Source organism: Diuraphis noxia, unplaced genomic scaffold (assembly GCF_037042655.1).
Source record: "Diuraphis noxia isolate RWA-SAM2 unplaced genomic scaffold, SU_Dnox_SAM2 contig0005, whole genome shotgun sequence".
Lineage (NCBI taxonomy): Eukaryota > Metazoa > Arthropoda > Insecta > Hemiptera > Aphididae > Diuraphis > Diuraphis noxia.
The window spans coordinates 34,077,657-34,149,745 of NW_028301715.1; the positions used below are offsets into that span (position 1 = coordinate 34,077,657).

Consider the following 72,089-nt stretch of genomic DNA (forward strand, 5'->3'; position numbering starts at 1 on the left):
CGTTGTATACATTAGCAAACCCTATCCATTCTTCTATTATCCATGACTATTCAATATTAAACAATTTCAAGCATTATTTGTACAATTTTCTATCGAGATTGCCTAGAGGAAGAGCGGAGAACTTTTTTTGTGTATAGGGTCAAATATTTTCAATCAAAGGTTTAACAATTTTCCACGTGCTCAATGTTTGTAGATACCTATATACATTAAATAGAACAAAATAAATATTGTAACATAATCAATTTTACATAGGAATATTATAATTTTTTTAATTTACCTTTATAATTTGTTTCTTTCAATTTTTTTACAAACAACATTATAAGAATATCATAATTTTTCACAATTTCGATTTTTCGCGTGCTATTGAAATTTGACAAACGTGCTTCTTTTAGCACGCTGCACGCGTACCGTGGATTCGTCACCCCTTGCTTAGAGGTTAAAATGAAGAGTATTCTCTAACAAAATGTATTAAATAATAAATATTTTTTTGGCGGTTAATCTTCAACAACAAAGGTTATTATTTATAATCATATATATTATAATAACATATACATTAAACATTTATTTTGGTTCTTAACACGATCCTTTTACTTGTAATAGATCTCCAATACAAATATTGTTATAATTTTTAATTATTTTAAAAACTAACTTTTTTATATAAAAACATTTAATCATTATAATTCTATTTTTAATATTTTCAAATCAATCAACTCTTAAATATAACGTGCATTCGAAATAATAAATTTAATGTTAATTGTACCTATAGTTTTATAAAAATAGGTGAAACAATAGTTTAAAAATACTGTAGGTCTATTTTCGTCAATTTCGACATACTATATTTAGTTAATTTCATCAATTAGTTTAAAAATTTTATACAATTGTCCTGAATATCTAGATGTTTAGAAAAAAAAAATGTAACAATAATAGGAAATAAAAATATATTCAGTAAAAGTATAAAATGGAAACTGATGGTGACTATAGACACAACATAAATTCGAAATTCTTTAAATGTTATAAAATAACTGTACTGAACCTGCTTACAACCTGAATACCTATCTAAAAGAAATTTAAAGATAAATCTGGAATATTTCAATATTATATTATATTATTCTCGGCTCATCTGGATAATGTTCATGAATCTTACAATATGTCAATAACGGTTTAACTTTTATTATTTTTATTTAAAATTCCGTTGACGTACAAAATTGATTGTAAAGTTTAAATATTCTGCAGTCGGATAAGCTTAAGCTGTTATGTTATACCATTTTTGATATGTAAAATCTTTATTTTAAATGACAAATACATAGGTGTCAGATATTTTTCGTACATCTACTATAGAAAAACAATAAAGTGAACAAAAAACCTTTTAAATGTGCGCAAGCTAATATTACGAAATATATAAATTTTTTTTTTTATTACTTTAAAGCCTTAATAACTAAGGTTTTAGCTTACATATTTAAATATTACTTCTACAATTTACAATACATTTTACAATATTACAATATAATTTTTTTTGATATGTGCAATGTAGAAAAGGAAAAAATATCAAAGAAAAAATATAAAATTATATAAAGTTATACAGTTTGGTTATTTTTAGAAAGGTTAAAATATTGTTAGAATTTTCATAATCTGGTCCAAGTGCTTCATAAAGGTGTTCTAGAATGTTTAAGGAGGTTCTGGTATCAGCAAAATTGCGGAAGTGTAGAAGGACGGAAATATATAATTATATTATTGTGATGATACCTAGTAAATACATAGGCAGCTCTAAATATAATATAATATAATATTATTTTATATTATATTATACAACGTTTTTTCACATGTTCTGATTGTTCAGTTTTATTGTCTAATCATTATTTTCATTTTTATTTTTGAACGATTTTAATTTCGTTTTATTTGATAATAGATACAGTCAAACTCAGTTAACTCAAACATTTTGAACTTGAAATCATCGAGACGTTGCCTCAACTTGTTCGTGTTTAAATAATAAAGTACTAAATATAATTGAGTATAATACTACTCTCAGGGTGTGAGAAATTGTTTGTTTATTAAATTACAGACAATCAAAATATATTCGTTGTCCAAAATATTAAGATGTTCTAAAATGTACCTTCGACGTTAAGGTTTAATAAATATTTTAAAAATATCGTAAATAACAACGCTATCTAGCAGAATAGTAGGTATAAACACAGAATAATATATTCAAATCAACTAACTTGGTAAATTTCAAATAGACAAATGTCAAATAGATGACTATAATTACAAATACAATAGTACAACATAAGAAGACTTACTTACTAACTAACTGTTTAAAAAGTCTTATAAAAGCATTAGGTAATATCATTGAGTTGAATATCTATACTCAATGGTAATATTGTGGTCCACGATTCAATTGGTTTAACTTAGACATGTTAAAATCAATAAAGGAATTAAAAACTAAATTTAAATATTACTTTTTGTCTTAGTTATGTAACAGTGAAACATGCAGTTCAGGTATTTATTCGGCACAACTCAAGATTCTTCTCTCTTTTCTATTTCCAATGATACATCGATAATGTAATATTTAAATGATAAGATTTTTTTCGTTATTGATAAAGCTACCCTAGTCCTTGGTATAATTATAGATATATATCTACAACCATGTTCTGTGGCCACACGAGGATCGTGTACAAAATATTTTATATTTATTATTTTTAACCCACAAATAATTTTAAAGAAAAAGAATAAAAATCGTTAGCATTATAAGTGTTGTAATCTATAATTTTTTTCATTAGTTTCTACCACCGTCAGCAATTTGTATGGCCCTTGAAAATTTTCAGATTCTAAATGTGATTTTTGGTGTCGAGATTTACTAAATGAATACATTAAAATTATATACAATAAAAATAAAATAAAAATTATTAATAAACAAATAGGTAGTGCTTTCACTGGATGGCTTCTCCCCTCACGTTTTCATGTAAAAAAAAAATATATATTATATCACATATTCTTATTGTGCACAAGGGTACAGATTGTATATTTCTTGTTAAAATTTAAAGAAAAAAATGTGATTCTAAATTTTTACTACATAAATGTGGTCGTTCAAAAATATGATTAACCCCCCCCCCCCTATGCGATTATATGCCATACACAATGTAGATAATGATGCACAGATATAATATGATAATGTGGTGTCTTATTAAAATTGATCTTAAAGTTAGACACTAGAGTGGGCTGCACTGATCACTTTTATGAATAAAATAATAATTTTAATAATTTTTCTACCATTATTTAATCATACATATATTATGATATATACATCATACATCATCTAGTTGTCTATATAGATAGGTAAGTAGCTGAACCTTTAGCATCGCGCCACTCATATTGCAAATGAATGAAGCAAATGAATTTGTTTAATTCGTGAAAATGTATCAAATAATTTGGAACAATATTCTGAGTATTCAACATGATTACATAAAACACATTTCACTTATCAGTTATCAAAGTATTTTAAGATTATATTCTATACGTATATAATAGCATATGCATATACTTTTATATTATAAAAATATAGCATTTGAGTTGCCCTAAATCAAAATCTTACATTTCATTTAAATCATTAAACTATTGAAAATAGTGAAATTGGATATGCACTCGATTTCTGAAGGAATGGTTTTCTTATTTTTTTTGCAATTCAAAAACGAATAACTGTGGGTACTGAAAGTAAAAATTTTATGCAAATATTAACCGCTCGGATGAGACATCATATTCTCCAAACATTTTACATTTTTACGTACAATTCATATTAAAAATACTGATTCACAAAAATCTTATCAAAACAAATTAAACTTATCAATGGACATAAAATCAATAGATCATCTATAAAATACAGATAAATACTTGATAATAAATGTACCTACTAATTTATTTAATTTGTTCAGATTAGTTTTTGGTGTAATAACCATTCGTTGTAAACCAGCATAACGTTGATTTTTCAATATTTATCTAACATATGTTTAATTTACTGCATAACAGATACCTAACTACAACAGTTATAATACCTATATGTATAAAAGATAGATGAATACCTAGGTATCTACTATGCCATCACGTTCCTGATTGATCAGAAATGATCTACACTAATTAGCCTATTATATAATAGGCTAAACGAACACACTTTTTTAATCTAAACTGATATAATTTATTGAGAATTATCTATTGAGTTAAATATATGCATTTATCTTTAGTAGAATATTGTTGTGTTTCAGGGTTACGTAATATTATATAAGTAATCTTCTATAAATTTTAACTACCCTATGCAATTAAAATTTAAAAAGTATTACAAAAGCTATGTGAGTATACTTAAAGAATATTTGAGAAATAAATTAACTATTTTGATATAAAGTGTGTGTGTGTATCTTTCTTTTTTTGAATTGGTCTTCGTTTATCTTATGTGTATACTATACATATTTATACTGAATAACTAAAAAATAACCCTTGCTCTTAACTCATACTTTTCACTCCTGTAACTTTTATTTTAAAATTCAAATATGTATCTACTTATTCTATATATTAATTGCATAGTTATTACCCAATATTATAAAGGCTAACTTCTCCTCCTCATTACCAATGACTGTACACGATTCGCCACCAAGATTTGTATCATAATTTAAATTATGGTTAAAAATTATTACTTATTATATTATATTTTGAATCTTCGTATTTTATATGATGATCTAGCCCTAATCAGTAATAATATGTCGGTTCAAAATATTTGGTATCGAATTAATGATCATATTGATTAATATTATAATAGGTACTAAAGATAATGTTTTAATAATATTATATAACATCCATATTCGATACCATACCTACTAGGTATAAACATGTTATTTAGTATAGTTTTTATTATGATAATCAAAAATATTCATATAATGCATCTATGATATACTTTTTTTAAGGTATAAATATATTGACTATTATTTGATATAGATAAAAAAAAACCCTGATTAGTGCATAATGAAAAATATTCTGTATTCTTTTTATTTCTCACATTTATAGTTATAGTCATCATCTGCGATAAGGTGTTACGATGTAAAATTATAATTTTTAGTTGAGTTCACTTGAAATTCTTTTAATTCACACCACTTTGTTCTCTGTTTAGAGTATTTAATATACACTGTGTTTACGATATGAGGTAGTAGGTACCACTTAATATTTCCTCTGGATGACCTTGGATTAAAATGTGATTTTTGGGAGGTAATAGGGAGTACCTAAATACACATTTATATAACATTATACACTACATACTTTATACACTACATAAATATTAAATTTGACCATTCTGTAACTTTGCCAATTTTATAATTAGAAAAAAACTTTTTATACAAAAATTGTTTGAAAATAAATACTCTACCTGAATCCGTATAAAAAAATTGGTGTTGCTATAAAAAAAAGTAAGTTGTATTGCGCATGCGCGTTCCGAGAGAATTACAAATTTGAATTTTGCCTGACAATGTGTATTTAGGTACACCCTATTACCTTCCAAAAATCCCATTTCAATCCAAAGTCATCCAGAGGAAATATTAAGTGGTACCTCATATCGTGAACACACTGTATATATAACGACACACAAGAACATCATACCATAATATAATAAATTTAATAGAAGCTGAAATAATTGATAAACCAGAGTTATAATCTATTATAAATGTTCAAAAACTATCTACAATTTCAATGCAATTATCGTATGTAGCCTGATATTATATGCCCAAAATTAAATATATGATAATTAATAATCAATAAAGAACCCAGGGCAATGTAGTGAAGTATGAAGTATATTATAGTTTATTCTATAATTTTTTATACCATTTCATTACTATTTTAGTATTTTGAGTTAAAGTTTTTAATTTTTCTTTTTTTTTTTGTGATTATCTGTTAAAGTTGCACGCCTATCAAACACAAAAATGTTGACCACTACAAAATTACAACAACTTAGACAACCTCTCATAAATCATTGTTGCAAATTTTGGTTATGAAATTGAATAATTACATAATTTATATATTTACTTATTATTACAAATTATAAACATTATTGTGTAAAACAATGACATACAATATATTTTCCAAAATCAAAACAATATTTCATAATTACATATTATATGTATTAATGTATTATAATATATGAAATACGTTCACATATTATACAAAAATAAGATAAAACAAAACAAGAGTACAAAGAATTCTAAAAATCATATGCTTATAATATAAAATAAATATAAATGCCAAAAAGATACAGTATTCGATGTATGAATATTTAAATAAAACTTGGGATTAAGGTTTTCCATTAGTCGTTGCATTGGCAGCTGGAGTTGCAGCCGGTGCGCTATTCACCTTATTGGCCTTTGGAGGTTTGGTGGTAGCAACCGTAACACTGTTTTTATTATCTTTTTCGGTTTCTTTCTTTTTGGATTCATTTATTTTCGAAGACACTGACGATAAATACTCCTGAAATTTTTTAAAATTACTTTAGTAGGTTAGGTTAGGTTTAAATTCTACTGAGCAGTTTACACTACTAATATATAATATTTACTATACTAGTTATACTACCCAGAAAGTATTTTCTCTTACCAATATTAATTTCCTTAGATCTTCGATGACTTTCTTGTATTTGGCCAATTGCATGTTGGTAAATTGCACAACTGTGCCTTTCGCATTTTCCAAATGAGCGTACTAAAAACGTTAAAACATTATTTATTTGTTATTATACAACGCATTAAATTTAGCACGCTCATTTATAATCGACTAAGCTACAATATAATAAATCATAGATATGTCTTTGGGAGTGAGAAAAAACACTATTGCGATAGCGTCATTATTCTTTTCGTAATATTAAAAATATATCCAAATGTAATTATTTATCTTTAAAAATAAACTAAGTTTTATCGAACATCAATATAATAATAGAGTGTAATTCTTTAATTTTCGGCTTGAAAAATTAAACCACCATTGCAGTGGATGTCTTTTAAAAAATTCTATACTAATTAAATATCGAAAAACCCAAATATTTTTGACTATGGCGTATCATCATAATCATTATCATCATAAAAATAATTCAAATTTCCCACCGTATTTTTTAAATTTATTTGTCTTGATCATAAATCGGCAGCAAAGGCCATTAGTTAGCCTCTGTAATTTAATACCGTGTGCTCATTTATGCCTACAAAAAATAATGTGTAGGTACCCTAATAGTATCGGTTTTAACTATACTGTTTTTAACCGCACCTTTATGATTTGGTCCGCCAAGATGGCAGCCTCCTGGGAAGCATAGGTGAATGCGTGTCCCAAGTATGTAGGTCCCATACTGATGTTTTTGGCCACGAAGTTAGTCACGTGCACGAAACGCCTAGCTCCTTCCCTCGACAACATTTCGATGAGCTGTTCGATGTTCTCTGGTGGCTTTTGATTTTCTGGTTCGTCCTCACTCAAGTGTTTCCAGATCGCCTTCATTTTTTCCGAAAATGCTTTAGGGTCTTTGGCCAACTGAAACATTTTCACGATTTATAAGGTTAATGTGTTTTCTTATAGGTATGTTTAGTAGATAATTTACTGACATAAACCATGTATTGCTTTATCGATTTACCAAACAATTAATCATTAAAACTAAAGTTTATAGCAGCCTCTTTCATATTTAGGGGGTTCATTTTTAATGCATTAAAATATTGTGGAATACAAATTTAAATAGGTACCCACGGATATTATGTAATCACATATTTTATATTATCGCGATAATAATATTTTTTTCTAATTAGTTTTGTAATTTATTAAATGTGTGCGCACGTTTACGAAATATGTATAATTATAAATTGTTTACATTCAAAACCAACTAATCAACAATTTTTAAACAGATATTTTAGTTTCGTAACAATACCTCATTAAAATAATGTGTCGAAATATTCAATAACATTTAATATTTTTCTTTTAGTATTAGTCACTAACAAGATTTATTTTGTATCGATATTTGAAAACAGTTCGTCTTTAAAAAATTAAAGACAATAAGTATATTATAAGGATACTACTTAGTTACATGCAACATGTATGTACAGAATTAGTGAGTAATTTTCTAAGCATTATCACCCACACTTTTATTCACTAATAACTATTAAGTACTTTTGACAAAAATAGGTTTAACGGCAATCGAAACGTTTAAACTAAATGTACGAAACGAATAATAGGCACATGCGTGTATACACATTCCACAATATAAATAATATAAAAAGAATAAATAAAAAATAAATTTTTGAAAATTGTATTATCACTGAACTCTTTATGGCTATGTGACTTACACATTCATTTGAGCTATGGAACTTATGTTCATAAATAAAAACTAAAAACTATACATGGCATGGCGCCGTTCGAATCGATCATTGAAATCGATTGTCATACGATTTCATTTTAACTTTTAACATACTCAAACGCGTTCGACTCCAGCTGTTAAGTATTAGTTCTTAGAGTTGTGTGTAAAACAGATAGATACTCACTAGATCTGCGAAATACACGAAGCACTGAACGGTATCGTATCCCTGTTTTTTGAGCAGCTTGGCCTCGGCAATCGTCCTGCGGGTCAGGCGTCTTTGCAATTTCCTGGAAAAGTGGTTGACGTGTCGGATAGTCTTCACCGCCTGACTAGACGGTTCTGTACCTGCAGTAGGCAACAACAATTCAATATATTGCCGACATTTGGTATAGATCGGGACTATAATATATGATATTATGATAAATTAGTAAATGCACATATTGGTCATTACAGGCAATATTATAGATATTAAATGATCTCTGCACCTGTCGAAAACAATAGCCCCAAGGCTCTTTTTTTTATTACGTCTTTTTTCAATAAAAAATCCTTACTCGGTTTATCGGCAACGTCTTCGCCTGGATCCTTATCTGGCAAGTATTTGTCCACGTATTTATCGGCCACGCTCAAAGCGTCGTCCAACATAGTGAGCTGCTTCACGGAGTCTGCGCGTTTTAACACCGGCTCAACTTTTGCCTTGACGAAGGTTTTGGTCGTGAAATAAATCTATAGGACGGAAATTTATTAGGTGCAATCAAAATCTGAATTTAATCAGATAAATTAACTTTGTTGCGATTAATGTCTTAAGTACAAACATATTTGCACACCAATCTAAAACTTATAAATTATGATCTGCATAAGTACACAAATATAATTCACATGTACATGTAAGGTTTAACACTATATTATGTACTATTATTGTGTTGTTGCTATTTACTAATTACTTTTTATTATTAGTCTTAGTAGAAGGTATTAATTAAATGCAAATTTCTAATTATAAATGGGTGATTCCCGTGTCTCTATATTATATTATATTATACGGGTTTCTTTAACGCTTATCGTTAATCAGACATAGGTCAAAATTAGCCTCGGACGACCAACATACAAGCTCGTTGTAGAAAATAAACAGAATAACAATAAAACAGAGCAAAGGTATATCACCTCGTGCATACCTAATTAATCATTGGCCAATGTGTCTGGGAGAGTCAAAACGATATTGGTGCCTACTATTTTTTTTATATATATTATAACTTGCTATGGTGTTATTATCATACTGACTAATGAGTGTAGTCTAAATAATAATAATTAATTATACCATTATCATCGAGTATATTATAATGTTATATGTGATGGATTTTTCAAAAAGACCACTCTCCCCCATTAATTAAATTGACTAAATGCAGGTATGTTTCTTGTGTTATACTCTAATAGTTGAATTTCCTCGAAAGTTAAGTAATGGTTTTTAATAGAAATTATTGTGGTTTTTTCGATTTTTTATTAATTCTGAACCTTAGTTAACAAATCAGTAATTTTTAAATATTCACATAATATGATATTTACGATAAATTTATATTAAATTCAAATAATTAATATTCTATTATCATTTAGATATAATATCAACTATAAAATAAAAAACAATATAATATAAAAATTGTATATCATAAATTACTCTCTTAATTGATAATATATTAACATTATTGTTATATAAATAACAAATATTGTAAATAAGGTCATAATGAACCATATTATTATAACTATTATTATTCACTGAATTATAAGATAAAATTATAATATCTATTAATATAATATTAGTTATTATTTCAACTTATTTTCCTTTAACATTTTGGATTATTAAATAATTAAATAATATCTATATTTGAATTTTATAGTTGTATCGATAGGAGCACATTATAAAACATCCATATTCCTAATTAATACTCTTATATTTTATATTTTATATTATTACAGACTAAGATTTAACAACAATATCAAATTATTAAATTAGGTAAGATACCCACTCTAACCAAGTATGATAAAACCGTATCCGTGTAATGTATTTTAATATAAAATAATTTGATATAAATCATGATTATTATATATGCAGTTAATAATTCAAGGGTGGCTGTATTAAATAATATATATAATTTTTAAATCCACAACCCACTCGTAATTAGTATTCATGATAGCTATAGCCTTATTATTAATACCTAGGTAATTAAGGTATGACTACATTGGTACATTTATACCTCAAAGCTCATAAAAATATTAAAATTGTCAACGTCTAATGCCACTATGATATTAAATAAAAATATTGTAATGTATAGCAATATACATAGTTGGTATAAGTAGGGAAAACGCACTTGATACTTGGTAGGTGTGTAACCATTTATTTTATTAATTACGTATATATACGTTATCAAAATAATTAAATATAAGCTTATAATATTTTATTTCACTATAATATTATAAAATCAACGATATAATGATGTATATAATATTATAATTCAAAAATCACTGATCACTGATCACTGATATATGTATATAGTATATATATAATTTGACCATGTTCCTCAAAAGCCATCTAATTATATGATATATAGTTATTCTCATCTAACATTAGTACAATAATTATAGGTACACATTATTAATTTATAATGATATACATTTTTAGCACAATACATAAAATCATTATCTTTGTACATAATTAGCCTCTTGTAATCTTGAAAGGGTCGGAAAACACGCCAGTAGTCCACACGTTAAGTTCACAATCAAATCAAATTCCATTACAGAAATAATAAAATTGATTTGGTTTTTAAATATTTCTCCGATATTTAATCCAGGATAATCGAATTGCACTTTTTACTTAAATTAAATGGAAATCAAAAATGTATTGTGGTAAGAAAATGTTAATGGTCGAACTGCACTTGGTTTCAAAAAAGAACGTTAAACAAAAATGTTTAAAAAATAAGATTAATTTAAATATTAAATTTGGAAAACACTAATCTCCAATGAAATGATTACAAATGCAATTATTAGCATAGGTACTTATTATTATTTTTATACATTTTAATTTTTCATATATTACTAATATAACTTAATATTTAATGAGATTTTTTTCCAAAAATATTACAAATTGTTCACATTTATTAAACAGGATATGTATATATTATATTAAAATAATTAAATACATAGAAAAACTAATTTCTTTTCACACTTATCATTAAATGCATTGTTAGTCCTAATCCAGTAAATGGGAAGACAAATAAGTTGAAGCTGTTTGAACTTGAGTATAGTTCGACCATTACCTTTTTTTAACCCAAGTTCAATTCGATTAAAATAAGTATAATTAAACCTTACCCACTTACATCAGTTACATCTAATACATTTTTCGGCTTAAATAGGAAAATATATATAGATCCTACCAAAATTGTATTGTTATTATAACTGCCTAAAACAGATCAAGTGCATAAAAATGTCATATAGTTTACGAACCGGATGTTTATCAAAGAGTATTAATATACAGTTATTAAAGATAAACCTAAGTAATTTAAATGCTTTTATATGCTATATTTATAACTATTGAAATGTATTTTTTTAAATTCCTCGTTTTATAAATTATCGAAAATAACTGTTTATATAAAGTATAATATTAAATATTATTGTAATACAATATTGTAAAAGCACTCACCTCTTCTGGAGTATAAGTGATCATCGGTATGTTTTGTTCGACGATGTCCAACGACTTACACATAATATCGTCAATTCTGTTGATCGGATCTTCAAGTTTGATGACCAACGGGACAGATAAGTCCACGACGCTTAATGCGGTCTTTTCTGCGCTTTCCAGACTATATCCAATCACTCTGTTTGACATCTATAACAATTGTATGTACGCTTAGTCAGAAGTTTTACAAATCGTTAAAAATGGTACACCAAAAAATTTCAAAACGTTCAATATTATATCCTGCAATGTTAGAATTGAGGTAATAACGTTGGAGGGACGGAGCCCTCTTCATATTAAATATATTCATTACGAGTACCCATTTCAATTACATCCTGATCAGTAAATATTCAGGTACCCTTTCATTTTTATTTTTATTCTTATTTTTTCATTTTCTTTCTAAATTAGTAATTTTTTCCTAATCCTCAGCACTATAAATAAGCAATAATTGCTATTATAGCAATAGTTATTATTAAATCAGTAAGTATCTACCTACCTTAACTTTTACGTAGATGTACGTCGCTTTATTGACGCCCGACGATACCACCGGTAATTTCATGATCCTGTTGATGGCCACAAAGTGAGGCAAATCATGTTTCCTCGAAGCTGTCATTGTAGTCTGTGGTTTTGCCATGCAAATCTATATTCGTTTTATAAAAAAAAAATTAATGGTATATGCACGCCACTATAACTTTAAATAATTGTATAGGGAAAAAACTATAGGTACCTATAATGATACGTGTTTCTCGCTCGACACCGCAAAGTTGAATGAATCGAAAATCTTTAGCAATCGGAAATATAAACGTACCTGCGTTAACATAATATGTACTAAGTAGTATATGAGAGATAATCTAAATATATATATATATATATATATATATGTGTGTGTGTGTGTGTTTATAGATAGGTACGTGCGTGAGTAATGATGACTAAACTATGACCTTTCCGAGGTTATCTGTTCACTCGAACACATGTAGGGTGTAGGTAAATATAGCTATTATATTATACTGTACATTTTCATAACGTTTCGTTAAAATCGATCAAAGAAAGTTTGATACATTGGACTCGTGTCCTAATGTATAAGCCATTATTGTGTGTATATATTTATAATATATGTTATAAAATATAATAAATTAATCACACCGTGTTGTAGTAAAAGAATGAAAAAAGTGTATGGAAGTCAAACCAAAAGTACAGTGTATGAACAATATAACCTTGTTAGATATAGGAATCATAAATGTATCTACTCCACGTGCCTATAATATAATTATAGTACTATTACTAATAAGAACAACATTTTAAATAAGACTTTGGTCGGATGAAAAATAAAAAATACTACGTTCGAGAGTTTGTGTCACTATATTTAACAAAATATTATAATTATTCCATTTATACAACGGTTATGAGAACGATGTAAAATTAAAATATTTTACAAACGCGGCGTAATTGATTACCTATATATTATTATAGTATATAGCCATTTGGATCCGGTGGCAGACGGCCATAATTATTCAAGTTGATGACTTGACATAATAATATACATGATAAAATTATTAACGCATTTTGTTATTGTCACAGTAGTGAATCCTATAGTTTCCTAAAAAAAAATAACAACATTGGAAATAATCGTTTTATCGCTTATATAGCTAAATATTTGGTTTTAAGTAATATCAATGTAGACATAATATAATATCACATTGTATGGTCTTACATCAATGGTCATAGTATACATTTTTAGTAATATTTTGAAACATCGATTTGAAATAATTATCGATATTCTTTATTCATTATGAAAGCTGCAAAATCTTAAATACAAATTAGTTACTCGATCATAAATAAAATGGATAAGAATAATACGTATAATGTTATTAACAATAAGTGATAATATTATAATATTATAATATAATTTTCATTCTGAGAAGTGAAGGCGTACTACATAATATTAAATATTATGTATGTAGGAACCTTAAATTATACCACCTACATAAGTCTCAGACCGTGGGGGGGGGCAAGGGTCGATGATCCCCCCCCCCCCAGTAGAATCTGGCAAATTTTTGAATATCTGTTTTCGGTGGACTGATAAAATAGATTGTCTTGCGATTGCAAAATTTTATCCAAGATGCTCCCATCTAAATCTATTCTGGATCTGCGCCTTATAAGTCTGTACTTTGAGTGATATAATAATAAATTTGGTATAATTTAATGATAAGAAACTTTTAACATCAATCAATGTTTTTTGGGACTAAATATGCTTGTTTATTGCCTTTATGAATTTTATGTACTCGTTATTATCTGTTGAATACGGTTCAAAAACAAACGAATGGGCATTTCAGACGTGATTTCTGTAATATATACTATAATCGAACATAATTATTTGTGATTAATTAAATTATTACTTAGGTAGTAGATACAATATAGGTACAAGATGGTTCGTAAAAATATTTTTAACATGAATATCGGTTGAAATATATTATTTATATAATCAGAACAAAGTGATAGGAATGTAAAATATATTGGCTTAAGAATAATATGTTGCTTGTTTTTTTATAACTTTTTGTTTATTTAAATATGTGACCTCATACCTAGATAATAAGAGTTGGTACCTACCATAACCATAAGATTTATGTATCACAATAAACGCAGTCAATCCATTAAAAATTTAACACAGACATTGCAAACAATGCAAAACTAACGAATCTTTCAAGTTTTCCAATCACTTATCAAAATATTGTGACAATAACCATGAAACAATTATATTATGTCATATTGTTTAAGTAACAAAGATATTTAATTTAACTAACTTTTTTTTTTTTTAGCTATTTATTTAAGAATCTCAAAAGCTATTGGTCAAACATTTTATTAAAATCGATTGATAGTCAAGCTGTCAAGCTGAGTGATCATTTAATGGTTAACAATTTTATTATTTTTATGAATGATAAGTATTTTAAGATCTAAATAAATAATTGTTGAAATTATTTAAAATATCATAAAAGTTACATCATTTAATGTTAATAATTTCATTATTTCAATATGATATTTTTGATTACTCATAAAAATCTTACACAGTAATTTGTAATATGATTTTCAATTTTATGGTTTATAAAATTGGTTATACCTATGAAGAAGTCAGAGGAAATGATAGTAGTGATAATGAGTTAATATATCATTATTTTTACTCAGGTAAATGTTTTTATTTTAAAATCATTATAATAATATATTACAGAATATTTTACAGGAAAAAAAAATATTTTAATCAGTTTTCTTTTATAATATTCAACTATATAAATAAGTTATCGATAACAACTAATTATTCATCCAAAACAATTCAAAAATGTTTGCTATAGTTATATTTATTGTTTATACTTTTTGTTTATTTAATTATTTAGTATTATTAATTATAAAGTTGTCGGCAATCTTATAAAATGGAATAATACACAAGTAACGGTTGATATTTAATGAGTTCTAATAAATGTAAACATACATTTTCTAGTTGTTTAATAATAAGCCTAACTCTTCTCAAAATGGTTTCCCAAAAACAATGATTTAATATTTCTCTCAAATTTTGATACACCGGCCTCAGTATAGTGTAAATACTGCACGTATCTCACATTATCAACAAGTTTTAATTTTAAGTCTTACAACACTTAATATATATTTTTGTTATTGTACTGTAACAGACATTTCAAAATCCATCTATTTTGTGCATATTTGTTAGCGTTCATTAGTAACAATAAATTATAGATAATGTTTAAATACTCGTATTCCTAGCCATTAATTATAATAAATTATAAACCTCCATATATTTATCAATATGTTGTACCTTATTTTAAAACTTTAATTGTAGGTTTTCCTATCATCTAAACTTTTTTTTATTCTATAACAGGTATACACCTATCTATTCTACAACATAGTATATTTTATTCGAAACATATTAATTTAAAAAAAAAATAATTAACAAAATAAGTTACAAATAATATTTAACACATAAAATAAAGGTACATAAGTATTATTGCGTACATGAATAATAGTAAAGGTATACAATATGAATCTCGATATACAATACACATTTATAATAATAATAATCATAATAACAATAACAACAATACAACAACAACAATACAACAACAACAATATTGATCCATTAAGTAATACCAAGTAATACCCTTATAATACCACCAGTGTATATAATAAGTATAATATTTTGACTCGTGAATAGATATAATATATATTATATGTTAGTTTTATACCACCTTGAATGTAAAATATTGTAAGTTGCATATAGGTACCTGCCTACGTCGTGTTTAATCGAAGCCCAGTTCTGCGTCGACCATCGCTTCCTCCGAAGACTTAATAACCATATATCTTGGTAGCCAAGTTCTTAATGTGGGATCATAAACTGGCAATGTTTCCTCACTGTACGCTCCCTCAGGCCCAAACGGATCTACGTCGGGCAAATCGTGTCTCGATACTTGTTTACTACTCGGATCGTCTGCATAGTCATCCTCCTCTACACTTTGCGCCTCTGACTGATCATCGTCTTCGGTGGACTCTGCGAGTTCTTCGGTCACCGGCTTCCTGTGAAGTCTGTAATTTCTGTTCTTATACTGCGGCCGAATGTACGAGTACTGTGCGGTAGGCTCATAACTGGAACCAAACAGCGGAGCATAGACATGTGCCAATGATGACGAAGCTGGCTGCTGTTGCTTAAAATTATCATTAGATTTGTCTGCATCTGAATTAGATTTTACCAATTCTGGGCTGGAGTTGAATTTTTTTGTTTCGTGATAGGACTGTTTCCTATCTTTCGGAGAGCTATCTGTAATATACATGCATTCCTCCGTCTCCGAACCCGTATCATCCTTACATTTGTAACACGTCATCTTATCTTTAAGTGATTTCTTGCAGTTTGACCGATCTTTGTTTCGAAAATCACCCAACATCTTGTTCACTGGGCTTTCTTCATCTGAATTGAAATCAATTGATAAATCTTTATCACCAAGCAACAAAGATTTGGTTTTCTTAAAACCAATTTGTCCGTTGTCCAAAAATCCAAAGTCTCCATCTTTAGACGAAAACTTTGTGGCTATTTTACTCTTCCGGTTTGAGCCAAGCTCAGGAAACAGTTTTTTAAAGTAATCATCATATGTTCGATCACTGTCTAATTGTCTTTTGTACCTAGGTTTACCGTACACATTGCGTGTAGAATACTCATAAGCGTTCTTTTTGGGGTCATCTTCATATTCGCATTGTTCAAACTGTCTATTTGTCAAATTGTCTTGGCACACGTTACAAACGTTGCCTTCCTTCATTACTTTACGACAAGTAGAAGATTTCATCGGCAATGGTGGCAACCTATATTCTTCACTTTCGTTTTCAGCCGTTTCATAATTCTCTGGATCCTCACTATCGTAATCGGCTACAGCATCTGCATTTTGAACATACTCTGGATCTTCTTCAGATTCTTGAGCATTGACATTGTCATATTCATAATCCTCTACTTCTTCACCACTTTCGGGTTGCTTTCGTTTTCTGTCATACACAACTTTGCGTTTAAATCTATTTGTTTTAAATTTATTCAATTTTTCTGGTTCTTTAAAATATTCATCAGATATAGGGTCTGACGTATATGAACATTTTTCATATGAACCACCTGAAGCTAAGTCTTTACATACCATACATGACATTTTTCTTCCTATAATGTCATGATCTTCAATATCGTTTGGTGTCATTGATTTTTTAATTTTCTGGCACACTTGACGCTTTTTAGTAGGAAATCGTCTTGATTGTAAAGGCCTAGGTTCGTCAGCATCTTCTGTGTCTTCGTCAAGAATAGTTGCTGGTTTATTATTGCGTATATTATTATATGATAATCGCCCTTTTTCTCCATTTAATTTTAAAGGTCTTCTACTCTTTCTGCGAGACTTTAATGGTTGTACATCATCATCATCATCGTCGCCGAATACCCTTAAAGGTGGTTTACTTTCAACTAATCTTTGTGTATATGGATTTTCAGTAAATCGCTGTGGCTGCTTTTTTTTGTACATCGATCGTTGCTTATATGGTTTCTGGTAACTATTAGAAGTCACTGGTACTCGATTCGTGCCATATCCCGCAACTTTTTTCGCTGGAGGCCTTTTCCTAAACTGGTTCACTGATCCTTGTATTTTATTATGAATAGGTTTCCAGCCATTATGAGGTTCAAAGTTATCGAAATCTTGCTCAAACGATAGGTGTTCTCTAAATCGTCCATCATTACCATCTTCGAGACCACCATTCCCACCTCCACCATTTCCTCCACCACCACCTCCGCCATTTCCACCACCACCTCCTCCACTACCACTACCACCACCACCACCACCACCGCCACCACCACCCCCTCCACCCCCTCCACCATTATCGCCACCACCTCCACCACCCCCACTCCCACCACCACCATCACCTCCATCGTCACCACCATCATCGCCATCTCCTCCATCACCTCCATCATCTTGATGTTCTGGTATACTGAATGGATAATCTGTATAACGCGTAGAAGGAGCTGAGATATAATTTGAAGGTCTTAATGGTTCATAGTTAAGTACAAATTTAGGTTTTACAGGTCGTTGTTGAGGCAAATGGAACTTGTCATAAGCGGTCTGATCGAAATTAAAATCTAAACCAGACATCTGTTCATCAACATCTTCGTGTAACTGAGAAAAATCGGTATTCGATTTTCTTCTTTGATCTGGAGATAAAAACGATTTGAAATGTCCATTTTCAGCAACTTTTGAATCGATAGATGAACGAATGTTTTCGAATATCTTTTCTAGTTTATAGTTGGCATCCGGTTTTGACGATTTAACAGGTACAATAGTGTTCAATGTCAAAAAAAATCCTATGGTAGCCGCTTGAATCACCTATGGAAAAAAAAATTTAATTAAGAATGATTCTTCGAATAATAGGAACCAACAATATATAATACATAATCTTATAACTAACCACTGTTTACATTTATTGTTTAATTTTATGCCATTATTCGGTATTAAATCGACCATTAAACCATTAAAAGAGGTCAATGAATTACACGCTTCATCAGTTCTATCGTAATAATATACAAGATTTTTTTTATAATTGTGTAACGTGCATAATACGTCTACGTGTAAATATATTAAATCCGCTTACTAAAACAATCATTCAACGGAAAAAAAATATTACATATGGTTTTTAAAATTTCGATAAATGATTGTTTAATAGGTGGATTTATGTGATTAAACCATAATATAAAATATTAGGTACACATATTTTTCAACCATTCGTTGAAAAATCTACTCAAAGATTATTCACAAATATCTAGAGGCTGTAAATTAATATATAATATTATGCTCGTATGCAAAATAAAACAACATCTTCGTAAAACAACTAAGTACATGCATCATTATGTTATGTAAAATACGTATAAAATATTTTTATGCCGTGGCGCCTGTACCTATATATGATGATTATTGATTATACATATGTCAAACGGACTGAAAACACTTCAGAGCTATTGCAGGATGTCTGCCATTATCTACAATGTATCCCTAATTCCTACTATCCTATACAGCTATATAGTCGTTCGTAATGGTAATAATATATAGGTACATATTATGTAACTGGTATACGATTTACAACGTAGTAAGACGTTTCAAAATCTAAAATAAACCGTACGATACCAAACATTATAATAATTAGTAATAATAATTTAAAAAACTCGGAAGGCCAGCAATACCGTCAGGCTTTTAAAAATAACAATTAATGATTTAATTTAGGGGTAGCAGGATATCTTTTTGATGTCGAGAGCCAAAAAATAAACATACATTTTCACAGGTCCCAGTTTGAATACATCTCATTTTATTTGAAAAAAAAAATGAATATACGTACTACGTAATCGAATCAAATTTAGTTCACCTATTTAAGTTCATAATTGTTAGGTAAGCATTAATAACTATGCAGGTATCTAGTATCAACAAACAAACAACCTTTTAGTCCGTTGTTTCCAGTCCATACTATCTTAGTTCGTGGATTTTATGCTCTACATAATGTCTATGATTATGCCAACAATTATAAACTGTATTCGTGAGCCACATAAAACTACTATGCGGGTTGAAGGTTTCCGACCCCTAATTTAAGTCAACATATACAATATTACCTGACATGTGATGTGTACGGCGATCATGGCGTTTAAGCCTTTAAGGCACGCTCAGCTCGGCAGTGATCTGGATGGACATGCAGTCAAGTGCGCGCACACGTCGTCCGCAAGAATCGCATTAACACCTATCGCGGCGAGCCGTCGGCGTTTGGGTGTTTATGCGAATCACGCAGTGGCGCCTCCCACTCAGAGCGCGTTTCGTGGGTTATTCGTTCGCTGTTTCGTATCCAACAGACCACGTCCAATCGGTATACCGTGAAAATCATACCGTTCGTTTTTATTGCCAGATGAATAAATTTTAAATGACATTAACAAGGAGAACGTAATAATAATGAGAAAAAAATAAACAAAACAAACAATCTAGCTATATAGGTAGCCGGTAGGCACCAAATATCGATGCAATGCAAAAATGCATTCGGCTACAGTTTAGTTGCATGATCGAGAATTTTCTCAAAGGAAGTGTTTTAGCTACCTATATAGTATATATATATATATATAGTGAACGTGTGACGTATTATCATAAGACACTGAAGTAGTCTTGATTATAGGTCAGGTTTAGCTGTCCAAGAATAATTACTATAATAGTATTGGTTTTATAATAATGGCATAACATACAACTTTTTACTTTTTCTATTTAATCATAAGACACCGAAAATAAATTTATTTTTTCTTATTTATTTTACTATCCATTATTGAATTTATTAATAAAATGTATAAAATATAACCTAATCATATACCTAGCACAAATGTACTTGATCGATTTTGAAAAATGCATGACAGAAGAATACTTTATGGTTTTAACTTTAGACACAAGTCCATTTTTATTTAAATACAAATGATTAAGTAAAAGTTATAAAAAAAAAAAAAGTTGTTTGATATAATAATCTTAAAATTCTAAAATGTGTAAGCTAATTTTGAACATTTTTGAGTTGCAATATTTTAGATATTCAAAAACTCATCACTTACTTAAAAATCAAAAAATCGAATACACCGAAATGCAAACACAGATTATGTCATTACCCTAAAATATTAACTTTGATGAAGAGTAAATTTAATGTAAAATTTTAACTAACAACACAAACTTGCAGGAACAGTGCATCACTGAACACAAATTTGCTATGATTTAGGTAAGGACCTACGTTTATAAGACATAGACAAGACATATTGGTAAAACATCACAATATCTAATATTCTAAAAATTCCTTATGAACTTTGGCAAGTAGCTGATCTGTTTCAATAGAAATTTCAACATTTAATTAAGTAGGTATAGGTACCTACTATAAAATAATTATTAAAATGTTCAATGATGTCCAAATGATATTCTTTTCTTATATATTGTTGATAATTCATTTCAACAGTGTTATTGAAAATTCAATGGTTTTTGCATATCAGAATAATATTAAATAGATCCTAAAAGTTATAAAATTATGTTTAAATGAATACTGTGGATACAATGGTCAATGAGCGTCAGCCCACCTTCGTTTGCCGTCGTCCACCTCATGGTCCAACAATAACAGGTACAATATAAGCGCTATGATATTACATTTAAATTTGATGTTTTCAATCATACTACTTTGTCCACTCATAACTTATAAATATATTTGCAAAATCATTTATTTCAATTCACTAGGTATTGTTAATTAGTTTTCTTTTTTAAATTGAAACCTATATGATTATAATAGATTGAAAATATCATACAATTATTAACATTCATACAATATATTCGAAAATTTAAATTAAAAATCATATTAAATTTATTGATACAGAAAAACGTAAATAATTTTAGATAATTTTAAAATAATTATACATTACATATATATTACTTACCTACATATATATTATATATTTACGGACAATAATAATGTTATAAAAATGTATATTTCAATTTAGTCCATCAATCATCATATAACTATAGTCTATGACATATAATATGTATTATGCTATTATGTATATATTTTAAATTTTATAATGTATAAACCAGTGAGATCACATTGCTGTGTATAGAGTATATGTCGGATGTACATTTTGAGTAGGTATGAACTAACACTTACTGTTATATGGACGTGTTAAAATTCAATTAGAACAACAATAATGAGTGGAGATTTTCTGTCAGCCTATTTTAATTCTAATAATATTTATTCGAATATGAGTAACTTTATATATTACTATGGTTTATAGCCAATTTCAGTAATTTATTTTTCTACTATCAATACGGTACGTTACTACGTTAATTTTACGAAAATAAATCGCATATTTATTAACTAGTTTAAGTTTGTTAAAATACCATCGTATCTACATATAGGTAATATGCCGTTGAGAACGTGGTGTGAATATATTTATGGTATAAATAGGCAAAAGCTATTCAAATTAATTTAAATATTTTTTAAATTTCATTGTGTTTAGTAAAGTAAATTATAATACATACAATGGTTAACATTTTTAAGGCCGATTCCTACTATGTCCGGTTAAGTGCCCGTTAACTTTAACCGGACATTGTAAGAACGGCCCTAAATTAAAAACTAATATTTTTTTTTTTTTTTTTACAACAAAATAATTAAAATTGTTATTTTTGTTTAAATATCCCATTTCGTAAAACTTCGAACTTGAAATGTGTATTTAAAAATATACATAACACACACATTTATCGATGTGAAATCATTACATTTACCGCTTCGTTCAGAATCTGAAAAACAACATTAAAATCGAATGTACGATAAAATGCGGAAGTATTTTTAACAACGATTGTAAAAGCAAATACTACATAATAATGATGAAATTTACAAAGATCTTGATAATTCCGAGAAACACCGATCCGTAATTGAAATAAAAAATAGTCTATGAGTCATAGAAATAGAATAACGTTGTGCCTACATAACGTATTACAAGTAATAGGTAATAGGTGATTGTATACACGCCATACTATCATGCTAAATGCATAAGTAATAATCGTATACAGGGCATTCTATTATGTTAAACCAATGACTACTAATAATCTATTTATGTATACCCAAATACCTTGCTTTTATAAAAAATAATTATAAGAATATTAATTTGATTATTTGATAATAATAATCACCAAATGGTGAGCACAGAAACATGTGTATATGATGATTTACAAAATGGTTTATCTATATTTCGGATAAACATGATATAAATTATCAATAAAATATAATTAACTGTTTTTAGTTTTACATTATTTCAATATAGTTTTACTGTAATTGTTAATATTTTTATATAACCTATTTGGTTTTGTTTCATTTTTTTTGAGCAAAGCGAGGAATGTATTGATTTTACCATCACGTGTGTTTTTTTTGTGTCTGTCATCACGTTTTAGGGCAGTAAAAGTGCTTCGATATTCGATCAGAAAGTGAATCTAGTTCTTTGGGGCGTCAAAAGAAAAAAATCTCAATATTTTTCTAAATAATCGGGATAAACAAACTAATAATTAAGGGAAAAACGGGAATTTTTTACGCACAATCAGTTTTCGACAAATTCGATTTTATTTGTTGTTGTAACTTTAAAACAAATGACCATAGATACATGACATTTTAACAGAATGTTTATACAAGTATATTTTATCCACCGTGCAATTTTCAAAAATATTCGGCTTACGTTGAACTATTTATAGGTATATGTAATTTTCGATGATAATTAGTTTTTTTTAAATTAATATCGATAAAAACGTATTTGTCGGGTTGAATAGCTTGAACGTATAATACAAGGTTCCAAACATATTTTTACAATAGCAGTTGAAAAATAAATACATAGTCACATTTTTTTTCTACAAGCATTCAAAGTTTGCATTTTAACAACATATGTAAAAATCACGAAAAATCGTAAATTATTTTAAACTAGAAATTCATAAAAAATGTTCTTTTTAAATCTAAGATTTGATCATTTTTAATAATCTATAATATATATCCTAGACAGATAAACCGCCATCGCTCATAATCGTTTTTCGTATATTATACAATGATATAATATCATTGAATTCAAATTTAATTCCATCCATTACAGTAACCCACTTGTAACCTACTGTAAGCAGAGCGATATCCACGACTTACACGCTTTAAAAAAAAAAATACTTTATTAATTTTTTTAAAGAAAATATCAAAAACACACTCATAAAATATTGCATAATTTCAATCAATAAAATGTTTAATAAAAAAAAAAACCATAGCACGCTCTTATCGACATTTTTCCTCTACAAGGAAAATGTACGAATTATCATAAATATATTTTTGTTAATAAGTAACCATGAAAACGAAAACTTTACGAAAAATCGGTCAGGAACAAAAAATCTAGTATCCCGTTCAAAAACATATTCATGTTGAATTAACCTATATTGGCAATTGGCATATTTTAATAATATTATCCCGTGGCCTTAAATAATGATATATAGGTTTAAATACCTACACTTTTCAGAGTTCCTTCAGAGATTAATCAACAAAATAACAAGAATTATTGTTACATTACCCTACCTCGGGTATCAGACGTGTTACAATATTTTCAATATAATATTATAATTATTACCCATTTAACAACAATATTACGCATCCAGATTTCAATCGCGTCTAGTCGCGCGAGGAGATTTTAACGTACCTACCTAATTTATTTTTGTTCTCGGCGTCAGAATTTACATACAACTGTATCTTTTCATCTAGCAAAGTTGAAAACGTTTCTTTGGACACTAATTTATAATATTATATATACTAATTTAAAATATTACTATATGTAAGCGTTTTCATGCGCTTTCCATTTGTTGAATTTGCAAAGTCATAAGCTGCATTACAGAAGATACACTTTCAATATAGGTAGTATATCGTATGCAGTACACGATTATAGATTAATAATTAATATACGATTTAAATTCAATAATTCGGCCGCACTTGTGAATTGTGATGCAAAAAATTATAATGTATAGATATATAACCTAGAGACTAACCTATATAGTTAGTTTCACATACTATGGTCGCGTAAGGACAATATACTAATAATAAAGTATAGTAAATGATTTATTATTTTTAAATACGCGTAAATACGAGGGCATTTCATATTATTGTCCGAGATAATAAAATAGGTTTTTTTTTCTCTTACCCACCGAGAAGAGGGTGTTGAAATATTGTGACGCTTTCGTATACATAACATAATATACCTAATATAGGTACGCCCACGAGTGCAGAAGGCGCTACCGCCGCGGTGTGCATGGTGCGTATAACGAATCCGAGGGTTTTGCGAACTCGAAATAAGACGAAGGGCCCTTGAATTTTGAACGGACGCTTAGAACGTTTTTAATCGACACGCCGTTTTAACGGCGACCGTCCAAGGCTTCCCGCCAATAATTGTACACGTGATAGTGTCGCAATGACGATTATTATGTGGTGTGTGCACAACAACTCACATTTATATACGCCTATATATGTACCTATATCCGTTTACGCCTAAATGCAGCGTTTATTATAATAATTTATATTATAGGCACCTACAGTCGTCGACGTAGTGTCGTACACCAGAACACGTATATGAGGTAGGTATTAAATGGTATTATAATACTACTATACTGCCGACGGGGATATTAATAATATGCGATAATGTGAATATTTTCGGTTGCTCAGTGGAAAGGGTTAAGAGCGAACATCAGACTGGCGCTATTTAATTCACTATACTACTATTCTGCATATATAGACGTAAGTGTTTAATATTATTATGACAATATGCACGCCAGCGCAAGGTCATCGCAATTACGATATGTTTATAATGTGTTGAATGTATATACAACAAGTCAATAATGTATAATATACCTATATAATGATATGATATATGGTAATTGTTATAATAGAATGTAGACAAAACCACAAAACATAGGTAGGTGTAGGTACAATAGGTACAGTAAAGTTGACTAAGCGTTGTTTCTCTCGAGTTGAAAACCTGTGACCACGGCTGACGACAACCTATTATACCTTATAGCTATACGCGGGCAATACCTGACGATAAATGGGACGTGTTTCATTGAGATGACATTATTATTTTTTTTATACGTCTACCGCAGGATTGCACCTTGTTTTTTTTTCGATCATACCTATATGTATATATTATTATAATGTATAATAATATATATAAATATAATATATTGTTATCTACAGCACGAGACGCTTGTCTGTTATATAGTATTACTCACGAATAGGGACGTGAAAAGGAAACAAAATCTAGGCTAATTCAACAGACGGCGACGACGCCGTTATTGCGTAACCGCCGACCGATATTATACCTCTCTTCCTGGCTTCGCGATACTCAATACCTATAAAGATACCCACCGCGCGGACATTTTTTTTTCATTATTGTTACTTTCTTTTACATTTCGTTTTTTTTTTTATTATTATTACCGAGTTATACCGCCATTGTGCCCGGTATGTCAGTGTTAACCAAACCGTTTAGATGACCGGACACCGGTTCGTTCGTGTCCCCACAGCTGTTGCCAACACGACGACGGCGACGACGAAGAGGACGCGACTACGGCAAGAAATCGAAGGAAAAAAATAAGAGAAACCTAACGGATCAGTGACACGGAGGACTGCAGCTGTACCTGTTGGACTATATACATACAGGTACCAGCCACAACTATATTCATACCTACCTATCTATACGTGAAGGTATGATGGAGTTCGCAACATCGTACCGAAACCTCGCCACCTTGAGCGTGTGTGACGTTCGTTTCGTATGGGTAAGTCCATCGACGTGTATAAGTAAGATCGATCTATATGCAATATAATATTATGATAAGTAATAAGTATACATAAATTATATAACCTACCCATAGCGGCTAGGTGCCTTTCATGTTGTGTTATTGACTATACGCTGTTTGCGAGTGAGCTGAAGCCAGTGGCGGACTGGACGGCCGGGATACTGGGAAATTTCCCGGTTGTCCGCTGCTGGTATAAAAATATATATATTTTATTAATATTATAATGGTGAAATTATAAATTAAAATATTATCTAATAAGTAATAAGTATGTAATATATAATATTATTAAACATAAAAACCTAGATTTCTGATTAGGTATTTTAAAATGCTGGGCCGGCTTGTGTTCGGCCAGACCAGGCTTGTTCACACTTTTGTTACTAGTTTAAAAAGTGGATGCCATTCTGCTGTACAGTAGGTTACAAGTAGGTCACTGTAATGGATGGTATTAAATTTGAATTCAACGCTATAATATTATTGAATACGAAAAACGATTATGTACCTACCTTCATTTATTTGTTTTAGAGTTACATCAAAAAATAAAATCGATTTTGCGTAAAAATTCCGTTTTTCCATAATTTTTCTTTTGTTTTTCACGGCACTTTTGAAAACTAATGGGAAAACTACCAACTAGATTATCTTTCCTATCAGAAAAGATACTGTTGAAAAACATCTAAGCGTTTTTACTATCTTAAAAGGTGATGACAGACACAAAAAAATAAAAAAACACACACATATTATAATCATTGTAAAAACAATACATTCATCGCTCCGCTCAGAATCTAAAATAGTTATTAGGTACATAGGTCGTTATGGCATCCACATGACATATAAAAAATATATTATATATTTAAAAGGCCGTTAATTTATTGAGGGCCTCTACAATTATGATTTTCCCGGGCTGTGTTTTCCCCCAGTCCGCCACTGGCTGAAGCGATCGCTTAGGTAATATAATAATAATTAATATAACTTATTTTGATCATACTACATTCATTATTATTTATTACTTTATACATACATAGATTATTATTCTTTCCTAAGTCGATAAATAGGAATCTCTATATTGGCTTTACGATATTCTTAAGAATTTATGTTCGAAATAGATTAGGTTTATATTTAACTGGTTTGACTCCAAGCATGGTGCATAGATCCTGGACCGTTCGAATACTAAAGCCACAGCCTAAATTGCGACTGAAGTTCTGAGGTAGACTTAGCACTTAGCTAGATATCTACCGACTATATATTGTGTTACCTACATAATATTGAGAAAAATTCATCATAACGCTTCACTATCATATCAATAATAAAGTTTGTTTTACTTTTACGCCATAATGCTACCTATTCGTGCTGACAACCACTCCAGCTCTTTAAACGTAAGTAGGAACATGCATTTTTCCCATTAGCTTTTATATGTATTATCTTTGATTAAGTACTGTCTATACTCAAACACACATATGGTATTATCAAACATAAAATATAATATGTTATTATTTCTATAACAGTAAGAAATTAAAAATATGTTACACTTTTTAATTTCTTTTTATAAGAATAAAATATACTTATATAGTTATATCCGGGATAAGGCTGGATAAAAACATGGTCGTTCCATGTATAATAATATAATATGGTTCTTGACGTTCTTGTATTATATTAAAACTATATAAGAACTATCAACTCCAAAATACCTATAGTCCATGAACTATAATAGTATTAATAACAAATCGTTCCGATATTAAATGCTATACTATTCATCAACATTTTTAATTATTTAAAAGAGAGTCAAAACCAAGAAATCCCATCCCCCCCCACCCCCCCAAAAAAAACAAACCTTTTCTGTATTTTAAAGTATTTAGACTTTTTTTAGCATTTAAGGAATATTCTGTAACGGCATACTGCAAACTTTTAATTCAAATTAACTGCTGATTATTTTTCTAAGAATTTCATATTTGTAGGTATGTAACTTTCATAAGTGATTACTCATTATTATGGATTAGTTTTGGTACCTACGACCTAGCTACCTATTTATTATACTTAACCTAAGTATATACTTATATAGGAAACTCCTAATAATTATTATTAAGACTATATAGCTATTATGATTTATGAAAACCACGCGTCAATAAATCGATAATCCTGCCAATCATTTTGTTTCTTTTTTGTTTTTTTTTTATAATATACATGTATATAGCTAATGTTAATAGCAGCGGTCGCGGAATGCACCGGCTCGGAACGCGCTGCACAACAACTGCCCAATTATTCTAGTGGATATTACCCGCAACATTTCATTCTGATTGACCCTTGGGTGTCGCCGTCGTATAAAAGTAGGTGTACCACACATATCGATATAATCATTAGTATAAAATTATCTAAATAATAAAAAAAATACGCAATATTCCTTACGTAATGTACTTACCTACTAATGTTTTTGCACGCGTAACTTTGGTTTACTCTTGAACATTGCGTATATTAGGTAGGTACATAAAGTAAATAATAATAATAATAGGTTTATAGGTACGTGAAGTAAATAAGTGTACAAAATCTGCAGTGCATGTGACATTTACCACAAATATAAACCATAATACAAAAGTAATTATTATGAATTATGATACCTACCATAACTATACTATATTGGTCGTAGACACAAGTACACAACTAGAGATGTCTAGAATCTAAAACTAAATTTGAAGCTAGTGATGCCTTGCACAGGGTTCACCAGTCATTTTCCAACAAATGAGGTACTTTTAAAAGTTTAAGTCGGTATCTGGTGATCGACCAGTGTATGTATATTATTTATATTATTCCATATGCAGAATAATGATAAATTAATAATTATTGATGAATGATAACATGCTTTTTTTATTAATTGTCCATTTGAAGATTAAATTTTTCCTTTGTTAATAAGTACTTTACTTTATATTCAAATTTGAATGCATAAAGTGTCCCCTATTAAGATTACGCATCACTTTCAGATCAATGTATATTTTGGTGCAATTAATTTTTAATACGATAAACAAGTTGACGACCCCTTAGATACCTAGGGGTAGATCTCATGTTTTTTAAATAATTTTTCCGTAATAAAGAATATGTTATATTTATCTTTGGTTAATAATAAATTTACCCAACTATATTCGTGAACTATAATATGAGATACTACAAGGGGGGGATCAGAAGTACCCTTGGTTCTGGGACCCAGATTTAGTTCTGTAACTGGGCCAAAAATATCATGTGGGGGGCCTGGATAGGAAGGTAATGCGACTATACGAAGTAGTACTTTGGAAGTACTAATGAATAATGATTCTATAGAAGATACTAAGATACCATAGTACCTATATATATATATATATATATATATATATATATATATATATATATATATATGTATCTATGTTATTTATTTCAATCAACATAATTTAAATTGCATAAGTAGGTTAATATAAAATTGTTCATCTTACCTAAATATATATTATGTCCAATCTAATATTAAAAAAAAATTGAACAACCAAATTATTAATATTTCTTTTAACGTTCTACTTTCTATTACCAACCTTAAAAACCTAGTCACAAAGTAGGCATCTACAAAAAAAACAAATATTATTAACTTAGGTACCTAGCTATTACATAATTTATTTTATAAAAATAAGTCTTTAATACTTTTCATACTGAAGGATGTGGACTGTAAAGTTATTCATTGTAATGTGAATGAGATTTGAGTAGGTACTTACAATTTTCAAGTTTAAAGTCAAAAAACAATTTGTGCTTTTGAGTAGGTATGTGTTCGATATGCAAATTATGTACAACTTTTTTGATGAAGGACGTATGCATAAATGTTCGATGCGCAAACGATGCAAAAGTGGCATACCTAACCCAAAACGCTAATGATGCACAACTACTTCATAGAAAATATCAAAAGTAACTAAGTTTATGCGCAAATGATAAGTGGCAACAGAACGGCACAGGTGGGTTAGATATAACTATCGCCTATGAAGTATGAACGAAAAAACAACTTAATTCTGGGTGCTTAGGTATAAGAATTTATAGTTAGTAGGTACTAGCTGGGTAGATACCAAAAAATGACAATACTAATAATACGATAGTGTTTGTCGCAGACTTAATTATGTTTTTAACTGTGAGCGATGCACCTTAATGCAATTAAGGTTAATTGGTTAAAAAGGTTAACCTCTATGCAATTTATGCATTTCGTGGATCATGGTAGTACCTAGGTGCTGTAGACATAAATATTGTACATTATACTTTTAAAATTTACGTTTATACGTACAACGTACACTTAAATACCTAACCTAAACTGCACTCCGAAGACTAGTAAAATTCTAATATACCTACCTACCATAGATCGTATCAATTTAATCCATAAACCTCGTCAATTCAATTCAATCTGTAAAATTTAAGCAAATAAGTTAATTTAAGCTGATGACGATTACTGTATAACAACAAACTACCTATGAATGAAAAGGTAAACTATTAAGAGCGGTTGAGAATAAAAATATATATATTATTGTGCTAGTTATGCTTGTATGGATTTGAAGATGTTGAAAGTTGAGACTAAAGGAATATCCACTAGAGCAAATATAATTCTTTGTGTTCATAATCGTTGTAAATAGTTGCTATCTATAGTTGAAAATAATTTTTGAATAGGTATTCATTTAGATTCTTAGACACCTATAATATGTATGTTCAAAATTTAAATTGAATGAATCTTTTTATGACTACAGATACAAAATCAGCTGTTTACAAGAAAAATAATGGTAAATTAGATGAATCAATAGGAGGCATAAAAGAAGTAGATGCAGAAAAATACAAAAACGGTAAACTAATGAATGAAGAAAAATCAACAAAATACAAAGAAGAAAAAGGAAATGACGACAAATATAATGACAAAGGAGGTGATGCTGGACAGATACATACACACGGAGGTAAAAAGAAAGAGGCGTCATACAAAAAAGGCGACAAACAAAAAAAATTTAAAACAAAAAAAGTATGTAGGTGTCTAATATATGATAATAAATGTAATTAATAAACAGGTACTTTAACTTAATCTTCAGGGTTTTCGAGATAATTATCACAAAAATGAAAAACATAAAGTTAACGAATTCTGGGACAATTATGAAACATATGGTACTTTTAAGAAGTTTGGTAAAAAGGGAGACAAAAAGTTGTTAGGCAATAGGAAAAATAAGAAAAATAAAACCAAAAAAGTATGTGATTTACATAGTTTTTAAAAGTATTCATTAATTTTAATTAATATTTTTATAGGGAGGCCAATCAAACAAAGAAAATAGTAACAAAGGCGAAACTAAACATAAATCTGGAAAAAAAGGAGAAATGGGACATAACAAGGAAAAGCATAGTGACACTCACTATAATAATGAGTCTCAATATCATAAAGAAAAAAAATCTAAAAAACACCATAAGAAAAATACATAAAATGTGTAAACATTTTATTAAAAAATTATTACCATAAGTATAAAATAGTAGTAAATATTTTAACAATAAGCATTAGAAAAGTAGTAATACAAAAATAAAATAGTTAAGTACAATTATATGTATTTAAATTTAACTAATGACAATAATTAAAATATGGAAGTTTCTCAGGAACTTCGATTTGTTTTCTTTAAATACACAGCAATTTTTATAATTCTTCAAACTCAACAGTCAACAATCAAAATGTATTTTTCTATACTTGAAGATCAATAAACAAATTAAAAACAATTTTGGTTAATGAAAACGGTTTTTAATCCTATTTTGATAATTCATAATATAGTTAGAAAATAATCAGATAATGTGACGGTTTTTACTACATTGGTTTTTGAACAATAAAAACGCTACATTCTTAAGTCATTAGTAACTAAGCTATTGATATAAATCTAACATTTAATAATCAATAATTAATTACACTACAATAAATATATTTTTCTTGTGCATCACTAATGCTATTGCACACCAAAATATTGTAGCCCAACAATCCATCACTAAATACTCCGTGTGAGAAGTCTCATTTACCGGTTGCCACCTCCATGGAAGTGTATTGTAAAATATATTGTGTCCAAGGTATAACATAATTGAATTTTGACCTAGTAAATATGAATATTTTAATAAGTACAAAATATTATCACAATAATATACTCAATGATTACCAATCTCATTAAATGGTGATCCACCCCAAAGTCTCCAATGTTCAATAATTAAGAACAGTATAATGAATATCAAGAATGCAGAGCTTCCAGTAATAAATGCATAAGACAAAGAGAATAAATTTTTATTAATTGGTATTAAGCCATCTTCTTTGGAAAAGTTACACAAACAACCTCCGATTAGACCCTAAAATGTAAATAGAAAATTGTATCATTATTATTTTTTACTATACATTATTAGTTATTACTAAGGAAACATTAACCCTTTGTTGGTACACAATATTATATAATGAGTGCATCACTCACAAATAACATTTTGATTAAATGTTGGTATCTTCAAATAACAAGTATGAAAATATTTACAAACAAAAATAATATAAGTGTATAATTAATAATTTAAGTACTTTTTTTGTATCCAAAAATGTTATTGTTAAACAAAGTGATGCAATAACTAATATTAATTTTTATAAACTATTGAATACTTTAGTAATCAATAAAATAACTATAATACATTTCAATAATTTCGGTACAATAGAACAGTTTTAATACGATGGAACAATCAAATTATTAATATATCCTACACTTAATAAAAAAATTAGAAACTGTTATTATTTAAATAATCTCCTAGTTATTTTAATAATATTCTTACTAGAACTATAGTCCAAGCAATCCAACGTTTAATTCGTTCGTTAGTATACTGATAGCATAAGATAATGCGACCAGCATGTACACCCATATATACAAGTAAAGTATTAGTCAAAGTACTTAAAATACCTAAAAAAAAACAACAAATTTTTAATTAGTAGTTTGCAGTAAATTTTTAATTGTGGATCAATTATATTTTATCTTACCTTCAGGATCAAATGGTAATGACTGATAAACAGGTTTAGGTGTACCAGAGTACATATGATTTTCGCCAAATACTAGCCTATCAATATATCCCGCAGCACCACCAGTGCAATTAATGTTTGATGAACTATTGTAGAGGCCCCCTGGTCCCAAGTAGCCTTTAGGGCAACCAGGTACAGGTAAAAAGAAAGTAATAATAGTATGAATAGCTACTAATATGATGACTATAATCCATTGCCGAGCACTTTCAATAATATCTCGGATAACATCTAATCTTGTATTCTGGAAAAAATATTTTTAATGTTTGATTTTTTTTTTTAAATTAAAATTTGAATAAATTACTGTAAAATAGGGTTGAGGTTTCATAAAAATTGTTTCCAATGTTGCTGCTATGAAGTATATAAATGCTAGTCTCTGTAATACACCCATTGGTCTAAAAGTATTCAAATTATTGTTGTTGACAGAATTCAGCACTAAACCCATGATCAATAGGGCAATTGATCTTCGAACAATACGGCCAAAGACATATTTTCTTTTCGTGCTTGAACGAAGTTGAGACCGCAATGATATGGCTATGCTTACTCCCATGACCCAACAAAACCTACCGAAAAAACAAACTTTATAATCATAAATTTTATATTATAAACCAAATGTTCAGATAGATACAAATAGATTTTTATTTTACCAAGGCAATATAAAGTCTGCTAATGTGATACCATTCCATGGGGAATGTTCAAAGAACCAATAATGTCCACCTCCCAGATTCACAAAAACCATTAATATGATAGATATCCTAAAACAAAAATATCACATTAGATAAAAAATATTATTACCTTATTATTTCATATTAGTACTTACACAATTATAACCAAGTATAAGATTTATAATAATATAATCTCTATAATTATGTAAAGTTTATAATAATACTGTTGTTTAATATTGAGAAAGGATAAAATGTTCTTTTGAGAAGACTACATTTGCCAAAAGGTGGCAAATAAATAAATGGCTTCTCTAAAATATGCTACACCTCGGAATTACTAATATAAATATATATATATATATATAACCAGTTATGAATCAGAAAATTGGGATTATAGAAATTTAATTAGGAAATCTATTTTTACTTACAAAAACATCAATTATAAATAAATAAATAAATAAACATTTTTATAGAAAAATAATTAAACTTTAATTTTTAATTTTTTTTAGTCTGAATCTAAAAAAAAAAATCTTAATAAAAATATTTTGTCCATATTTTACTCTCCCAAGCTCATTAAAAAAATAAAACAAAATTAAATTAATCTTATTTTACACAAAGACTAAAATTTGGTTTTAACCTTTCTAGTTTAAAATTTAAATACAAACAATTTACTTAATAACTATGATTGCTAATCAATTAAATGCTAATTTAAATTATTAATTATAAAAAGCATAATTAATATTGTAATGTTAAATTTAAGTTATTACCCTCTAAATGTGTCTAATGATGTGATGCGATAGCTATTATTTTTGACTGGTGTCGAAATTTGAGGATGAATAATAACCGGTTCATTAGAACCAGTTCCAAAATCCTAAAATTAAAAAAAAAAACTCATAGATTAAACACTGTTATTTTATAATTTTTTTTTACAAATATATTAGAAATTAAATTCAGATTCATTTTTAAAGACATTTCTAATAAAATTACAAACTATAATTTATGACTTCTGCCCTGTTAATACTAGCGTTAATGCAGGTTTAAGTAATTCTTAGTTAATTTGTGAGTAACATATTAAACATTTGGTTTAATTTATCAAACCAAATAACTCTTACTATTAGATTAAAAAATATTTATAAACTGCTCAACACCCAAAATATTTTAGCATATTACAAATTTTAAATTCTGTATAATATATACTATATTATACCTAAAACACTAATTTTTATCACAGAAAAAAATATTCACGTTCTCAGTACTGCGGTTTCATACATAATGTTAGTAATGTTAGTATGTACAAATCAAAAGTATAATTCATATATAGTTAATTTGCATTAATAAATGTATATAAACACAGTATTAATATAGTACTTTAATCTGAATTTAATTTCAAAATTAAATATATTGAATAGTAATAATATGATAATATAAGGTATATTATCATGTTCAAATGTGAACAATTCGATTTCTCAAATTATTTTTTTTTTTTGTGCTACACATCAAACTTAAAAAGTTTATGGTAAAAAATACAATTTGATTAGAAATAATAGATAAATCTATTTTACTTTTGTATACACTATAAAAAATATTCACGTTCTCAGTACTGCGGTTTCATACATAATGTTAGTAATGTTAGTATGTACAAATCAAAAGTATAATTCATATATAGTTAATTTGCATTAATAAATCTATATAAACACAGTATTAATAAAGTACTTTAATCTGAATTTAATTTCAAAATTAAATATATTGAATAGTAATAATATGATAATATAAGGTATATTATCATGTTCAAATGTGAACAATTCGATTTCTCAAATTATTTTTTTTTTTTGTGCTACACATCAAACTTAAAAAGTTTATGGTAAAAAATACAATTTGATTAGAAATAATAGATAAATCTATTTTACTTTTGTATACACTATAACATGGAATACTATGTACATCATCAATATTTTTGAAACTTTAAGTTAAGAAAGGTATAAATTAATTAGATAGCATTTAAATAATAATAAGCTTTAATAAAAATGATGAGTAAACCTATTAGGAAATGTTTAATTAGTTTTATAAATTACCCCAAATACCAATTAGTAAGGCATTTTTATGAATTATTAAATAAGAAATGAAGCTATAAAATATAATCAAACCGCATTTTTTAATTCGACATCAGAACCATCAAATGTTTGTATATCACGGCTAGGGGCCGTCTGAAACATTTAATAGTTCATACAAAAAATTTAAGATACATAACCCTAAAGAGTAAAAAAATAAGTTCAAATTACATTTTCAATATCCAAATCTGTTTTTGATGCAAATCGGAACACAGATGGCACTACATAAGTTCTTTGCAGATAATTTATGAAAAACCAAACAGCAAAAGACGGAATTATGAGCAATAATGCATAGACAAATGCTAAACAAAAAAATAATAATAATAAATTAATGAGTTTTTAATTATTAGATAATCACTAATTTGGGTACTTGTTTATTATCACCCCGCCAGTAGATACATTGTATAAAATTTATCTCCTCGCCATATAGTTATCGTATTTAGCTCGTGATAGATGATCTATTTTGGGAAATAACTACACTTCGCAAGACATTTTATATCATACTAATATAATATAAAATAAATAATAATATATAAGTACATTGCTGGCTTAACGAAATATAATATTAAAAAGATATTTCTGAGTTCTGGCCTCCTTTGTAAATTGATAATTTTAAAACATTTTTTAAAATTCTTTTACTGTGTTATAATATATTTTATTTATGGTGGGGAAATAACAAACAAAAGTGGCGGGGAGACAAATTTTATACAGTGTATTGGTGGGGCGATAACAATCAAGTACCCTAATTTGTAAAATAACAATTAATAACTTACGCATGAATAAATCTTGAGGAGATAATATTTGTTTGATTTGGGAACAATTGAAATTGCTTGTAATATTCCATTGATAAACTCCATGTTCTTCAAAAGTATGAAGCGTTCTGTTATAAAATAGAGTATAACAGTAATTTATATATTATCATACTGTTTAAGTAATAGTAATGAACTAATGAATAATACTAATTATAATGTAATGAAAATTAATGATTAACCTGCAATTATTATGGTTGCTGTCATTGGTTAAATCTAGCCAGAGACTATAAATTGTATTTAATTTGATATAAGTAATTCCGTTGTTGGATATGTTTTCTTTTTTCAATAAATCACACTGTAGAAAAATATTGATGTAAAATAATTAAACAATGTCACACAAATGAATAATGGGCTAAAAGGTATATGATACATTTACGTATAGTGAACTTCATATACATATATTTACATATTAATGATAGAACAATAATTAATTATATTAAAATCACAATAATTACCTACCATAAAATAAAAATATTAATAACAAAAATAACCAAAATTTATTAATTTGTAACAAGAACTGTGCAATTAAAAAATCCATATTACTATCACTGTTTAAATATGACTTGAATTACTCAATTTCATTACATATTACTTATTAATTAATAATTATGCAATTACATTCAAAATGTACAGCATATTACAATTACCAGAAAATCAATAAACCACAAGTATAACTAGAGTATATGTAGATACAGAACAAGATTAAGAAAATTAGTATTAGTCATCAGATAAAACTTTTAGTAATTCTCAAATAGTCAAAATAGGAGAGCCTATCTTTCAAATAATTATGGATAAAATGAGGTACAGGAATAAAATATAATATGTGTGTCTATACTGTATACATCTTTAAATGTAATATAATGAATTATAATTTAGGTGCCTATGATATAATATTTTTAAGTAAATACTATTTAGTTTAAATTTCTTTTTCTAAACAAATAAAAATAAACCTAAAGCTCTTTTCAGTTAGAACTAGTTAAGATTGGTCATAATTATCAATATAAACTATTTATATAATAACTAATATAAAAAAAAAATAAACAATCACAGATAAATGAAATATAATAGAATGTTTTATAGGAGGCATGTGAGGTGTATCTACTCCATTGGTATATCTAATTTTTTTATCCGCTTTCCAAAAAAAAATAAATACTCAACACTCCACAGTTTATTGATTGGTAATTTTTACATTCTTTTTAACTATGTTTTGTGTAATAGAAAATATTTTAGAGTGTAACATGAAAAATTAATCAAAACCATTACAGTTAATGCAAATACATAACAACATAATATAGTTTAAGCATTAATTTATCAATTATAAAATGAATTAAACAAATTAAAATGGATTATATCCGACCTATATTATGAAAATGTATCAAGTTATGACCTATAACACATTATACAATAAAATAATTTAGTAAACTGATGGTTATATTAAAATTAAGTATTTTAAAATCACTAGTATTAAAGCAAATTTTTTTAAATCTTACTCACTTTGTAACATTCTTCCGTTTGCATCCACAAAGAAATGTTCGGCACATTGTCTGCCCACACTTGTAAGCAAGCTTGGTCATACAAGAGATTTTTACAGTCGTTCAACGCCATTTTGAGTTCTAAACATTAGATACTACATTGAACAATTGTTATTAAAAACATGATTATGACAAATTGCAGAATGACCAATGACAGCACGTACTAGTGTACAACGGCTATAACAGGAACTCTGACATTATAACCATAACAATTATTATTATTATTAAACAATACAAACAAAATATGATGAACCATTCTATTGACTGTCGATCGACTCCACTGTTTTAATCTTAACGTCGGGAACTCGGGAATAGAATAAAGCATAAACTATAAGAAATAACGTTTATTGCTATCGCGTGTTAAGGACATAACAAGTGGTAACCTGATTCCATAATTAATGTTGACGATATTCGATAGTATTGGATAAAAAAAACGTATTCGTTAGAATATTCCGGTCATATTATAATATTTGGAGGAGGTAGTTACAGTGATCGCATAGAAAATATATAGATCGTGTGATAGGTGATTAACCATCGACGATCGTTTCAATTTTCTTGACTCGAGAGTTCGATACCTATTTCAGAATTCCAGATTTCAGTTTGGATTAGTTTAAATAGAAAAAATGATTAACGACAAATGAGTAATGACATTACGATATTCATGATTTATGAAGTTCTGGTTTAGTGGTTTACTATTCTAATCACTTATGGTTTATGAAAGACAATTATTTATTGTGTCCCCAGTCCCCTCCATGTTTCATGAGTGCAGAGTGGTACACGCCGTAGACTAGAAATAGTATAAATTGAAAACTGTTGTTATTGTATCGTATTTGTATAATAATAATGTAGATTTGCTCAGAATGTCTTGGTATCACGATTCTTATCAGGTTCATTGTTATCAATTGTTATCAAAATCGGGAAAACTGTACCCGCCCATACGGTAATGTATGATTTTTTGAAGTGTTCCTATTGTACGGTAATATACGGTAATTTTGATTTCTTTATACGGTTATCGCATAAAAAATTTCTGGCAACACTGGCCACTACCCGAATCTGTTTTCGGGCGGCACGGCGAGGACAATATTAATGTATAATTCAAAATTCAAATTCAAATAGGTACTATCGAATAATTCAAATGGGCCGGACTATCGAATAATTCAATATTACCCACCGGCCACCACTAGACTAGATATTAAAAAATGGATAGGCCGGCATGGTTATATCACAGATTATATAAATCTGTGGTTATATTAATAAAATAGAGGGAAGTGTGCCGGAATGAAGAAGAGAAAAAAGACTGATTTTTATCATTACCTCTCATTCTGGCAGAGGCCTTATCATAAATTATATATAATAATTATATATATATTTGTGTTAAAACATCTATAACCTCAAAATATTTTCATATTCGTTCCCGTATGATAAGCATAAAATATGGCCTATCCATTCTTTAATATCCATGATCAGGACCGAAAGAAAAGTTTCATTAAAAATTTAAAAACCGCCAAAAGACCTAAAGATTGATATTTGATTTGACCGAATATTTTTAGTATATGCACATCATTCGGTCCATAGAATAAAGATTAGATTCGGTCGCGATCCGGTCACTCGACATTCGACAGATTCGTTCATTTTGAATTTTGATTCATTCAGTCGTGACCATCGCCACTCTATAAATAACTGCATATTCTGTCAGTAAATTGGGTTTAAAGGTTTAACTATAAAATTCATTAGATTTCATTAATCATGTCATGGCTTTTTGGAATGGGTGGTAATAACCCTGAAACATCAAACTTGGAAAATATAGACAATGTTTCAGATAAAAAACCATCACCGCCACCATCATCATCAAGTGGTGAGGCATATAAATTTGATTCATCTGCATTAGAACGAGCAGCTAAAGCTGCCAAAGAATTGGAAAAGTCAAGTTGGTATATTATGTTTAATCGATTATTCATTATAAGAATAGAATAGAAACTAATTATGTTATTATTGTTACATAAAATTGTTAAGAACATGCCAAGGAAGCATTAGATTTAGCAAAATTGCAAGAAACTACAAAGCAAATTGAGTATCAATCAAAAATAAAAGAATATGAAATTCACTTGGAACAAGTGCGTGTCGAACAAAAGCGGGTTGATGCTGAAGAAAGAAAGAAGTTGTTGGCTGAAGAAACTAAACAACATCAATTACGGTCACAATATCAAGATCAATTAGCCCGCAAAAGGTATTTTGATCATGTACATAAAAATTAAATTATGCTTTTTGTTTGAAATATCATAAAAACAATTTTCTAATATCTATATATAACATTCAAAATTCTTGGTAGGCTTTATCCATCATAATAAGTTTTAATGAAATCAATATCTATAACAATGTTTAGTAAACATTTCACATATTTCTGGTTAGTGCTGGGTGAAGGAGCAGCTGTCCAAGGCTCTGCTCTCTCATGGGATTTAATAATGATGACAAAAGTTATTCATTTTTGAATTATAATAAAATATCTAAAATCGATCAATGGGAATTTATCAATTATTTTTGTTGAATATTCGATATACTAAAATTTTTAAATTCAAACACACACAAGATAAAAAAACTTGTGGTGAATCGTTTTTTATTTATTTATTTTGTTTATTGAGATTTTAACCAAAACATGTATTAAGTTCTAAATGTATTTATTAAAAGAAAATTTTTTTTAAATTTCTATCTGAAAAATAATTTGCAAATAATTTTTATTTTAATGAATTTTAGAGGCAGAATTCAATAGTGTTGAAAATACACATCACTGTTAATACAATACATTCATCACTTACACTCAGAATTAAATATAAATAAATAAATATGTTTTTGTTTAATACTTTGTTTAATTGCATACGTAAAAAAAGGTTTCAAGTTACATGATGTAGAAAAATTATACCAGTACTTAAATGTCCAAAGAAAACATTTTTTGGCTTCACAAAAAAATAATTCTAGGACCCTTTAAAAAATTATTCTCTAGGACCCATTAAACCTCTCGCCGGCGCCACCTATGATGTTAACATTTTTGATGATATCTGCAACCGCCTGAGTTGCCTACCCTCACCCCAGCTTAGAAGCTGAACTACTTAATTACTAGACATTGTAGTTGCAAGCAAATTTATTGCAGCACATTAATTTCAGTTATTAACTTATATGTTATTTAATAATCAAATTAAAATGCATAAACATAGAAATAATTAATAAGGCATATATCACATAGCCACATCTAGTATTGGCAACATCTGGTTTTGTGACTAAAAAATGTACTGGCAAATAGCAAACAAAGTGTACCAAGTCTATCAATTCAAATTGAGCAATAAAATTGACATTCCTTTTATGTTACTTGTAATTTTAAATAAAATTACTACAATTTTTGTCTGTCGACATTGTATATTCAAGAAATGAACTAGAATTAACTAGTCATATAACTCTCAACACCTTTCCACCCAAATTTCTAAATGTATGTCACTGATTTATGAACTACTATTATCACTAGGTATGAAGATCAGCTTCAACAACAACGCGCTTCTAATGAAGAGAATTTAAGACGACAAGAAGAATCTGTAGCAAAACAAGAAGCTATGAAAAAAGGTATTTTTGTATATGATAAAATATTTTATATACTTTGAACATATTATATATTTTTATTTTGTTACAGCTACTATTGAACATGAAATTGAGATGAAATCTAAATTAGATGCTAAGAAATCTGAGGCTAAAGCATTAGCTAGAGCAAAGGCAGAGAGAGAGAATCATGATTTAACAATGGAACAACTCAAATTAAAAGCTTCTGAACATCGACAAACAGTTTTGGAGTCCATAAAGTATTTACTTAGATGTAAAAATCATTATTGAAAATGTAAATATTAACAAATTTTTTGTTTTAAGAACTGCTGGTTCAATTTTTGGAAGTGGGGCAAATGCGTTGCTTTCTGATTGGGATAAAACTTTAATGGCTGCAGGAGGCTTATCTCTTCTGGCATTAGGTATATACAGTGCCAAGGGTTTTACTGGTGTTACAGCAAAATATGTTGAATCAAGATTAGGTGAATATTTTAAAGTTATAATGAAATATTTAACTTAGAATGACATAATGTCTTTGGGTCTCAAATGGTTGAATAATATACAACTTATTATAAGGAAACTTACTAACATTAAATAGTAATCAAAATTGAAAATATATTTGACTAAATATTTGTGGCAATTTTTAGGTAAACCTTCATTAGTAAGAGAAACCTCTCGATTTTCATTGTTAGAATCAGTAAGGCACCCAATCTTAACATTTAAGGAACTCAGAACTAAAAAAAGTAGTGCGTTAAAAGATGTTATTTTACCTCCAAAATTAGAATCTAGATTAGGGTATGTATATTTAAAATTATCATTACAAAAATCTTTGATAAATAATATATCTTAATATTGCAAATAAAAATAAAAATTTTTGTTTCAGTGATGTTGCAATTGCTACTTTAAATACTAAGAAAAACCGTGGTATGTACCGGAATATCTTGATGTACGGACCACCAGGTACCGGAAAAACACTATTTGCTAAAGTAAGATATTGTATATAATTGTAGAAAAATTGTTTGATGACCAGATAAGTATTTTTTTAAATAAAAATATTTACATTATTCAATATAATGACTTTATCAACCTTTTCTGGTTTTAAAGTCTTAAAAAGAGAAGATAATAGTGGGTACACTGTTTTCACTTTGTAAATAACTATTAAGTAATCTGCTGTCATAATAGAACAGTTAAAATTTGATTGTGATCAAATTATTTTGAGATGTTCCAATTAAGATAAAAATATTTCTTGGACTGTTAAAAATTGGAGGATTTGAGAGCCATTCCCTAATTTTAAATTTTAATAACGGTAATAATAAATAAGAAGTCTTATGAAATTATTGGAAACACAAATAAGCATTTAAAAAACTATTGTATGTTTTTATCAAATTTCAAAACATTTTTAAATATATATTTCTTTATAACCAATTGTTTGACAACTAAAAAAAAAATTTGGACTAATTTAGTATTATTTTTAGAAATTAGCAATGCATTCTGGTATGGATTATGCTATATTGACCGGTGGTGATGTAGCACCTTTGGGAAAGGATGGTGTAACTGAAATGCACAAAGTTTTTGACTGGGCAAACAACTCAAGAAAAGGTTTATTGTTATTTGTTGATGAAGCAGACGCATTTTTGAGAAAACGTAGTTCAGAGCTGATAAGTGAAAATTTACGTGCCACATTAAATGCCTTTTTATATAGAACTGGAGACCAATCAAACAAGTAAACACCATATTATTTGTCTTATGTTATAAGTATAACATTATATTATCCATTTAACGCACACTACTAATTTATTAAGTAAATTTAAGTATTTAAATGTTTCTTTAGAGAAGATTATATTATAAAATATTTAAATGTATTATTATGAATATTTTAGAAATGGATGGTTCATGCAGATCCCATATAACAACGACTATTTTATATAATAACCTTAATATATAAAAATTAAAGTGTGTTTAGATGGAGTTTATACACTTGAAAACTACTGAACCAATTGGCACCAAAATATCCACAAATATCCCTTAAGTATTTGTATAGCTTAGTTTTTCAACCCAGGTGCTATAAGAGTCACTCACATTTTTTTTTATATACATAGGGTTACCTATTAATTCAGTAATTTGTTTAAGCCCCATCCAAATTTACATTAAATTATTTACAGAATGATTTTTAAGAATGCTCACCCTAATGTTATGCTTTAATTATTCATATTATATTCATATTTTGTTTATTGAACATTTTTTTAATATACTTGAAGATTATATTTTAGAATCCTTAAGATTTTTATACTAGGATGATCCCATTACAATACAAACTTCCATTTTTCAATTAAGAATAACTCTTTTTTATTTTTAACTATTTAAGCCTAGTCTCAGTTCCCAAATTTTCCACAATTCTATAAAATTTGAGAATTATGTTTAAGTCTTCAGCTAATCTACTACACAATATCTATCTATTTAGGGTGGGGTTGATACCAGTGTGGTATATTAGTTTTGTTCATCTTTTATTCACTAATTGTCCAATACATGTAACCACAAACCATACATTAAATAAATAAATAAATATCGAAAAAATGACTGCAGTAATAATTCTTAGGCCTTGAAGGATTGTCAGATTTAAAAAAAAACTTTGTTAGAAAGAGAAATAATTTTTACAGAGCGTATCAACTTTGATTTCAGAATATATTACTAAAAACATAATATGTTTTATAATTATAATTATGTAATACAAATATTAAAACCTTGTAAAAATTTGTAAATTCGAGCTCTTATTATAGGATTTATAAATAAAATTATCAATTTATATAATCTTATTTAATATTGTACAAATTCGAAAAATATCTCAACCCTTTTTTTATCATTGCCAATAATCTATATTATTGTCACTTATCTAAATAAAAATAAAAATAATATATTTATGAAAACCAAAGAAAAATGTGCCCTGTGAAAAGTAAACTGCTTTCTAATAAAAAAAAAAAATGTATTAAAATCTGATTGATCTATGAGCGAAAGTTTTTTCTATAAGGCATGTTTTTGAACAAAATAAAACTTGCATGCAGGCCCCTTGGCAGACCTTAGTTGAGAACTTTGTGATGTATTTAAATAAAATGTCAAATCATTAGTTTTTGAGTTATTTAATTTTGTGTACTAGAGATAGTATGTCTTTTGTCTATTATGTGTTAAGTAAATATATTAAATAGGGACTTGAAAGATTTGAAAAAGTTAGTAATTTCTATTAATTTATCAGTATCAATAATTTGCAAACATGATCCAAGTATAAAAATACTCCAAAAAATATTAGAAATTTGTATAAATGTATTATTAAAGGAAAAAATTGTAAGCATGTTTAAAAATCCATCCTATATATATATAGCCATATATATTTAGCCATAATGTATTATATTATATAGTTAATATAAATTAAGAATATTATTTTTAATTTTAGATTTATGTTGGTGTTGGCAAGTAACACTCCTGAACAGTTTGATTGGGCAGTGAATGACAGATTAGATGAAATGGTAGAATTTGGTCTGCCAGGAAAAGAAGAACGAGAACGTTTAATTATGCTATACTTTGATAAATATGTTTTAACTCCAGCTTTGCAAAGCAAAGTGTAATACAAAATAACAATTTTATTATTTATTTAATGTTCTAAAGATAAATAATGATTTTTAGCAAGTTGAATATTGAAAAATTCGACTACAGTGCCTTATGCAAGCAAATGGCAGAAATGACTGAAGGGATGTCTGGTAGAGAAATTGCCAAGTTAGGGGTGGCTTGGCAAGCAGCTGGTTATACTTCAGAAGATGGTCTTTTAACCAAAGCGATGGTTATTAGCAGGTGTGAAGATGCAATTAAGCAGCATAAACAAAAGGTATTTCCCTACCTATAAAATTGCAAAACAATGAAATATTTTAATATTTTTTAATTTTTAGATGGAATGGATGAGTGAAAAAGAAAAAAATGATTCCAGATATACAAGACAAAATAGCATTCACTAATATATAGGGCTGTTGGTCCATTAAACTTGTAGTTAAATCTCAAATGAATAGTCATCAACATAGAATGTTACTTAAAGGGATTTAAATGCCCTAGAATTCCGTAATGTAATATATTTAATATTTTTGTTGTTGTAAAATATATTTGTATAATGTTTAAGCTGTGAGGCAAACAATACCGGAAAGAAATCAGGTATTGAAATATATCAATCACCAAACCATTTATGTGTTAATGTAAACTGTAAAGCATATTTTGCATATTTTACTATGCAACAACAAAACTTTAGAAAATACGTATTATAACACTTAGGTGGCTAAACGTCCCATATTAAAAGGGAAAGTACCGTATTTCAAAAAGTATATCTCGTTGTTCTGAGTGCCAGGACAGTAAGTTGTCCAGTTTTAAAAAATTATGCAAAGAAAAAGACACAAAATTAAAAATATAAGGCTTATTTATAGAATAATATTGTTTTCGCTATATTGTTATGATAAGTGTAAACCGATTTTTATGTATTGAATATGATTATTCCACAATATAGACGGTATGGACAGGATTGATAGCAGCGCGCCGTAGTAGTGAAAGTATGAACTAATTTCGGGGATCTATTTACTATTATGCATCTATCATCTATTATGATCTATTATCTATTATATTTTTATATTATATTATTAATTATTATTCTAATGTTCCTGGTTGTTCTGACTTGTGTAGATAGTTGTCGTCTATTTAGCAAGTTTGTCTACTATATTTTTTTTTTTTATCCATATTAATTAAAATAAATCAATATGACTGATTTAACTTTGAGCCACGGATTTCAGTCAATTTCGTACAATGTTGAATTCACAAATAATAAAGGGAAGAAATTGTATGACAGCAATCATGTAAAAAATGTAGTAGAGATAAAATGCAGCAATGGATGGTCTTATATTAAAGGCTCAGTTATAAGACAAACATCAGTTACTTTAGAACCATGGAAAGTAACTCTTGAAGTAAATAATTTATATTTATATATTTCATTTTTCCTTCATACATTTTTAAGAAAATTTAATTTTTTACTATAATATAATTATGTCAAATATTAAAATAAATAAAACACTCTATAACATCGGTTCCCAAACAAAAACTGTGTTGTAGATAGTATTTAATATGTAGGTATATTCCAAATTGAAATATTTAAAAACGTTTCAACTACCTGATTATTATCTAAGTACTTTACTAGTTAAATGTTATTTATAAACAGATTGATGAAACCAGGTTGGTATTTTGTGCTTCTTGTGGTTGTCCTGCTGGCGCGGGTGCTAAATGTAAGCACATTGCTGCTGTAATTTGGTACATAAACAATGAAGATGGAACATCAAAAACAAGTTTACCACAAGAGTGGGGTACACCTACAAATTCTGCTCAAAACAAATATAAGAAGGGTAAAAGAATAGAAGATTTGTTTCCAAGAAAAAAATTAAAAGCAAACACTATAGTAACTACTCCTGTCTGTCACTCAACTCTTGTTGATAGTTATGATATTTTTGATATACCCTGTAGTTTTAGCAATATGTTGAAAGTTACATCACTTAGTGAAGTTGAAAGGGAATGTAAACTATGTTTAAATGATATTCTAGACAGTTTAGAAAATCAGTTTTTAATTAGCTCCTATAAAAAACATTTCTCCTTAATTTTATTTTATCAAAAATATAATGATATTAATTTGTTTTTAGCTTCTATGTTTCCCTTAAAAATGAATGAACATATTTTTTATAATAGGTATATAAAAGTTAATCAAAATGCATGTTTTAACATTTTTATTGAAACATTAAATCAGTCTGACAGTGATCTTTGGTTTGAAAATAGAAAAAACCGTATATCTGCTAGCACCAAGGCACATAAAATTAGAGTTTGCAGGAATTTAACTTCTGTTGGGCAATTACATTTAGTTAATACTTTTCTTAAAGAAACAAATTTAGGGAAAAAAGGTTCTATAAATGTTACTTATGGGAAAAATACTGAAGGAGTTGCAATTGATGCTTATAAGCAAATGTTTGACAAAGAAGTTATTAAAAGTGGATTAGTTATTTGTCAATTTATTCCTTGGTTATGTGCTAGTCCAGATGGATTAGTTTTAAAAAACGGTAAAATTGATGCAGTTCTTGAGATAAAATGCCCAATTTCTTGCCGAAGCAAACCCATAGTAGAAAATGGAATTCCAAATTTAAAATATTTATTAGTTGAAAATGGGATACTCAAGTTAAAAAAATCATCAATGTATTTTACACAATGTCAAATATTAATGTACTGTACTGGTTTATTAACATGTGAATTTTTTATTTATAATAATATTGAACCAGTGGCATTGACTATACAAAGAGATGAATTATTTTTAACAAATACTGTAAAAAAAATAGAAACATTTTTTTTTAATTATTACTTGCCAGAATTAGCTTCCAGGCAATTGTTATAATGTGCAATACTAATTGATAATTTTTATAAATAAACATGTAATGCATATTTGTGAAATAAAGTTTATTTTATAAATCAATGTTAGTTTATAATAATTTTAATATTTTTTTATATAATATTTATTATATTTATATAAAGTTTATATAAATATAAAATTACATTTTTAGGCATAATAATTATTAATATACAGTATACAGTGTTAATACAGTTTATAAGTATTAATTAGGTAGGTACACAAATCATAACTTATTTTTAACTATTAAACAAAAAAAAATACACCTTAAGACTTAATTATAGGTAATTGCAGATTGGTTAAAACGCAACATATATGTACAATATCATCAACATGGGGAAGAAGGTTAATTTTTAATTTATTAAGGATACCATACATTTTCATTCGTGCAAAGACCCTTTCAATGTGTATACGAACACTAGCTATACTATATGTTTCCAGTATTTCTGTCTCGGAAAAACGGCCATTATGCAATATTGGGGGCATAATTAAAATACTGTTACTATTTTCAATTTCAGTTTGTATGCCAGGAAACCCTTTGTCAGCAAGTACCTGATCACCGGGTTCTAATTTTTTTAAAAATCCTGAATCGTTTGTAATATATGAGTCACTTGACCTACCACCATAACATTTTGAAACAAAACAAATCATTCCATTTGGGTTGATTGCCACAAGAAATTTTATTGTATAACTACTTTTATATCTTGAATATAAATAAACCCGTTGTTCTACAGTATTTGGTTGCTCGACCTTAACTTCAGTACAATCAATAATACATCTGCAATCTGGATAATTTATTTTAAAAGCTTCAGGTAAACATTGTTTTACTGAATATTTATCGGGCCAAAAAATAAAGTCTTTAGTCTTTGAACTTAAAAAATGAAGACATTCAGTAAATATTCTTGAAACTGTAGAAGGATTGATTCCAAATAACACACTGATTGCTGAATAGCTAATACCCAGTTTTATTTTTATTAAGAAAATAAGTAATCTATTCTCTTTTTTAACAGAATTTATGTTTAAAGTAGGTTTTAAAAAAGAAAGTAAAAGATTAAATACACAAAATGAAGTCCCAGTTAAACTTATTAGGCGTTTTTCATTTGTTATTGATTCAAACCCTTTAAATGATTCACGTGATAAATATGAGATTTCACTTGAATCTGGCCCACACATTTTGTCAAGTAAACATGGTTTAGAAAAATTATTATCAAAACTTTTGGGAACTGAAACTTGTGTGTTTACATTGTTTTTATTTTGTATGCATTCAAAAATAAAGTTATCATTACCAGAAATATTTAAACTAACTTGGGTACTAACATCACATTTAGTGTTTAAATTAGAATGTTGGTTTACATTAATATCAGTAATATCAACATCAAATGTGTTGATGGTAGAATCATTCATAGCTTTACTATTTCTTAATTCTGACCGATTTCTAGAACGGTTGTATCTATTAATTTGTTGATCAGTATTGGGTTTAGGTTTATTGTACATTTTTGGAAAAATAGATGGAATATAAGATGGACTTTGTGGATCTTTAGATCGTATGTTTCCTACAAAATGATCTGAACATATCAAACTTCGAGTAGTCGGCATCCATAATTTTCCATTTTCCCTGTTAAATTAAGAATAATTTTAATGAATAGATTTGTGAGTAGATACCCACATACACAACACATATTTGTCATTTCTCATCATTCAAATTTAATTTTAGATTTTATACAAACATTAGACATTGTATAAATCTTAAATTATAAATAATATAAATTATTATCTATACCTAGTTGCTTAAATAGATTATATTTTTGTACCTACTTAAGAATGAGTGTGTGAGTTATGACAATTGTATTTTGTTTAATGATTTATTATCTTATTATCTTATTATCTAAAAATTTGGTAACTTACTCTAAACGGTTTACAGCTCTAATCCATTTTTTTTTCAATTCCTGTTCATACTGTCTATTGGGAAATGAAAAGAATTTGAGGTGTTTTGAAGTTTTGTATGTGTTGGAACAGTTCACTACACAGCACATGTTTTTTGATTTTGACTGAGCCATTTTAATTATTATAATTGAAAATTGAAATAAAATAAAACAAATTGTAAATAAATTTCACTGAATTCATGTGTGTTATACTACAATATACTACTATGGTTTATGTACAATGTACTTGAAGTGTGACCCGATAAAAGTTCACTCATAGTCCGCTAGGAGCGCTTTACCCATCCTGCATGACGTCTATAGTTATTTTTGTTTTTCTTCATAATATATCACAGCCTGCATGACAACTAAGATGCTGTAAAATACGTTGTGAAAGACTGACTATAACACATAACATAGTACGTGTATATCAGGAGTGGCCAACTTATAGCTCACATCATAGTCGTATGCGGGTTATGTCTTAATAAAAGAAATCAATATTTACTTACTAATGATAAAATTATAAAATGTATTTATAAACATTTTGGCTCGTGGACGTATTCATATTGGCCACCCCTGATATATATTATTTGTATGTTGGTACATGATTTCACTTGTAGTGTCAGTGTATGAAATATTTATGATTTTTATATACTCGTATTTAGTCAGTTACCGCCCAGAATTTCATGATTTTCTGTCCGGAAATAAGACAATTTAAAAACATTAATCCAGGGGCGTAATTACAGGATTTTGTTTCGGAGGGGCGAAGTTTCAAGCAGGCCATTATGAAATTTCACCAAGCCATATAAAATTAGATATACATACGTATATGTATATTATCCTGCATTCAATTATTTCCATACATTATAGACCGGTTATTACAATTTGATTTTAATTATATAAATAATTGTGCATTCGTGGCTCGTGCATTATTTTAGGCTTCAGCAAGGCGCAGCCCAATTGTAACATTCAAAAAGTAAGGGATGCAACCACACACCCTGACCCCCCCCTAAATGAAGCACCTGTATTAATCCAAGAAATATTTGCCTTAATATTATTAATGGACAATAGTTCATAATAATACACAAAATAAAATATTTATAATTTGTAAAATTTTCATAAAATATCCAAAAAGATTTTTTTATTATTTTTGTAAGTTACAATATTTAGTTATCCTTATCATCAAAACATTCAATATTTAGGTGTTTAATTCAAAATAGATATGAATTAATTAAAAAAAATTGAGTCCCTTATTTTCCTATTTTATAACTGTTCACCCTAAATAACACTGAAGTGTAATTATTTAAATATATGCGATGTTCTTGGCAAAATAATTAATAATAATCAAGGAAACTAGTTAGAATACAATTTTGTTTTATTCAAAAGTATTTTATCATAACAATATGATTAGATAAAATGAAATAAAAATTAATTATTTACATTTATGAAGTTTATTGGCTTTATTAAGTAACAAGTAACAACTATTAAATTTAACTTTTATAATAATTTTACTACTTTAAATTTGTATACAATGAAAATATATTAGGTGTTTATCATTCAAAAGGAATGTTCAAGTCTAGGAAGTTATTTACTCTATATAAAATTGTACACTATTACAGTAATCATAGTATAAATATATTATATATTTTACATAAAAAAAAAAAATTAACATCAGTTATTACTTGAGTAATAATTTACAATATGGAAATATTACAATTCAATTGGACAAAAAATTCATTTTAATTTAAAAAAAAATAAATAAAATATGGATCTAAAACGAGCAGTTTTCATTTTCAACAGTACTAGTAGTAAGTATTATGATCATAAGTACATATCCATTCAAATTTTAGGGGGCTAACATTTTAACATAAATATGAGTGGAGAAGAGCTTTGATCCCTCACAACTAAAAATCTGCATATTTTGTGGGGGGCTTAGCTCCCATGATTTGCATGTGACTATGATACACACATGAATCTCTTTGATTGATATACATTGTTAATTTTAAAATGAACACAATAAATTATAATAAATAAAATAGGATTTTTATTGAATGTTGTAAATAAATAATTCAGATAGACTATTAAGTATTAATCGGATTTAGAAGAGGATAAAAATAACAATATTTTAGTCAATTGATACAAGACAATGGAAAATCATCAATTACTCAAAACATAATCTTTTGTATTTGATGTAATGATAATATCACAGAACTATTTCTCAATACTTGGTTCATTAATTAAATAAGTTATTTTTATTAATATTATATATTATATATATATACATAATTATGTTAAATTAATTTAACATATTCTTATCAAAAACAATAACACATGAAATAGGGATTATAAACAATCAATTTATTATAAATGAAGGTTAAAATCATTTATTTTTGGCAGGTTGCTTACCATAAAAACTATCCAAGAATAATCCTACAAATACTATAATAGTAGCAAACCATTGTCTAGTTAACATTGGATTTCCAAAAAGTATAACTGATGCAAGTACAGTAAAGAATTTTCTGGTTGTAGTTACAATTGAGCACGGTAACGGTCCAAAATCACTCACGGTCCAAAAAATAAAGAATTGTCCAAGTGCACTAAATGCTGAGAATAACAGTAGTTGTACAACTATCTGTGGGTAACGCTGTACAAAGCTAATAAACTCAAATATTTGACCTGTGCCAATCAGTGCAATGCTCAAAAAGACAATTGACCACAAGTTCATGTTTACCATCATATGTCCAGATTTTGTCTTTGATTCACTACGCATTCGCTCTTGGACAGCTCCGGTTACACCATCCAATATCAATGACAATATCAACAGTATTTCCCCGAGACCCAACACTGTTAAAAATATAACAAATATTAACAAAATGTAAAAACAATACATTTAATGATAGATTGGTAAAGACGAGCATAATATTATAAACATACAAGAATCCGATTGTGATGAATTAGACTTTCCGTCTTTGAACATGAACAAAGCTACTCCAATGACAACGAGCAGAACAAACAGATACTTTTTCAACGGATACGACTTGCGTCCCAACAGCACACCAAGAATCATGACTGGTATGGGCTTCCCGGACTTGGCCACCACCTGTAAAACAAAACATTAGAACCGAATAGAATAATAAATAACAGCAGATAGCACATGAAGTATGTATCTATAAGAATAAATGTGACATATTGTGCGTTAGACGGATGCCTATAACAATGGGTCTGTATTGTTGTAGACACCTGTATAGAAGTCATATTAACATTAAAATTAAAATTCGTCATCTGACATCTAAGGTAAGTAGATACGTCTGTCCGACCGACCTGAGTGGGATAGTTGACCCATTGTAGCGCCATGTTGCTGAAGATCATGGCCAACAAGTACGTGATCGCGCTGACGGCGTAGTACGCCGATCTCGTCGTGTCGGGGCTCTCCTCGGGGAACGCTTTGAGCACGAACCGCGCGAACGCATAGTTGACCAAGCACTGCACGAACACCAGCGAAAGCGAGTGCGTGAACTTTTCGCCCTGTGTGCCATACGTGCCCCGTGTGATCTTCTCTTGGAGTATCCCATAGAAGAAATAGCAAACGAATATGCCGGCGGCGCAGACGGCAAACTTAGCCCGTTTGTCCATGGTTCGTCCGCTTCAGGGTGCCGGGTACTCAGAGAAGCACGGGAGACGCCTTTTGGCTAGTGAGTACTGCTGAGGCACCTACGCCGAAGACGGCGCCGCAGGAACAATACAATGTCGTTTATTATTTTTATTATGTCAAATCGTTAATTGCGGGCTCAACCACGCAACAATTGAAACTGACACGACGTCGGCACCGAACCGTGTTATCACATTACGTGACAGATGTCTGATAGCGAAATCGTCCACGTGTCTAGTAATATATGGTCGTTCCTGGTTGGCAACTACCGCAATTGATAGGAAATAGGTAGGTACCGACAAAAAAAAATATAAAAGATTAAATAATATCTATATTTATATTATCTTAATTCGCGGCAACTTTAACTGAAATTGAACCATTGTTATTTGCTCTGCGACTCGAACTGTAGGTCAGAAAAATACGCTTATGTCGCAAATGCTTTTCTTAAGGCAAAAATACAAATGCAAATAAAACTATAGGTACTTATTGTACTATTATTGTAGTATCAGTTTTAGACTGCACTACTGAGGTCTGTAAATTTCAAAATATTAACTCATAATATTAATTTTATTAACAAATGATTGATCAGTACTCGGTAGTCTACATAGCATAGCACCCTAATCAGACATTGACTCAATATTTAAATACATTATTATAGAGCTTGGACCCGAAGAGTGTATATTTTTGCGGTAGGTAGGTAGGTACCTATACAATTTATAGATTCTTAAGCCATATAAATTAATTAGAGTTAAATTATTGAAAAAAAACAATAAAAGGGAAATGTGGGCGCCCACCAATAGAAATATTTCGATCGAACGAATTTATGAATTAAAAAATATTTAAATATAAGAACAGTCTTATAAACGCAGGTAGTTAAAATTTATTTATTATTCATAAAATTACACTGAAAATCCGATCCATCTACCTTTTTGGAATACCTCTATACGGAATTGCTACAGTATTCTAAACAAGTATTTTTTATTTAGCAGTGGGCGAATGTCTAGAATTTCATTAGTTACCCCAACAGTGGCATAGCCACAGGAGGGGAGGGTATAGTAACCAACCAGCCGTTGTGATATCTCTTCTAAAAGTAAAGTTGCATGATGCAACCGTGATGTTAATAAAATATTTACATTTTTTATTTTTTTCTCATAAGCAATTATCTATTCACTTTTAATGCTTTTGTACAATACAGTATACCTATATATTGTAAAGTTATTAATTTTATATATTATATAATCCTTTCAATTAATTTTGAAAAACACCCCCACGGCCCCACTACCCCTTTAAAATTTCTAGCTATGCATAATACAGGAGTGTTAGTTTTTATTTACAATAATTATTAGGAAGACATCTCATCAAAATATATACATAAACAATTCCCTTTAAAACCCCCGTTTGCGGGTTCAAAGAATATAGGTTGCTGGGTGGTTTTATTATAAAAACACTACTTATAAACCAAATTGAAGAGGTGATTAAAGTCTGGTTTCATAAGAAGCCCGATTTCTATTTTTTAAATATTACCTAAGTCCTAAAAATGACTCTTTTCAGATTTGTCTAAAACGATTTTAAACGATAACTGACGGCAACGTTGCATGCAAAATGAATAAGAAATTAGCAATCTGTAATTATGGGTATCAATTTTTAAAAGAGATCACCAATTACCTATTGGTAACCAAAGCTTAAAATGAGAAAAAATATTATGGTTGAATAAACTTTTAGTGCTATATTTTAAATGACAGTTAAAAATTTTTTATGCAGATTAAGATAGGGATAATCCACGGGAATTTTTCACGGGAAGTTTTGATCATTACTAGCCGGGTAATAATAACAATTTAAACCAACATTTTGAATCATATGTAGTAGCCAGTAGGTATTTTTAATGAGCAACGAAATTCACGGGGATCCTGGCACCTGCAGGAAAAATGTTTTTCAAGAATCAAAAAAAAAAAAATTGAAAAAATAATGAGTGAGAATACAAACTGAAGACTGCAGTACGTAATCTCATGAAAAATATTTAATATTTGGAATAATTATATCATGTTTTTAAGAATTACATTTAGGGCACATGATGATTATTGATGTTTTAAATTTGAGAACGCAAAAAAAAGAGGTGATTTATATTGGTAAAATGGTACGATTAAAATATTGATTAAGTAGGTAAAGTGTACGATAATATATTTTAATAACCGTCGTTATTAATTTCATTACGAGTACGTCAAATTTATGGGTGGACTGTGTTTGCGCCTAAATGCCATATTTGCGCCTACACGCAAAAACCTCGATTGCGCTTAAAACACGTTAAAATACTTGTTTGCGCCCATTACGTTACAAATCAATAAATTTGGCAACAACGTTTTCCCAACTATTTTCATTTTTGAACCACTGTGAAATATTGGGAAATTTAATTTCTATATCAGTCATGACTCGATATACCTTCATAGGATACTAATCTTTAATCATATCTAACTATTTATCTTTGCTATAGATAATTTTTATTACCTACATAGTCGATATACGGCATTTTACGGCGGTTTTTCTAAAATCTTGACCGCAAGATAGTTAGTCGTCGCTATACTTCACTTAATTAAACATTTCAGTTTGGTGTATTTTTGTTTCAAAAATGACAGAAAATAAAATTATATTAGCAAAAGGTGCGAGTAACAATTTTAAAGATTTACTTATAATCGACAGTTTTAAATTCAGAAAAGTTTATGAAAGTATATCTGGTAATGTAACTTGGCGTTGTACAATGAAATCGTGTTTAGCAAGACTAATTAAAAATGGAAATGTAACTGTAAGTAGCAATTTAAATCATAACCATAATACTGATGAAAAAAAATTAAATCGTCAAATTATTCGAAGTGCGTGTAAAAAAAGAGCCAAAGACATGACTGATCGTCCAATTAAAATTATACGTTCTGAAATTACAAAGAATAATTTTGACACGTTAGATTACGGTGACGTTAAATTAATTCGTGACAGAATGTACCCGTGTAGAAACACACAAACAAATATTCCAAAAAATATTGTTGAAGTTCAAGAATTTTTAGTATCAAATAATATGTTATCATCTAAAGGAGAATCAATGATTGCAGTAAATGACATAGAAAAAAATATTGTAATTTTTACGTGTACCACAAATTTGCAGTTTTTAAGTTTGGTTAATACTATATACGTCGATGGTACATTTACTTATTGCACAAAATTTTTTTGTCAACTTTTCACAATTCATGGATTTTATAATAACCATTACATACCTCTAGTGTTTTGTTTGTTACCATCAAAATGTTGTGACGTCTATGAATATGTATTCGAAAATATTAAGCGTTTATGTTCAAATTTAAACTTTGAGTTTTGTCCTGTTGAAATATATTCTGACTTTGAAAAAAGCATTTTAAACTCTGCATCTAATATTTGGCCGGATATAAAACTTTCCACCTGCAGATTTCACTTGGGACAATGTTGGTACAGAAAAATTCAAAGTCTTGGATTAACTAATATTTATAAATCTAATAGTCCAGAAGGAAAATGGTTACAATATTGTTTCGGTCTTCCATTTTTACATCCACGAGAAGTATCAGGTTGCTTTTTGGAACTAATGTCTGAAATTCCAGCAGAAAAAAAAATACAATCATTTGCTGATTATTTAGTTGAAAATTTCGTAAGCGAAGATAGTCTATTTCCCCCTGAATTATGGGCAAAAGGTTGTAATAATCTAACACAGACAACAAACGCATGTGAATCATTTCATAAACATTTTAATTCATATTTTTTTAACGCTCATCCATCAATCATAAAATTTGTGGAAGCTCTAATAGAATTTCAAACAGATACATATTTAAAATTAAATCTTGCTAATACAACAATAAAACAAATAAAAAATAAAGCAGTTATAAAAAAACACCAGGTTATCAACGAATTAAGAGATACATCAACATCAACAATTAACTTCATAAAAAATATAAGTAACAAAGTCAAAGTAACGCGAAAAATTTAAATTTAATTTTATTAAAAATATAATAGGTGCCTACATAAGAAATAACAACGACGCAACAGAACAGTGAAGAAAAATTTTAAATTAAATTTTTTAAAAATATAAAGGTACATTAGGTACAATAAAAAATAATAACTACACAACAGAACAGTAAAGACAAATTTTTAACCACACCAGAATAATTCAATAAATTTTATTCTGTCAGTTCGAAGTCTGAAAAAAGTGGGACGAGAAATTTAAGTTTTACTGCAATGTTGCCAAATTTATTTATTTGTAACCTAACTAGGCGCAAATAAGTATTTAACGTATTTTAATTTTATTAAGCGCAATCGAGTTTTTTGCATATAGGCGCATATACGGTATTTAGGCGCAAACACGGCCCTCCCAAATTTATAGTAGTCATAATCTTCATATATATTATGTAAAATAGTAAATACATATAATCGCGTTTAAGGAAATTCGAATTGTAGAGTATGTCGTATCGACAGAAATTTCAAATTATATCGAGGAGTCCGGAATACACGAATTTTCTAGTAATTATAGAGATTTTCTAAGGGGACTAAGCGTTAAGTTCGATTTATAGAGTTTTTCGAATTATCGAGGTTCGAATAATCGAGTGGCTACCGTAGTTCATAAAAAAATACGCATGTGCTTTTCTAACATTTAAACACTATCTATTAATCAATAATTGAATAAATACATTTAAAAAAATAATTAAAATAAGACCTAGGTACTTTATAAGTATATTGTTAGACATAACTTTAATTATTTAAAGTTATACATTATTTCGGTATGATTATTTTTTATCATTTATTATTTCAATGAACAAATTGTATACACAGACGTCTTTGATAATAATATTAATAATAATAATTTGTATAATAATATATATCTGTGGATTTATCTAATTGATTTAATATAATATAATCTATGGCGATTGTCAAAGTCGTTGCGGAAGATGCAGTCGATTAAAGATTCTAAAATTTCAATTAGATAGCAAAACAGAATTGAACGAAAAACATCCTGCTTTCCGTATAATTTTTTTTTTAAACCATATTATTTTTAGACTTCAATTCAACAGTATCTGATGCGTTACAGTGTCAACGTCGGAGTGCGTCCACGTCGTGGACTCCAACAAAGCCCGAAATAATTGATATTTAAGGTAAGTTTGTTTTCATACCTATTATTTTGCGGTTTGAATAAACAAATTATTGAGGTACACGACCGTACACTTTTACAATAATGAGTTCTTCACCTATGCATTTGAAACTAAAAACTTAAATACGTATACTTACAAATATCATGACTTTTTTCAAATATAATGAAATACACTCTTAAACTCAAAAAAATCAGACTTATGGCCTTTTATAATTTTTTAAGCAAATGCAAGACTGTCATAATATGTTTAGGTGTGGCTGTATTGCATGCAGAAATTGATTTTCAGACATACTAAAATATGGCAGTAATTGAATTTAAGCTATGTTCAATTTTGTGCCATATTGTATCCAATTATGGCAGTATTGAACTTTAAATTACTAATGAATAATAAAATACTGTCAACTGTCAGTTTTTTTTTTTTGAATTTGATTAAAATTGTTGTATATTATAATTTATAATCGTACAGGTAATAGGTATGACACTTAAAAAATCATTTAATAGTTTTATGTAATCAATATCTTTAAAAATAATTTAGTATAAAACAGTAAATAAAAATAAAATACTACTTGTCTATAAGTCAGTAAGCTTATTTTTATATATCAAAGTAACAAAAAATTAAACAAATAATGTGACAGATTAAAAAAGAACTGATAATAACTATGAAATTATCAAATGCTTCTGAAAAACAAGATTATAACATAATGTACGAATTTGAATAGTTTATTATTATTTTAATACCTACCTAATATAGGTAATAGGTACGTCTTGTATGAAATACAATTTAAAAAAAAGTTACTTAGGTATTATAATTATTATGACCTTATGATGAATAATATTATGGTACCTATGGACTATGGCTTTTAGAATAAAAATAAATATAATTTTTTAATAACTAATGAAGAAATATTAAATTCGTTTGAGAGTAAAATAAGGTCTTGAATATTTAAAACATAAATTAACACATTATAACTAGGTAGGGAAGATAAAAATCGGGTATATAATAGCTGGTATATAATATCTGTAATTCATAAAAATGCATGATTTCAATCAATAATCAAACAAATAAACTATAAAAACTAATATTGAAATGATATATTTTATTGTTATATTTTAAATTTAAAATAGCAATTTTTTTTTTTTTTTGGTTATTGTTATATCACAATAATTTAATAATTAAAATGAATAATATTCTTAAACATGAACCTCTATGGTATGAAAAGTTTTATTCAAATATTATATATCTTTGGATTTATTTAATTGACATTATATAATATAATCTATGGCAATTGTCTTAGTCGTTTCAGAAGAGACAGCCGATTAAATTAAAGTTGATTCTAAAAATAAAATTTCAATTAGCACTAAATATTCTGTATTATGTAAAATTTTAATTTTATATATAATAATATTTTCAAACTTCAATTCAGTATCTGATGCGTTCTCGTGTCGGCATCGGAGTGTATATCATATTATATGTATACACGTCGCGGTTTTCACCAAAGCCCGAAAGAGTCGATATTTGTGGTAAGTTTGTTTTCATATTCTGTTAACACTTTAATTTTTTGTTAGGCTTTAAATAAATTTTTTAATGTCACGAAAAATATACTACTCAAGTATCGTTGACGCATATTTTATTTCTGAGCGCTAAATTAATAAATACGCGCGAGATCGAATAATATAAACGCGCTATACGCGCTGCGTCTTTTTTCAGGTTGCCGTGCGTAGAATGATTGTAATTTTATAATTATAACCTATATGGCTATATATGTGTTTATAATAGACATTTTTAAATTTTTGTTTAATTAATTTTAATATCCGTTATAACTGATAACTCCACAACTCACAGGGATCAATTTTAATTCGTAACTGGCAATTTGTTCCAAATCCAACGTTAAAAGTAATGAGCATATATTATAAAGTATGTTTTATTGTTATAAATCATATACATTATAGACGTTTATTGTTATTTATAACCTTTATTCTTCACCTAATATCTTATAACTTATAAGTACTTATAAGTTATAACCTTGTAGGTACACGTATAGCCCTATGGTCTAAACTCTAAAGGCTAAGAGAATTGATCACTGCAGAATTTTAAACTACCTATCCTGATTATGGGGAGCGCTTATGAAAAATTTACTAATCACATATATAATAGATATCTGTAAAAATAGTGTACCTATCTAATACGTCATACACACAAGAGTTATTATTTTCTTTAAAATTGTACAATTGTTATTTTTATGTAGGTGCGTAAGGTTAGGTAAATAACTTTTTAATCGTATTTGTTGATTATTTTCTAAAACACAATATTTCAAAAATTAATATATAATATTCATGAATTATTGGAATAAAATAAATAAACAAACTATAATACGCAATAATAATTAAAGTTTGTATAAAAAATTATTAAAATAAAAATGAATCGGTACTAGAGTTTTAGTAGCCATACAGTAGGTATAATGTTTTTATAGCCATATAAAATTAATAAGTTCTTGAATAAAATAATAAAATCACATAATAACATTAAACGGATTGTTAAGCTATACATTATCTGTAATGATAAAAAAAAGCGGGTAAGTGGATGTCGCTCTGCTGTACATTAGGGGGTAGGTTAAATTTGAATGCAATGATAGGTATCATTGTATATACGAAAAACGATTATGAACGGAGATGATTTGTCAGTCTAGGATATATTATATTTAAATATTCTCATATATATTCTAAAATTGCAAATGCAAATTCAAATGCACTTCAAATTTTTCCTTTAATGATGCTTCGAGTTTTCTCTATTTTTAATCCTTAGTTATAAACACAAAAGATTTTATGATTTTTAAACTTTAAAATTACTTGCAAATTTTCGCGTTTTCGACAGATTTCGTAAAAATTTGAACTAAAAAAGCTACTAAAACTAAAAGCTTATAAAAAAAAATGGTGCATAAATTGTATTCTTATAATATTTAATCACTATAAGGATAAATTGAAAATTTCAGTTGTCTATAAATAACTCAAAAAAGCGGGTAAGTCGTGGATGTCGCTATGATGTACAGTAGGTTACTGTAATGGATGGGATTAAATTTGAATGCAATGATAGGTATCATTGTATACGAAAAACGATTCTGAACGAAGATGATTTGTCAGTCTAGGATATATTATATTTAAATATTGTCATATATATTCTATTTTGAAACAAATATTTTATTTTTCAATTAGGACGCATTTTGCATAAGGCATGGTTAATCAATTTTTCCAAAAACATTGCATGTAGTTATCATAATTCATAATAACTCATATTATCATAGATATACATATACCTGGTTTGAGGATAAATCGTTATCATTACGCGATTTAATAAAAATTTAAAACTCTAACGCTCAAATCATTTTTCCTATAATGACGCTTCAAATTTTCTCTATAGCTATTTGAAGCAAAACTTATGGGAAACTTGGTGTTAAATTTTATAACCTCAGATATAAATACAAACAATATTATGAATTTTGAACTACAAAATAATTCGCAAATATTCATGGTTTTGACGAATTTTTGTCAATATTTGAAATTCAAATGTTAATAAAAATTTAATTTGAATTTCCGGTGGACATTTTTTTTTGTGATAAAGATTGACAAATTTGTAAGGAATGCTGTATTAAATTTTCAAATCTTAGATTTAAAAAAAAAAATTTTATGAATTTCTAGCTTAAAACAATTTGTGAATTTTTGTGATTATTACGTTTTTTGTCAAAATTCAAAATTTGAATGCTTATAAAAAAAAATTGTGACTATGAATTTATTTTATTTTTCAACTGCTATTGTAACAATATGTTAAGAGCCTTGTATTAAATCTTCAATATTTTCTACCCACAAAATAAATTTGTTATCGATATTAATTTTAAAAAAACTAATCATGATCGAAAATTGCATATACCTATGAATAGTTAAACTTAAGTCAAAATTTTTAAAAATTTCATGGTGGATAGAATATAGGTGCTTATATAAACATTCAGTGAAAATTTCATGTATCAATGGTCGTTCGTTTTAAAGTTACATCGAAAATCAAAATCGATTTTGTCGAAAACTGATTGTACGTAAAATTTCCTGTTTTTCCGTTAATTTTTAGTTTGTTTATCCCGATTATTTAGTAAAATATTAAGAATTTTTTACTTTTTATCCCCCAAAGTATCAACTAGATTCACTTTCTGATTTAACAAGGTGCTGAAGTTAAAAGTCGAAGCATTTTTACTGCCCCAAAACGTAATGACAAACACTAAAAAAAATATATTCATGGTTTTGACGAATTTTTGTCAATATTTGAACTTCAAATGCTAATAAAAAAAAATTATGCCTATGTATCCTTATAATTTTTTATTCACTATAAGAATAACTTATGAGGAACTCTATATTAAATTTTCAAGTATTTGGATAGGGCTAAAAAAATTTTATCGACACTTTCAAAAAAAAAATTTTCAGACAAATTGAAAATTTCAGTCGTCTATAAATATCTAAAAAAAAGTAAAAATATTTTGAAAATTAAATCATGTAAAGAAAATACCAATCTAAATAACTGATAAAATTTTCAAGTATCTACGACTTATACTTTTTGAATAATAACAAATATTTAAAATCGTTTCAGGATAAATCGTTATCGTTACGCTATTTCGTAAAAATTTAAAATTCAAATGCACTTCAAATTTTTCCTTCAATGATGCTTCGAGTTTTCTCTATAGCAACTTGAAGGAAAACTTAGTGTTGTAATTTAATCCTTAGTTATAAACTCAAAAGATTTTATGATTTTTCAACTTCAAAATTACTTACAAATTGAAATTCAAAAAAATTGAAAATTTCAGTGGTCTTTAAATAACTAAAAAAAAAACTGTATATAGATAACACTAACATAAACATTTGGTGCAAATTTCAAGTATTTGCAGTGATTAGTTTTTGAATTACAACCATATAAAAAAATCGATTTGGTCGAAAACTGATTTTGCGTTAAAATTTCCGTTTTTCTGTCACTTTTTTTTGTTGTTCTCGATTTTTTTGAAAACTGTTGGAAAATGTTTACTTTTGACCTTTATAATGCACCAAGGATATTCACTTTTACATCGGAAACCACCCCCAAAGTTTGAAATTGAAGCATTATTTCGACTAGTTATGCTGTACAGACACACACATAAAAAAACGCACATCATTGTAAAATCAATACATTCATCACTTCTTTCAGAATCTAAAATGAATAGGTCAGAAAATATTGTTGAATATTTTATTGAAATTTCAGATATGGTATTCGTCAGTGAAGATTTATCAACTAAATATCATATTCGTTGCGAAGCCAGTGTAATGTATTAACAATGTTTGGAAGATGAAGTTTTATAGTAGATTCGGATATTGGGTAAGTAATTTTCTATTTTTCAGTAGGTTTATTTTTATTTTATTAATTTATTAATTGATCAGGGGATAGATTACTTGCAATTTTTAAATTATTCGTTTCTAACCACTGGTATAACACTATTCAAGTTATCAATAAAATCGTGATAAAGATTAGGAAATTGATCAGGTATAATATTTAAAATTTTTTTTTTTAATAATTTCCTCAATGATATTTAAATATTTTTCCAATTATCAGGTACGATGACCTGTAGGTACTATAGGGACTGGGAGTGTGGGAGTGGGGGCAGAGAAGGATAAAGAAATGGGGGGGGGGCAGAGAGAGAGTGAGAGAGAGAGAAAGAGAGAGAGAGAGAGAGAGATAGTGTTAGGTAGCGTAGAGAGATGGTAGAGAAGCAGAAGAAAAAGGGCGAGAAAGAAAAGGAAGGATAGTTAGTAAGAGAGATAGATAGTGTGAGGTAAGGTTAGATTAGGTTAGGTTAGGTAAGGTAGATACTATAGTGACTTGTAAAGAGAGAGCGAGAGAAGGATAGTGTGAGAGGTAGTGAGAGAGGTAGATAGGATGAATGATAAGGAGATAAAGTGCATGAGAGGGTGCAAGTGTGAAAAAAACGGGTATAGGGGGAATGTAAGACGAGTGAGTGTGAGAGATATAGGTGGGGGTGATGGTGTGATAGGGTGAGAGAGAGGTAGTGTCAAAGGGTGATGATAAGGTTAGGTGGGGGAACAGAACAAAAAGAGAGAGAGAATTGTGAGAGGTTGTGAGAGACAGTGTGATAGGTTAAGGGGGGGGCGTGATAGGGATTGGAAGAAAGAGGGGTAGTGGTAGAGAGAGAGAATTAGGTTAGGTGGGGGAAGGGGAATAGTTAGGTAGAATAGTTATGTTAACAATTCTGAATATGTAGGAAAGGATCTTAAATTGCAAAGGTCACTCGACCCTTTCAGTGATACTACCAGGTTAGGTAAGGTTTACAACCTTCGACTTATAGGATAGAATAAAAAGAGAAGGTTGGTTAGGCCGATTAAGAGGATGTCAGTGGAATTTTTTTTCTCCGGCTCATGCACAATATATCAAATTTTTTGTTCACAATAATCTTAATAATTTCTAAAATTAGAGAAAAATTAATGGTTAAATTTTTCTAGGGCATATCATAGGCTTATTATATTTTAATTATTAATTGATTTATGAGTATTTTAAAGTATTCATAACTTGCTTCAAATATAGCCTATAAGATGCTCTAGGTATGAATAATAAGTATCTTAAAATTTTAAAAGAGGCCATTTCACTCTAATTTTAGAAATTATTATGATCATAGTGAACGTAATATTTGCTATGTTGTGCGTGGGTCAGAGAGAAAAAAAAGAAATGCATTGACATCCTCTTAGGTGTTAACATGTCAAAAAAGCTCTTGATTGTTGATTGTTTACATTATTATAAGTCTTGTAAAAAGTATGACTTTGTCATTACATATTTTGTTAAAATATCACATCAATTAAATTAATATTAACTTTAAAATAACAAATTTTATTTTTATATACAAATTTACAATTTCATTAAACTAGTTAATAGTCTTATTATGAAAAATATTGTAATGCTCAATAAAAAAAAGTATTATAGTTGTGGGTTGATAAGTCAAAAAATTTAAATATTATAAATTCTCATTCTCAAAATATTCATCTTAGGTAGGACTTCAATTTAAAAATAAAATATTTGAACACTTTTGTTTAATATTACTTTACTTATACAAGATTGTATTATGATTATGATTAAAAAAATAAAATTGAATGTAGGCATGATTGGAAGTAAAAGTTATAATTAATAACTGTAGGGCTAGGACTTTTATGTACTTACTAATAATTCATCAAATATATGCAGTTAGATATGTCTTAAAAAAAATTATATCATTTTATTACACTAGGTATAAAAATTACTTAATTAAATATTTTATGAATTTTATCATATGTTTATGTATATATATATATATATATACCGTGTGTCCCATAAAACAGGGTAGGTACACTTTTTCACTCATTACCCTTTAATTATACCCTGTAATCAATCATAAATTCCTATATGACTTAAAATTCTTTTAACTAAAATATTTTAGTGGTATCCATACAACTCGGTTTTGTTGTTTTTGTGATTGGCGTAGACTTTTTGTTTCCCATGAGTAATTTTTTTTTTAGTATATTATTATGTTGTTTATTCATGAGACATAGGGTTAGATTAGTAAAATGTCTTGCTAATATTTTGATACTCCATTCAATAGTTTGGTATAGTAGCGATATGTTAAGGTGTGTGTTTATGGTATGGTGATGTAAAATTTAATGTTTTTGATTTTGGTTTTATAAAGGCATTTTGTTGTTGTGATTGAATGTTGAAATGTTGTGTCTTCTTTAAATTTATTATCTTTAGTGTTATTATTTTTGAACATTGATTTGTAATTAGATTATTAGTATTATTTTTAGGTACCTATAGTCTTGTAGAAATCTGTAAATTATGACACTTTAATTGGTTATTATGTTTAATTTGTATTTTTGCTGTATGGTTAACTTGTAATAATATGATTTTATTCTTCTAACATGAATGATGTTTTCAGTTCGTTTTTTATCGAAGATTAATTTTACTTTATAATTTAATTCTGATATTTATTTATTATTTTTAAATTATTTTAGATTGGCCTCTGTATTTTTGTGCTAATTTATGCGTTTTGCCTATTTGTGAAAATGGAAATTTTATTAATTCTTGGTCACCTAGATTAAGGCTTACTATTCCGTGACTTTTGTCTAAATAATTTTTTTGTACAATTTGTGCCCTTTTTTTACTATTTGTGGAATTTCATTCCTTATTTTGTTTAGTTCCTTTAATAATTTTTATATGTTGTAAGGCATGCTTTTTCTGCTATTAGTATAAATCTATTGGAAAATAAGGTTCAAAATCATGCATTAGGAAAAAATATGGTGTAATTGATATAATATTATGGTGTGCATTGTTGATAAAATAATATGTTATTTATTATGGCATATTGTCGTGATTTTTTTGATATGTTTTTATTTATTTTTTTCTATGGGTTCATTAATCGCTTTTGTTGTAAATGCGAAATTGATCTTTGGAATTTGATGGATTTATGTCGTACATTCGTACCTGTCGATTCCAATGTTTTTATAGTTTTTATCGTTTATATTTATGTTATTGTATTATGGCCCGTCTGATACTCTGGTTTTCTTTACCATTTTTATGTGGTACCTATATCAAAGGTGAAATCTTAAAGTTCGATATTATTTTTGAAAAAAAAATACATTTGTTTGATATTATTGAAAAGTTAATTTTGCCCATGATTGTGAACACTTGTGTTAAGTAAACTTTGTTGTTTGTTTCAGTTATTTGATCGTTATTGTTATCTCTGGACATTTCTTTATTTTTTCATTTTTTTTTTTTTTTTTGTATTTAAATCAGAATTATTTGTTAAAAGTCGGCTATGAATTATATTTGCGATAATCTGCTATGGATTATCTTTTATTTATTATTAGTCATCGTTTGGACTATAATCTTAATTTTATTTGAATCTTAACAACTATGTGTTTAATTCTATTATAAAAAATGTATTTATCTTCGTTGGATTATATTTTATTTATTATTAAATAGTCATCGTTTGGACTATATATTTTTATTTTATTTGAATCTTTACTACTGTGTGTTTAAATATTTTATAAAAAATGTGTTAATCTTCTTTGGATTATATTTTATTTATTATTATTAAACGCTTTGACTATAATTTTAATTTTATTTGATATTATATTAATATATTTATTTGATCATTATCTATTATTAGTCATCATTTGGACTATAATATAGTTATAATATATTTTTATTTTATTTGAATCTAAACATCTCTGTGTTTAATTCATTTATAAAAAATGTTTTAATCTTCTTTGGATTATATTTTATTTATTTTATTCGTCATAGTTTGGACTATATATTTTAATTTTCTTTGAATCTTTACAACTGTGTGTTTAATTATTTTATAAAAAATGTGTTAATCTTCTTTGGATTATATTTTATTTATTATTATTAAACGCTTTGACTATAATTTTAATTTAATTTGATATTATATTAATATATTTATTTCATCTTTATCTATTATTAAATAGTCATCATTTGGACTATAATATAGTTGTAATATATTTTTATTTTATTTGAATCTAAACATCTCTGTGTTTAATTCATTTATAAAAAATGTTTTAATCTTCTTTGGATTATATTTTATTTATTATTAGTCTACAATTTGGAATATAATATATTTTTATTTTATTTGAATCTAAACATATTTGTGTTTAATTCTTTTATAAAAAATATTTTAATCTTCTTTAATTTTCTTTGAATCTTAACAACTGTGTGTTTAATTATTTTATAAAAATTGTGTTAATCTTCTTTGGATTATATTTTATTTATTATTAGTCCTCATTTGGACTATATTATAGTTATAATATATTTTTATTTTATTTGAATCTTAACAACTCAGTGTTTAAATCTTTTATAAAAAATATGTTAAACATTTCTGGATTTTATTTTATTTATTATTAGTCATTGGATAATTATTTATAAAATGTGTTTAATTCTTTAATATACAATGCATTAATCTTCTTTGGATTATATTTTATTTATTATTAGTCATTGGACTATAATTTTAAATTGATTTGAATTCTAACAACTCAGTGTTTAAATCTTTTTTAAAAAATATGTTAAACATTTCTGGATTTTATTTTATTTATTATTAGTCATTGGATAATTATTTCAAATTTATTTGAATCCTAACCACTCTGTGTTCAATTATTTTATATAAAACGTGTTAAACATTTCTGGATTATATTTTATTTATTTTTGTTCAACGCTTGGACTATAATTTTAAATTTATTTGAATCTTAACAACTATGTGTTTAATTCTTTTTTTAAATATTCTTTTTAAAAATAATCTGATCAGGGTTATTTTAGTGAATTGTATATTTTTATTTAAATCTTTTATGAATAAGAGTCCCTTTTTTGGACGCCACTTTGTGATGAATTAAAATCTTACATTTTAATAATATATTAATTGGTATGTTATAGTTTGCTATTGTATAATTGATAATACTCAAAAGGATTTTGAATATCGGCTTTCTTTATCCTACCTTTTATTATTAATTAAAGCATATATTTATTGTGATTGAATAGGAACGTGAGTATAGATATATAAAATTTAGTTAATTTATGTTACATCTGAGTCTTAATTTGTCATTAATGATAATTTTGTTATTGAAGTTGTATGAATATATATATATAATTTTTGTTAATATAATTTCTTGCCTGTTCATAAGTGAATAAATTGGTTAAATATTTTTATTTACATCTTAAGAATTTATAGTTCTAATTGTTTAGTATAACAATGTTGATTACAAATTTTGTTTTTTGATTAAATAGTTTTTTGGTTAATATGAGCATAATTGATTAAATATTTTTTTGTAGATGATTTAAATGGCGATTATTTATATTTTATTTATACTTTTTAGTTATTTGGTTTGGTCTCCAGTAAATTTGGTTTTTTTTATAGTGTACTATGGCATTATATATTTTGTAAATTTTTGAAAATTAATTTTATTTTTTTTTGTAGTCCGACATACTAGGTTGGTATGATCAGATGAGACCTTCCTTGTATGAGAATTTCATGATATCCAAAAATGATATTTAAAATAGGGATTTCCATTTAAAAAGAATGAAGAAATACATGACTTATAAGAATTTTAAGTCATATAGGAATTTATGAATGATTTGTCTAGTTTAATGTCCAACAAACAGAATTAAAGATATTTACAAGTTAATGAGCAATAAAGTGTACCCTGTTATTTGAGACACATGATATATTGTATATATGAAAAAAAAAAATTAAAAAGCAAATAAAAATTTCATTTTTCTTTCATATTTAATATAATTATATTCTGATCCATAAAAATATTTACCTAAGTGCTTGATTTTCAATAAAGTATCAAAAGATGCACTAAAAACATTTAGAATTTTATCACATAAGTTTTTAAATATGCTGTGTACTACTACTAACCTAGAAATAAGCATACAATAAAGCTTACAAAAAAGAAAAAATATATAAAATGCATAAAAAGTCTTTGCTCTAGAAAAAATAAAATGTTTTAAAATAAAAATTTATAATAGTAATTTGTCCAGATAAAAGTAAAACAACTTTTGAAGGCGATTAAGAGTTAAAAGAATTTCATTATGAAATTGAAAGCAACCCATATTACTAGTTTTTTTAAAATTAATCTAAATCTCTAATGCTGAAAAGAAGAAATAAGATCTGGTGATAGGTAATTTTTCTGAGAAATACAATCATTTTTAAAGTATTATTTTAGTTGAGTGTTGGAATCTATACTAGTGTTAATCATAGACTTTTTCGACTAGTCTAATGGACTTTTTAAATATAAGATTTGAGAAATAAAAAAAAAAATTTTGTTGTTCACGTATGTATTTATTACATAGGTATTCAATAGGTATTTTAAGTGACATACGTGTTGTTGTTATTATTAGCTATAAAAATTCAAAAAAATTCTTGAACTTGATGAAAAATAGACGTACAAGTACTAATTATCTCATATAATAGATATGGTTTCTATATGTTAAAAAAAGTAAATTTTGGACCTAAAGGTCAACACATCGACTGTAGTTGCTAGCTCCCGGATGGGCAACCACCTGGGTTCTTAGTGACGAATCCTCGTCTTATTTACATGTGTTTAAAACCAAACAGTAAAATCAGGTTATGCAGTTGATATCTTGAAAACAAAAA

General features: G+C 27.7%; 9 protein-coding genes across 12 annotated transcripts; 3 read left to right on the forward strand and 6 right to left on the reverse strand.

Moving 5' to 3' along the window:
- Window positions 1–6,073: 6,073 nt before the first annotated feature.
- On the reverse strand, window positions 6,074–12,936 carry LOC107170098 (lipid storage droplet-1). The gene is made up of 8 exons (XM_015520120.2): window positions 12,784–12,936; window positions 12,553–12,696; window positions 12,024–12,209; window positions 8,890–9,061; window positions 8,523–8,683; window positions 7,267–7,524; window positions 6,613–6,714; window positions 6,074–6,489 (listed from the first exon to the last, which is right to left on the reverse strand). Exons 2-8 carry the CDS (start codon window positions 12,688–12,690, stop codon window positions 6,316–6,318), a joined length of 1,191 nt encoding a protein of 396 aa, XP_015375606.1. The 5' UTR covers window positions 12,691–12,696; window positions 12,784–12,936; the 3' UTR covers window positions 6,074–6,315.
- Window positions 12,937–16,047: 3,111 nt separating this feature from the next.
- LOC149055224 (uncharacterized) lies at window positions 16,048–18,344 on the reverse strand. Its single transcript, XM_089229710.1, has one exon. The coding sequence runs from the start codon at window positions 18,098–18,100 to the stop codon at window positions 16,358–16,360; it is 1,743 nt and encodes a 580-aa protein (XP_089085836.1). The 5' UTR covers window positions 18,101–18,344; the 3' UTR covers window positions 16,048–16,357.
- On the reverse strand, window positions 18,111–20,364 carry LOC149055225 (uncharacterized). The gene is made up of 3 exons (XM_089229525.1): window positions 20,224–20,364; window positions 18,173–18,952; window positions 18,111–18,128 (listed from the first exon to the last, which is right to left on the reverse strand). Exons 1-3 carry the CDS (start codon window positions 20,248–20,250, stop codon window positions 18,111–18,113), a joined length of 825 nt encoding a protein of 274 aa, XP_089085651.1. The 5' UTR covers window positions 20,251–20,364.
- Window positions 20,365–26,142: 5,778 nt separating this feature from the next.
- On the forward strand, window positions 26,143–32,596 carry LOC107170097 (uncharacterized). Of its 3 annotated transcripts, none has more exons than XM_015520119.2 (5): window positions 26,143–26,944; window positions 29,151–29,283; window positions 31,693–31,955; window positions 32,023–32,175; window positions 32,234–32,596. In XM_015520119.2, exons 1-5 carry the CDS (start codon window positions 26,876–26,878, stop codon window positions 32,402–32,404), a joined length of 789 nt encoding a protein of 262 aa, XP_015375605.2. In that variant the 5' UTR covers window positions 26,143–26,875; the 3' UTR covers window positions 32,405–32,596. The 3 variants fall into 3 exon arrangements, with proteins under 3 accessions (XP_015375605.2, XP_089085918.1, XP_089085919.1); XM_089229792.1 differs by having other exon boundaries at window positions 26,144–26,944; window positions 29,164–29,283; XM_089229793.1 differs by having other exon boundaries at window positions 26,144–26,944; window positions 29,167–29,283.
- On the reverse strand, window positions 32,393–39,193 carry Hgsnat (Heparan-alpha-glucosaminide N-acetyltransferase). Of its 2 annotated transcripts, XM_015520116.2 has the most exons (12): window positions 39,075–39,193; window positions 37,760–37,875; window positions 37,542–37,648; window positions 36,940–37,070; window positions 36,805–36,864; window positions 35,428–35,531; window positions 34,646–34,753; window positions 34,303–34,561; window positions 33,963–34,242; window positions 33,761–33,885; window positions 33,115–33,298; window positions 32,393–33,051 (listed from the first exon to the last, which is right to left on the reverse strand). In XM_015520116.2, the coding sequence occupies exons 1-12, from the start codon at window positions 39,183–39,185 to the stop codon at window positions 32,870–32,872; spliced, it is 1,767 nt and encodes a 588-aa protein (XP_015375602.2). In that variant the 5' UTR covers window positions 39,186–39,193; the 3' UTR covers window positions 32,393–32,869. The 2 variants fall into 2 exon arrangements, with proteins under 2 accessions (XP_015375602.2, XP_089085914.1); XM_089229788.1 differs by lacking the exon at window positions 36,805–36,864.
- A 1,388-nt stretch (window positions 39,194–40,581) lies between these two features.
- On the forward strand, window positions 40,582–46,913 carry bor (ATPase family AAA domain containing bor). The gene is made up of 11 exons (XM_015520117.2): window positions 40,582–41,039; window positions 41,126–41,339; window positions 42,627–42,721; window positions 42,789–42,954; window positions 43,019–43,176; window positions 43,342–43,489; window positions 43,578–43,680; window positions 44,170–44,417; window positions 46,140–46,307; window positions 46,370–46,568; window positions 46,630–46,913. Exons 1-11 carry the CDS (start codon window positions 40,859–40,861, stop codon window positions 46,693–46,695), a joined length of 1,746 nt encoding a protein of 581 aa, XP_015375603.1. The 5' UTR covers window positions 40,582–40,858; the 3' UTR covers window positions 46,696–46,913.
- Window positions 46,914–47,062: 149 nt separating this feature from the next.
- LOC149055226 (uncharacterized) lies at window positions 47,063–49,198 on the forward strand. The gene is made up of 2 exons (XM_089229791.1): window positions 47,063–47,682; window positions 47,934–49,198. Exons 1-2 carry the CDS (start codon window positions 47,479–47,481, stop codon window positions 49,143–49,145), a joined length of 1,416 nt encoding a protein of 471 aa, XP_089085917.1. The 5' UTR covers window positions 47,063–47,478; the 3' UTR covers window positions 49,146–49,198.
- Window positions 49,187–52,107, reverse strand: LOC149055227 (uncharacterized). Its single transcript, XM_089229789.1, has 2 exons — window positions 51,063–52,107; window positions 49,187–50,772 (listed from the first exon to the last, which is right to left on the reverse strand). The coding sequence occupies exons 1-2, from the start codon at window positions 51,212–51,214 to the stop codon at window positions 49,425–49,427; spliced, it is 1,500 nt and encodes a 499-aa protein (XP_089085915.1). The 5' UTR covers window positions 51,215–52,107; the 3' UTR covers window positions 49,187–49,424.
- Window positions 52,108–52,433: 326 nt separating this feature from the next.
- Window positions 52,434–54,911, reverse strand: meigo (Solute carrier family 35 member B1 homolog meigo). Its single transcript, XM_015520118.2, has 3 exons — window positions 54,398–54,911; window positions 54,011–54,176; window positions 52,434–53,920 (listed from the first exon to the last, which is right to left on the reverse strand). The coding sequence occupies exons 1-3, from the start codon at window positions 54,707–54,709 to the stop codon at window positions 53,457–53,459; spliced, it is 942 nt and encodes a 313-aa protein (XP_015375604.1). The 5' UTR covers window positions 54,710–54,911; the 3' UTR covers window positions 52,434–53,456.
- Window positions 54,912–72,089: the final 17,178 nt, after the last annotated feature.

What these genes read in the sequence shown, in the direction of transcription:
- LOC107170098 (XM_015520120.2), bottom strand. Translation starts at nt 12,690, where the DNA reads ATGGCAAAACCACAGACTACAATGACAGCTTCGAGGAAACATGATTTG. An exon ending in TGGCGGACCAAATCATAAAG is followed by an intron (nt 6,715 to 7,266) that starts GTGCGGTTAAAA and finishes TAACGTTTTTAG; the next exon opens with TACGCTCATTTGGAAAATGC. An exon ending in ATCTAAGGAAATTAATATTG is followed by an intron (nt 6,490 to 6,612) that starts GTAAGAGAAAAT and finishes AAAAAATTTCAG; the next exon opens with GAGTATTTATCGTCAGTGTC.
- LOC149055224 (XM_089229710.1), bottom strand. Translation starts at nt 18,100, where the DNA reads ATGTACAAAAAAAAGCAGCCACAGCGATTTACTGAAAATCCATATACA.
- LOC149055225 (XM_089229525.1), bottom strand. Translation starts at nt 20,250, where the DNA reads ATGATCGCCGTACACATCACATGTCAG. An exon ending in CCGTACACATCACATGTCAG is followed by an intron (nt 18,953 to 20,223) that starts GTAATATTGTAT and finishes TTTTTTCCATAG; the next exon opens with GTGATTCAAGCGGCTACCAT.
- LOC107170097 (XM_015520119.2), top strand. Translation starts at nt 26,876, where the DNA reads ATGATGGAGTTCGCAACATCGTACCGAAACCTCGCCACCTTGAGCGTG. An exon ending in AAAAATTTAAAACAAAAAAA is followed by an intron (nt 31,956 to 32,022) that starts GTATGTAGGTGT and finishes CTTAATCTTCAG; the next exon opens with GGTTTTCGAGATAATTATCA. An exon ending in AGAAAAATAAAACCAAAAAA is followed by an intron (nt 32,176 to 32,233) that starts GTATGTGATTTA and finishes ATATTTTTATAG; the next exon opens with GGAGGCCAATCAAACAAAGA.
- Hgsnat (XM_015520116.2), bottom strand. Translation starts at nt 39,185, where the DNA reads ATGGCGTTGAACGACTGTAAAAATCTCTTGTATGACCAAGCTTGCTTA. An exon ending in AGCAACCATAATAATTGCAG is followed by an intron (nt 37,649 to 37,759) that starts GTTAATCATTAA and finishes ATTTTATAACAG; the next exon opens with AACGCTTCATACTTTTGAAG. An exon ending in ATTACCATTTGATCCTGAAG is followed by an intron (nt 33,886 to 33,962) that starts GTAAGATAAAAT and finishes GTTTTTTTTTAG; the next exon opens with GTATTTTAAGTACTTTGACT.
- bor (XM_015520117.2), top strand. Translation starts at nt 40,859, where the DNA reads ATGTCATGGCTTTTTGGAATGGGTGGTAATAACCCTGAAACATCAAAC. An exon ending in GAAAAACACTATTTGCTAAA is followed by an intron (nt 43,681 to 44,169) that starts GTAAGATATTGT and finishes TATTATTTTTAG; the next exon opens with AAATTAGCAATGCATTCTGG. An exon ending in CCAGCTTTGCAAAGCAAAGT is followed by an intron (nt 46,308 to 46,369) that starts GTAATACAAAAT and finishes AATGATTTTTAG; the next exon opens with CAAGTTGAATATTGAAAAAT.
- LOC149055226 (XM_089229791.1), top strand. Translation starts at nt 47,479, where the DNA reads ATGACTGATTTAACTTTGAGCCACGGATTTCAGTCAATTTCGTACAAT. An exon ending in CATGGAAAGTAACTCTTGAA is followed by an intron (nt 47,683 to 47,933) that starts GTAAATAATTTA and finishes ATTTATAAACAG; the next exon opens with ATTGATGAAACCAGGTTGGT.
- LOC149055227 (XM_089229789.1), bottom strand. Translation starts at nt 51,214, where the DNA reads ATGGCTCAGTCAAAATCAAAAAACATGTGCTGTGTAGTGAACTGTTCC. An exon ending in AGAGCTGTAAACCGTTTAGA is followed by an intron (nt 50,773 to 51,062) that starts GTAAGTTACCAA and finishes TTAATTTAACAG; the next exon opens with GGAAAATGGAAAATTATGGA.
- meigo (XM_015520118.2), bottom strand. Translation starts at nt 54,709, where the DNA reads ATGGACAAACGGGCTAAGTTTGCCGTCTGCGCCGCCGGCATATTCGTT. An exon ending in GGGTCAACTATCCCACTCAG is followed by an intron (nt 54,177 to 54,397) that starts GTCGGTCGGACA and finishes TTTGTTTTACAG; the next exon opens with GTGGTGGCCAAGTCCGGGAA. An exon ending in TTCATCACAATCGGATTCTT is followed by an intron (nt 53,921 to 54,010) that starts GTATGTTTATAA and finishes TATTTTTAACAG; the next exon opens with TGTTGGGTCTCGGGGAAATA.